A 72,089-nucleotide genomic window follows, 5' to 3' on the forward strand; every position below is an offset into this window, starting at 1 on the left:
TTAGATCCTTAGTTAATTTCAATTCTTAATCATATACAACTCAAATGTTGATCCTCGTGGATAGCAATCAAGCTAAAAACTACGAGAATACTATTTAAATCCAATCCATGTGGACACGATATTATACTATACTATCTTTGACTAGCGAGCACAATTTAAGTGTGTGTTTTGTGCTCGTCAAGCCCGGGTTTGAATTTTTGGTTGACTTTGAGTAAATGTGTTAAGACTCGACCTTTATTAATTGGATTTTTTTCCTTTGGCATTACTTGATGTATTTGAGTTGCTTTTGGTTAGTTCGAGCCGTTCGGAGGTTGTTACGCACGTGATGACCTTTCTAGAGTATTATTTGGATTCCTCGATATTGGATTTGGCTTGTTCAAGGTAAGTAATATATCTAAACTTGGATTTGAGGGTATTTAACCCTGGGATTATGTTATACGAGATGTATTAAGGTGACGCACAAGCTAGGTGACGAGCGTGTGAGCGTGCACCAGAGATATCATGATTCTAGTAGACTATTAGACTGTGAGCGGACTTGTTTTACTGTTATATCTTGTTACATCCATGTTCTCCCTAATTGTTTGATTATATGAGTTGTGAATCATGTTAGAAATTATGTTTAGGCTATGTGCTTATTCGATTGAGACGTAATGAGGCTATTTCTGTTGTATTGAGTTATTCGCCCTAACTTTAATTATATACTCAGTCATGATTCTTCATTTGCATATCATATCTCAGTCTTTGTTCATCATTCATTGTTACATCACATGTTATCATTGTTTGGGCTAAGTGGTACGAGACTTGTGAGTCCATGAGACCCGAGAGATTGATGACTGAGTTGGGGCCTGAGAGCCGGGTTGTGAGCAGTTATTTATGGGACGGGTTGCATGCCGCAACAGGCGTAATTGGTCATTTATGGGATCGGGTTGCACGCCGCAACATGCCTTATTGGTCATTTATGGGATCGGGCTGCACGCTGCATCATGCTTTATTAACTTATTATGGGATCAGACTGCACATCGCAATAGGCCATGTTGGCTTATATTAGTGCTTGGGTAAGATCTGCCCCTCCGAAGTCTGACATACCAGCAATGAGTGCAGGTACCGAACAATGCTGAGTAACTGAGTGTGATGAGTGGGAGTTTGAGTCAATTAGACTGAGTACTCTGAGAGTGTGAGTATGTGGGATTATCACTGTGAGATCATTCATTTGACATGCATACTTGGCATGTAGGCATAGAGATGCATTTCCTCATGATATACGGGATTGTGACATTCATGAATTGACATGCATGTTGACATATAGGCATAGAGATGCACTTTCCTCATGCTGTCTGATAATGAAATATCTTATCTATTGTTGAAAATTTTGAGAAAAATCATAGTTTTATGATATACTCATACTTTGTTGATTTCGGTAAAAGATTTAGGTTTTACTGTTATACCTGAAAAGCATGTCTGTTTTCCGTAACTGTGAACAAGTTGAACATAATATCTTTGACTTATTACTTGCAATACTTTTATTATATTGTTACTTGACTATTGGTGTTGGACTCTGATCATTTTTTTAAGCTCGTCACTACTTTCAACCTAAGGTTAGACTTGTTACTTATTAAGTACATGGGGTTAGTTATACTCATACTACACTTTTGCACTTTGCGTGCAGATTTTGGAGCTGATGTTGCTGTGTATGGCGGGAATTGGCATTGAAAATGTACCAGCATTCTGGTTATAACTGCCTCTTGTTCTTGGTAGCTTTATACTTATAAGTCTGTTTATTTATATTTCGAATAGGTGATGTATTTATTTCATACTAGCTTTGTAAACTCTAAATCTTAAAAGCTCATGATTTGTACTACCAGTCCTTGGGAAGTTGTATAAAAGTTCAGTTATTTCAGCATTTTTTTTTGTAAATCTCATTTGAATTGGATTATTGTTAATTGGCTTACCTAGCAGGTTAAGTTAGGTGCCATCACGACTAGTTGGATTTTGGGTCGTAACATAATGCCTCAAGTACTCTTCAAGCAGATGATTGATATGTTCGGTATGCCCATCGGTTTGTGGGTGATTTGCAGTCGAGAATTTCAAATTAGTCCCCAAGACTTTTAACAAAGCAGTCCAAATTTGGTCTATAACTCTCGGATCCCTATCACTTACAATATCACAACATGCTTGTAGAATAACTCAGCAACTACCTCAAAAGAACAAATGGTTGGAACAATAACGAAAATCCCATACTTTGAGAATCTGTCTACCACCATCATAATTGATGCTTTGCCATCAACCTTTGGAAGCCCACTGATAAAGTCCATAGAAACAGAAGCCCATGGACACTCCGGAACTGGTAGAGGTTGTAGAAAACCATCTTCTCTCTTCCTCTCAATCTTGTCAAGTTGGCATACCAGACAAGTTTTCACATAGGCCTCAACGTCATTTTCCATTTTCGGCCAAAAGTAATTTCGAGACAGCAATGCCAACATCCTTTCAACACCGGGATGACCAACATAAGGAGTATCACACATCTCTTTTAGAAGTAAACGACGCAATCCAGCATCTTGAGGAACTACAATTCTCCCCCCCCTGAAGTGGAGTATATCATCCACGATCCAATACCGCTTAATTATCCCATCTTTTACTTGATCCATTAATTTTACATATAATGGATCATTCACAGCACATAACTTGATTGTATCAAGAAAATCAGATTCAATCTGAGTGAGAGAATAAATTACAGCAAATACCTCTTTGCGACTAAATGCATTGGCAACCTGATTTATTTTTCAGGCTTGTGCACCCATACGAAGTTATATTCAGCCAAGAACTCTTGCCACCGGGCCTGCTTCAGACTCAATTTCTGTTGAGTTTTGAAGTAGGTATTAACCACGTTGTCCGTCCGCACCACGAACTTTGTTCCTCGCAAATAGACTCTCTAAACTTGAAGGCAATGAATTACTGCAACCATCTCTTTCTCATGTGCAGAATAATGTTGCTTTGCATCGTTCAATTTCCTGCCTTCAAATGCAACCAGATGATTCTCCTGGACTAGCACGCCTCCAACAGCATAATCAGAAGCATCAGTGTGTATTTCAATTGGCAAGTCAAAATCTGGCAGCTTTAAGATTGGTTCGGATGCAATGGCCTTCTTCAAAGCATTGAAATCCTTGTCACACGAATCCAACCAAACCCATTTGACATTCTTTTTTAGCAAATCAGTCAAAGGATCAACCCTTTTTGAATAGCCTGCAATGAACTTTTGGTAATAAATTGCCAAGACTAAAAATGACCTTAATTCCTTTATCCTACTTGGTTCTTGCCAATCAAGTATTGCTTGCACCTTCTTTGGGTCCATCCGCATTTGGTTTTCACTAACCAAATGGCCTAGAAACTTTATTTCGCGACTTGCAAATTCACATTTCTCCATCTTGGCATAGAGTTGATAGGCTCTAAGTCTTTCCATCACTTTCCGTAAGTGAGATAAATGATCATCAAGGGTCCACCTGTATATGACAATGCCGTCTAAATAAACAACTACAAAGTCATCAAGGTACTCGTAAAGAACATTGTTCATTAAATTACAAAAAGTTACCGGGGCATTAGTTAGCCCAAACATTATTACAAGAAATTCAAAGACCATATCTATTTACACAAGTGGTCTTATAGGCATCCCCTTTGGCTATCCTAATATACCAATAGCCTGACCTTAGGTCTAACTTAGTAAAATAACTAGCCTTCGAAATCATGTCCAGCAGATCTTGAATCAAAGGGACCGGATAATTATTTTGACAGTCACTTTATTCAGCGCCCTATAGTCAACAGACATTCGTAGCGTACCATCCAGCTTTTTATAGAACAAAATAGGATCACCATATGGAGCCTTTGATGGTTGAATCAACCCACCATCAAGCAAGTCAGACAATTGCTTCCTTAATTCGATCAATTTCGTAGGCGACATGCGGTAAGGAGGCCGCGCATGCGGCAATGATCTAGAAATAAGCTCAATCCTGCGATCAATTTCCCTCCTTGGTGAAAACTCCCTTGGCAATTCTGGTGGCATCACATCTTTGAACTCCTTCAGCAGATCTGCAACACAATCTGGGACTTCAATCCACACATCTGGCTTGACTTCAACGAGTGCAGCAAAGTAAGTTTCCTCACTCCTCTTCAAGTCTTTCTCAAATGCAATGTCAGAAATCAAAGCAGTTATCCCAACATTCTATCTTTTATCCCCACAGGGTTGAATACTTTTCACAAAGTCGAGGTTTGTCTCCCCCATGAACATAAGTCCATCCAAATGAGGAATTGGAGCGAGTTTGTTCTTCTTCAAAAAATCAATTCCCAACAGCACATTGAAATCATCCAATGGCACCAATGTCATGTTGAACTTTCTAGACCAATGGCCAAATATCATCGGGACATCCAGCGCCACCCCATAACCAAGTTGCGCCATTGAGTTCACAGCCTTCATCTTCGTCGAACACTTTGTCACTTGCAGTTCATACTCTTGAACAATTCTGGAGGCAACAAAGGTGTGCACAACTCTAGTATCAACCATGGTCACGACACTCTTATTTCTAATTTTCAGATCCACATACATTAGTGTGGAATAAGCATCAACCAAATCATCCCCCGTAGCATTCACGTATGCAACTTATTCCTTGGCAGCATTTTCTTCATCATCCGCCATAGTTACACAAGCCAAAGTGTTCAACAACCGTAACAGATTCACATAAGCAATAACTTCCTATCCCTTTCCTTGTTTCTCCTTCTCAGCAAGAAGAGCATTTATCTTTTCTTGATTTGGACAATTTCGTGCATGATGTCCAGGTTATTTACATGTCCAACAAACCTTTTCACCACCCGTTGGCCTGTTTGTTTTTGAAGAAGAAGCATCCATTTTTCGTTTGCCTTTGTCATTTCCATCTTGCTTCCAATTGTCCTTCTTCCAGTCCTTACTCTTCTCTTTTTTCTTAGGCTTAAAAGAAGAGGCAGGATCAAAAGTTAGATCGGTTGAGCGAAAATCCACCAATGCACCCACTGCCGCAATTGGACAAGGTAGATCTTTAACTTTGTGCCTACGACTTCTATTTTGTACCCAGCTTTGCATTCCGAAAATAAAATTATGCAGCTTATCCTCGTCAGACATATATTGGATGTCCAGCAACAAGGATGAAAATTCACATAGTCCCGAATAGAACCAGTCTGTCTCAACTGCTTCAAGCGATCCCTAGAAACCCAAGATGAGTTATTGGGAAGGAACTTGTTTCTCAAAGCGTCACGAAGTTTTTCCCAAGTATCAACCTTGAGTCTTCTAGCAATTTCATCGTCCGCATTTTTCATACGCTACCAGAGCACTGCATCTCCTCTGCAACATCGCACTGCCATGGTAAGTTTGTCCTTCTTCGGGACGTGAGCAGTAGAGAAGTAATGCTCCAAGTCCCACAAGAAGTTTTCCAGGTCTTTGGCGCCTCTCATGCCATCAAATACCTTTAGCTCTGGAATCTTAATTTTGGTGTGTTTTTTACCTCCTTGGGGCACATTTGCAACAGCCCGTCGAAGGATCTGAATTTTCGTCTTAAGATCCTTGTTTCCTTCTGTAAATTTTCCAACCACTCTTCAGTAGTTTCGTGGAAAGCCTAAAATTCTACGAGTTGGGTATCAATACTCACGAAGTGTTGAAGTTCTGTGTTAACACCATGGATCTGCGTCAAAATATCCACCAGATCCACATCGTCATCAGTTATTCCCACCAGCGCCTCCAACTTCTAAAGTCTTTCACGAGGTTCTACATTTCTTGCCATGATAATTCCAAGATCTTCCCAACGTTGCTCTGATACCAGTTGTTACAGGGTCAATATTTTTCGTTTTGACACTACATGACAGTCACACATAATGACTCAACCCTCTTTCATTTTCCCTCACGTTTTGGTTTGACACTTAGAATATAAAAGGCACAAAAATCAGAAAAGGCACGCAGTTTATAGGAATCACTTCTCAACTTTGTATTATAACTCGTGCTACAAAGAACACATGAAACAACCTTACCAAAAGATAACCAAAAGACATCTAACTCTGCCTTTGACAAGTCTGCCAAACCTATATATATAGGCACACGTTTTTGGCACATCTGCCTTATCCTAAATTAGCAGTTGACATCCCTAACTGTAAAGGATTTCAAATATTCGAATTTCAAAAGACAATTGCCCTAAACTCACACAACCTACTTTGCTGGAAATTAGGTAACCGCTCAACTGCCTTGCATGCACGTGGCACATGGGCGCAACCTTCGAACTTTGGCGCCAACATGCGAAGTCTTGTCATGCCTTCACGTCATGCCAATGTGCAACATGTCTTTCGCGCATGTCTGTCATTCTGCATGCGCAACTCGCCCATGACATTACCTTGCCCGTGCCCATTTGTCTTGCCACACCCTGCCTTAGCTTGCCTTAGCTTTTTCAGCCCTTGCTATGCTTTTGCTGCCCGTTGCCTTTGCCTTGCCATGGTCACGCCAATACCATGGTCTTGTCATATCTTGGTACCTAAGCCACATGCCATCGTGCTACAGTCGATGCCCACCAACACCTGCCCATGTCGGACATTCTTGTCAACATGATGCCACAACCATCATAGGACTGTACCGAGGTCTATCATGTAAATCCATCGTCATGCCCATGCCATGTTCGATCAATCAAGCCGGGGGGCTAACAACTTCCATGTAAATATTCATTGTGTGAAATGCGGTTTATAATCGTGAGATGTGACATTTTAGAGGGATGGCTAGTGCAAGGATTAAAATTAATGGCATTGGATAACTGTTAATATTCATTTTTTATGAGATTGAGTAGCAATTTATTGATAGAGTTCATTTTTCATGTCAAAATTTACGAAGTTAGTTGATTGTATACGTTTTCCTTTTCCGCGAAGAGAATCTCTAAATTAATATGTAAAGAATGTTGAAATTTTATTATGAATGAAAACTTATGGTGATGACAAAAAAAAAAACGTACTAGTTTATATTTTTCCGTATTCCATCTTGATAAAAAAGGATATTTTTCAAGCAATGATTAATAATCTAACTACCAAGAAAATATTTTATTTTAGTATTAAGCTTATGAAGCAAATGGTCAACAATAATAACATAAAAGAAAATGAAAACGTAAATACGAGGAAAATATTAACTAAGTGAAAATACTAAAGTATAAAAATCTTTTTACTATGTGACTTGAAGGAGTAGTTTGAAATTAAAACACTACATGATTAATGATGATTAGAAAGTGTATAACATTTTCCAAACAAAAAATTAAATAATTTCTATCAGTAAATTGAATAATTCCAAAAGAAGTTTTCTAGGTCTTTGGCGCCTCTCACACCATCAAATACCTTTAGCTCTAGAATCTTAATTTTGGTGTGTTCTTCACCTCCTTGGGGCACATTTGCAACAGCCCGTCGAAGGATCTGAATTTCTGTCTTAAGATCCTTGTTTTCTTCTGTAAATTTTCCAACCGCTCTTCAGCAGTTTCGTGGAAAGCCTTGAATTCTACGAGTTGGGTATCAATACTCTCACGAAGTGTTGAAGTTATGTGTTAACACCATGGATCTGCATTAAAATATCCACCAGATCCACATCGTCATCAGTTATTCCCACCAACGCCTCCAACTTCTGAAGTCTTTCAACAAGTTCTGCATTTCCTGCCATGATAATTCCAAGATCTTCCCGACGTCGCTCTGATACCAGTTGTTACAGGGTCAATATTTTTCGTTTTGACACTGCACGACAATCACACACAATGACTCAACCCTCTTTCATTTTCCCTCATATTTTGGTTTGACACTTAGAATATAATAACATACAAAAATCAGACAAGGCACACAGTTTATAGGAATCACTTCCCAATTTTGTATTATAACCCGTGCTACAAAGAACACATGAAACAACCTTACCAAAAGATAACCAAAAGACATCTAACTCTGCCTTTGACAAGTCTGCCAAACCTATATATATAGGCACACGTTTTTGGCACATCTGCCTTATCCTAAATTAGCAGTTGACATCCCTAACTGTAAAGGATTTCAAATATTCGAATTTCAAAAGACAATTGCCCTAAACTCACACAACCTACTTTGCTGGAAATTAGGTAACCGCTCAACTGCCTTGCATGCACGTGGCACATGGGCGCAACCTTCGAACTTTGGTGCCAACAGGCGAAGTCTTGTCATGCCTTCGCGTCATGCCAATGTGCAACATGTCTTGCGCGAATGTCTGCCATTCTGCATGCGCAACCCGCCCATAACACTACCTTGCCCGTGCCCATCTGTCTTGCCATACCCTGCTTTAGCTTGCCTTAGCTTTTTCAGCCCTTGCTATGCTTTTGCCGCCCGTTGCCTTTGTCTTGCCATGGTCACACCAATACCATGGTCTTGTCATGTCTTGGCACCTAAGCCACATGCCATCGTGCTACAGTCCATGCCCATCAACACCTGCCTATGTCGGGCATTCTTGTCAACATGATGCCACAACCATCATAGGACTGTGCCGAGGTCCATCATGTAAATTCCTCGTCACGCCCATGCCATGTTCGATCAATCAAGCCGAAGGGCTAACAACTTCCATGTGAATATTCGTTGTGTGAAATGCGGTTTATAATCGTGAGATGTGATATTTTAGAAGGATGGATAGTGCAAGGATTAAAATTAATGGCATTGGATAACTGTTAATATTCATTTTTTATGAGATTGAGTTGTAATTTATTGATAGAGTTCATTTTTCATGTCAAAATTCACGAAGTTAGTTGATGATTGTATACGTTTTCTTTTTCAGTGAAGAAGAGCTCTATATTAATATGTAAAGAATGTTGAAATTTTATTATGAATGAAAACTTATGGTGATGACAAAAAAAAACGAACTAGTTTACATTTTTCCATATTTCATCTTGATAAAAAAGAATATTTTTCAAGCAATGGTTAATAATCTAACTACCAAAAAAATATTTTATTTTAGTATTAAGCTGACCTTCAAGATTATAAGTTATGAAGCAAATGGTCAACAATAATAACATAAAAGATAATGAAAACGTAAATACGAGGAAAATGTTAAATACTAAAGTATAATTTTTTTATTACTATGTGACTTCAAGGAGTAATTTGAAATTAAAACACTACATGATTAATGATGATTAGAAAGTATATAATATTTTCCAAACAAAAAATTAAATAATTTCTACCAGTAAATTGAAATGCATACGTGTGGTCTTACACGTATGTAGATGTGGATAGGATGATTGTACTAAATTATTTATTTAGTTTTAATTTATATACGTATTTATTTAGTATGGGGCTTTTGGGAAGAAGTACAAAGAGGAAGAAACCTTGTGCTTTGTCCCCAGCCATTCCAAATCTTTGCTTTCATTTTTTTCTGGCAATTTATTAATACTACTACTCCTGTGCATCAATATTGAGGCAATTCTCTGATACTCAGAATAAAATATTTGGATAATGAATTTAATAATTCTTCCTTAATATTCTTAGAACTGGAGTACTAAACTAGTTTGTACCATGTTTATATGTAATTATATGATCCAGCTTGCAAAAACTTTACATTGCAGGGTACAATAATCTATTAATTTGGAATTGAACGACAATTTTCGATAGAGCTGTCAAATTATATTTTAATATTTTATATGTTCAAAAGTTCGATTGTCACAAGGTTATTTTGTTTGTTCTACTCTTGTATGCGTCGTTTATAACTAAGTAAAGGTGTCAAGATTCTAATTTTGTCCTTTTTTTACATTGTGAGTGTAGAGGAGTTTATTTCATAATGAAGGACCCTAAAATAACTCTTTTTAGTTCCCTTTAATTCAAACTTGAATTGTGGGGAAATTATTGGCTTCACTTTTTTTATTTAACTTAGAATTAGTCCAAAAGCACCTTTTCTTCACCTCCACTTCTTTTTTTTTTTCAAATACAAAGAGAATAAAATCAATTTATTAAACCAAAAAACAAAAAGCAGATGTTGTCCCTATTTTCACTGTATATCGTCATTAATTAAATGAAACGGATGAAATTATGTCAAATAATAACATGTTACTCGTATAATTTTGTGGCTAAGATTTGTCCCGTGACCCCTACGATTAATCAAATAGAAGTATTATTGCTATTACTTAGTAGTCCTATTTATTGGAGCTTATGTCGATTCATACTTAACTTTGATATGTTAAAGTTTTTTAATTAAATTTAACGATCACACATCTAATTTCCCATATTAATTCCCCTTCCATCTAGATCTTCTCTTTCCCTTTTCCTACTCCAGCCCTATACCAACACCTAGTGGCTTGGTTAGAATTTTAATCAAGATTGTTTAAATTTTTTACACGACAATAATTTTATTTTTTTGGTCGATGAATGATGCGCCAAATTTTTTAAATCAAACTACGAAGTATTTAGCTAAACAATAAAAATACTTGCTAGAGCTATAATTATAAACCAAATTAACATTAGAAAGACAGCAATAGAAGTTTTACCGGTAACGTAAGCATAAAACTAAGAAAAAGAGAGTCGAGAGAGTTTGTAGTCTGAAAAGAGCTTTTGTTAAAGAATTTTTGTAGAGCTTGACTTTTAAATTATAAAATTTGGTTAAGAAATAACTTTTAATTAAAAACTACATTTAATATTAGTTATTTATTTTTACACAAATTTTAAGTTTTAAAAGTTATTTATTAGGAAAAAGTTTAGATTGAAAAAGGGTCAAATATACCACACAGACGGTGGTTTCATTTAGTTCTGACAAACAAAATGGGCAAATAACTTTGAATCCATGAATAACACATTACTTCAATTATATTAAGAGTGTTCAAAATATAATAGATAGCCATTTAAAGTAATATTTGACTTACATATGCAGTATAATTTTCCAACGAAGGATGTTCGCTTGACCACCCCTGACATAGTGTGGCTACGCCACTATCAACCCCACTTAATAATGATAAAAATAGAATTTAATCAGGACATTTAATATCAACGGCGTAAAGTATTTTTACTCTATTAATATAGTTTAATATTTTATAATAAGTTGTTTAGTTTATTTCCTAGTTACTATTTACACTTATTATAAAAGATTATTTGTAATTACATCTTCAGTGATATTATTAAAAGGGAAAAGGATCAAGTTTTCACTTGCACTATTCCTTCGTTAAACTTTGGTCTAAACTTACTCTTGTCATAAGAAAAAAAATTCTATTTTATCCTCGATCCTAAACAGAGTTCCTATAAAAAAAAATAAAAAATTAAACCTTAGTCAAAAGTCGAGGAATAAATATGAATATTCTTTCTCCAAAATTTCGGACATATAGACTAAAATCATTTCAAGTTGGAGCTTCTTTTTAACGGTAAAAGCTAATACGAGTCGATTTGCTAACATTGAAAATATAGATGAACTAAGCTGCCGTTTGACAATTACATTTTGTCTTCATTTTTTTAAAATTTTTTTGCAAACATTGTTTGTTTATGAAATATGATCATGTTTTGGGGAAAAAAAACTTCAAAAATTTTCAAGTTTAATTTTTGGTGAAATTTTTTCTTTCGCTCACAAAATTTCAAACTTTTCTTCAAATATAATACGTGTCTAAACATAATTTCAACTTTCAAAAATTATTTTTCAATACAACTTCAATAATTTTTTTTTCAAATTTCAATCAAATTTATGTCTATATGCTAGCTAAAAATCTATCAATGTAAGGGGCAAAAATTGAAACTTTTCAGAACCTGCCACACCATTTTAGCACTGTTTTGTGATTCAATGCAAGTGGATAAATATATGGCTTTTCTGCTAATCCAATTCTGATATCAGAATAGCAAACAAAACAAAATACATGTATTACCTGCCTTCTTTGACTAGAATAAGCTGTCTTTGATTCTTGTTCTTGAAAAAAGCCAATATAGCTCTTAATTCTCATAGGGTCATACCCCTGGTACCCTTACTCACCTGGGGTGGGTGGTGTACTACGCACCCACCGGACACTGCAAATCTGCAACTTCCTAACGTCTATTTCTTTCTTCTCTCTATAACAAACTCTGTCTAAAGTTTACTGTAAAGCTGCAAAGTCTTTATTAAGCCTATCATAACACCACCGCACTTACTCACCAACCCCATCACAAAACCTGCACACTTACTCACGTTACTCATTCCTTCCTCTCTTTCTTTTTTCTTGGTTAAATTTTCTTTTATCTATATATAGCAAAATTAATTGCTTTCTGTTTGAAAGTATCCCGCAATTCACGTGCTATTATCCTCTCCATTTTCTTTTTCTGTTATAAAGTTTTGTTTTTTCTTCTTCCTTTTATAAGAGAGAAAATTGAGTGAGTCCTGTTTTAGAGGATAAAGTTTGAATCTTGATGAGTTTTAGTGAGATGGGTATGTGGTGGTTTTGTGGGTTGGTGATTGTGAGTTTAGTAATAGGAGGAAAAGGGTATCCAGAGGAGGATTTAGTGAAGGCATTGCCTGGACAACCTAAGGTTAGTTTTAGGCAATATGCAGGGTATGTGGATGTTGATGTGAAAGCTGGGAGGAGTTTGTTTTATTACTTTGTTGAAGCTGAGGTGAATCCTGATCATAAACCTCTGACTCTTTGGCTCAATGGAGGTCTGTTTTTTTACTTCTTCTTTTCCATTTTTAAGCAAAATGTGCATTGGAATTTATGTGTACTTTCATATTGTTTGTGGTTGGTACTACTTGCTTGGAGTTCGAGCTTTTGTTTTTCGTTTGTTGTGTGTCATGTTTTTTAAGGCTTTGTGTATTCACTTCAAAGTTCGAGAAAAAGGAAACAACTTTCTTGTTCATTTTTGTACTTACAAAAACTGCCCCCCCCCCCCCTTTTACACACACGCAAACTCTATATATTTATGTATCTATGCGTGTATTCAATCTGAGTGCTGAAAGCACATGTTAATTACTCTGCAGCTACTTATGTCACAAGCTAACAAGATGTTAAGTTTGATAGTGAGATGGAACTTACTACAGTAGTTGGACTGAACTAATTTAGAACTTAAAAAATAAGAGTAAACTTATGATGACATGGAATTCTCAATCTTTTTGAATTACTTGGGAGTTCACTCAAATTGAGTGAAAGTTTTACATCTTTTATGAGTAAGCCTGATTAAACTAGTGAAAAAAAGGTAGAATCTTGCAGAGTTATATTTCTTTTTCCTGGATATTTCTTAAATTAAAATGTTGTGAATTATGTCAAGGCAGAGTCAAGAACAATAAAAGGTCTTATCTTTGTGTTTCAGGCCCAGGTTGCTCATCAATTGGCGGGGGTGCCTTTACAGAGTTGGGACCATTCTTTCCCACAGGTGACGGTCGAGGTCTTCGAAGAAACTCAAAATCATGCAATAAAGGTATGCTCAGTAGGGTTGGGAAGAGCTGATTACTACATGTTTGTTTAGAACAATGAGTAAAGATAATGAACTTACCACTTCTTCTCTTTTGTACACTGTAGCATCAAATCTCCTATTTGTTGAATCTCCAGCTGGAGTAGGCTGGTCATACTCAAATACAAGTTCAGACTACATAACTGGTGATGCAAAAACTGGTAAAAGAAAAAGCAACAACGATGTTATGATCATGCATTAGTTGTATTTAATCCTACCAAATGGCTGAAATTTAGCCTTCTTCTTTCTCTGGCAGCAATGGATATGCATATATTCATGATGGAATGGTTGAAGAAATTCCCGGAATTCAGATCAAGGGAACTATATCTCACAGGAGAAAGTTATGCAGGTCAAAGACATTGAACAATCAAATTATCTCCTGTTCTCATTTTGAACTATCAAACTTATGAAAACTATATATGTTTGTAATTGCTGTGGATGATGAAGAATATATTTTTATAATTGCTGTTGATGCTTAAAGAGAATTATAGGAATTCGTTTTAAAAAATGTCAGCCCCTTATTCAGAGGGATACTTTGAAAATTTGTTGCTGGATTTAGGCAATCGTCTTCTAATTATTTTCATTTAGCTTGTCCTTCTTCAACTGGTCCCTTAGGAGTCCTGTGACGTTTAGACATGTCAGGAAAAGGGGATTTAGTCCTAAGCCCGTGCTTAGCAGGATCAGTCGTTAAGAAATGAGATTCGTGATTCTGTTCTGTTCTTTCTCTTCTGCTGGTAATATTCCCCCAGGCTGACATAGTTTTATCTTTTCTTGTTCAGGGCACTACATTCCACAATTAGCTGTTGCTCTTCTTGACCACAACGAACATTCAAAAGAATACAAGTTCAACATTAAAGGAGTTGCAGTAAGCAAACTATACCCCTATTAATTTCTTTATCTCTTCATATTTATCTGGAGAAGTTTTCTGTGGGTATATGCTCGTTAAATGTTTCATTTTCTTTGTCAGATTGGGAATCCACTTCTGAAACTTGATCGTGATGTTCCAGCAACCTATGAATACTTTTGGTCTCATGGGATGATTTCTGATGAAGTAGGCCTAGCAATTATGAATCAGTGTGACTTTGAGGATTATACCTTTGGCAGTCCACACAATGTTTCACATGAATGCAATAATGCCATATCTGAAGCAAACCACATTATTAGTGAATATATAAATAATTATGACGTGATTCTTGATGTGTGCTATCCGTCCATAGTGGAACAAGAGTTGCGATTAAGGAAAATGGTACTGTGATTTTGGTTCTCTTCATTCGCTCAACTTCTTTAGATCTGTTTTTCTGCTGGAACTTAATAGTGCTTTCTTTCCCCCTTTGCAGGCTACTAAGATGAGTGTAGGTGTTGATGTGTGCATGAGCTATGAAAGGCGCTTCTATTTTAACCTTCCGGAGGTTCAGAAAGCACTTCATGCAAATAGGACCAACTTGGCGTATAGCTGGTCGATGTGCAGTGGGTAAGTGTAAAATATCAAGTTCATATTGAACGATAAACATACACACAATAACTGATTACATCTATGATGTTACTATTTCACTAGCAAATTAGAACCTTTGACTTCTATGCTTTACCTACTATGTCAAAGGCCATAAATTTCAACGAACCGTTGTGTTGAACTTGCAGATTATAACTAATGGATTCTTACTTCTATTGCAGTATTCTGAATTACAGTGACGTAGACGGAAACATCAATATTCTTCCATTGCTCAAAAGAATAATCCAAAACCATATTCCTGTTTGGATTTTCAGGTAAAGATTCCAATGTAGACACACACTGTCAATAGTTTTGGTCTATTTTCTAGTCCTAAAAATCAATATTGCTTGATTCTGAATTTACTTGCTTTGCAGCGGAGACCAAGATTCTGTAGTGCCATTGCTTGGTTCCAGGACCCTTGTACGCGAGCTAGCTCATGACATGGGGTTCAAGATTACAGTCCCATATGGAGCTTGGTTTCACAAAGGACAGGTAATGTAATATCGAATTCTTTCTTTCCAACAACGCAAATGATGAGTATAATCAACCGTTTGTGTTGTTAAACAGGTGGGAGGTTGGCAAACAGAGTATGGCAACTTATTGACCTTTGCCACTGTAAGAGGTGCTTCACATATGGTGCCATATGCACAACCTTCAAGAGCTCTGCATCTGTTTAGTTCATTTATACGTGGCCGGAAGCTCCCAAACAACACACGTCCCTCCATCGACGACTGAGAGAAATCCACCATTGAGCACTTAAAGTTGGTTATAGTGAGGATGAATATTGAGGACTTCATGTAGGAAATACTTATAAACAAGAAAAAGCAAAATCATTGCATTGGTAATTGGTTTTGAAGTAGTAAAGCATTTCCTAGATTAGCAGCAGTGTGATAGGGGGAATATGTCAAATTGTCAAGGGTTCTCTATCTTCAGTATCTTTGTTTGAAATAAAAAAAAGAAAAGAAAAAAGAAGCAAAGGCAAAATGAAAGAAGAATTGGAAGCCACAGCGGATTTCTTATATACTGTACCAATTTTTCATTTTCAGACAAGTAACTTTTAAGAAAACATTCTATAAAAGAATAAAGAACCAATTTTCTTCTTTCTTTCCAAATTCAAATACAATATGCTATTTATAATGAATTAAATCAAACGGTTGGTGGAACAATAATGGTGTTACTGTTGACTTGGTGGAAATACCAATTACCATGACCCTTAAGGAAAATATGTAACAATAGAGATCCAATTTTTTTGACCGCGGCTCATAATAAAGACGGATGCTTCAAATGCTCCCCAAATATGGTCGTTGAAGTTTAATTAAGACTTGAGCTTATCGTTTATCGTTTTATCTCCTATGGAGTAATGTTACAAAACTTGTTTAAGTGTGTTCACTGAAATGAAGGGTAGCCTTAGAGTAACGGTAAAGTTGTTTCCGTTTGATCTATATGTCACGGGTTCGAACTGTGGAAGCGGCCACTAATGTTTTGTATTTAGGTGAGGCTGTCTATATCACACCCTTGAAGTGCAGCTCTTCCCCGAACCCTGCATCCTTTAGTGATCGCTGAAATTAACCTTTTATAAATATTATTCCAGCAAGAATAAGTGCACCTCGGGAAACTTAATTATTCAGGAATAACATTATATTACTGAAATTAATATTAGGGATTTCGAACAAATGAATATAGCAATATGTTACTCTTATAAAATTATGTAAAAGCTTAGAACTTATTATAGGAGAATTTCATTCTGTGCGAGACAAAAAGTTAAAGAAGAGTTTTAACTTATTTGATATTCTCACTACTATCAAATTATGTAAAGCTGATTACAGATAAATTATCTGTAGTAATAGTAAATTGGGAGGTGACCTGGTAATTATTGTACTAGTAAAACTTTCTCTATACATATTAACCCGCCAAAACGGCCCAAACGAATTTCTGTCCGACTCGGAACCGAGTCGATGCGTCACAAAACCTCTCTTAAGCTTTTCCCTCTCAGAAAACATTCTCTACTTCTCCATAACCGTTGCAAATTCTCGGCGACACAGCCCCGAATTGAAAACCCAAAACCCCTATCATCTCCAAGTACTCTCCTTTACAACAATCTCCTGAAAATATGCCAGCAGGAATGCAAAAAACTTCAGTCCCGCCATTTGTTCGACGAATTGCCCCAGAAAGCAGCACGTGCATCGAAAGCTTGCAAAAGCATCCATGTGCAAAGCCTGAAACATGGGATTGCATCAAAAGGACATCTGGGGAATGCCATTGTGGATTTATACGCCAAATGTGGAGACATGGTTTCGGCTGAGAAAGCATTTTTTGTGCTCGAAAACAAGGATAGCATGGCTTGGAATTCGATTTTGTTGATGTATTCGAGACATGGGTTGTTAGAGAATGTCGTAGAAGCGTTTGGGTCAATGTGGAATATTGGGGTGTGGCCGAATCAGTTTAGTTATGCTATTGTTTTATCCGCATGTGCTAGGCTAGCGGATGCTGAGCTTGGGAAACAAGTGCATTGTAGTGTGATGAAAACAGGGTTTGAGTTTGATTCCTTCACTGAAGGTTCTCTTATTGATATGTATGCAAAATGTGGCTATTTGATTGCTGCTCGGAGGATCTTTGATGGGGTGGTGGAGCCGGACAATGTTTCTTGGACTGCAATGATTTCTGCTTATGTTAAAGTAGGTTTACCTGAAAAAGCGATGGAAGTTTTTGAGGAGATGCAGGAACGAGGGTGTGTGCCGGATCAAGTGGCATCCGTGACCATCATAAATGCATGTGTGGGGTTAGGAAGGCTTGATGATGCTCGTCAGTTGTTTTCGCAGATGGCTAGTCCGAATGTTGTGGCATGGAATGTGATGATTTCAGGGCATGCCAAGGGAGGGAAAGAGGTGGAAGCTATACAGTTTTTCCAGGACATGATTAAAGCTAGCATTCGACCCACACGTTCTACCTTGGGAAGTGTTTTGAGTGCAATTGCAAGCGTTGCAAATCTGTCCATTGGCTTACAGGTCCATGCTTTGGCAGTTAAGCAGGGATTAGAATCCAACGTCTACGTAGGTAGTTCTTTGATTAATATGTATGCCAAATGTCAAAAGATGGAAGCTGCAAGTGAAGTATTTAACAGCTTGGGAGAGAAAAATGAAGTGTTGTGGAACGCATTGCTTGCAGGTTATGCACAGAACGGCAGTGCTTGTGAAGTTGTCAAGTTATTCAGGAATATGAGACTTTCTAGTTTTGAAACCGATGAATATACTTACACTAGTATACTGAGTGCATGTGCTTGTTTGGAAGATATGGAAATGGGGCAGCAGCTTCATTCTATTATCATTAAGAATAAGTTTGGATCTAATTTATTTGTCGGAAATGCTTTAATAGACATGTATGCCAAATGTGGTGCTCTAGGTGATGCCAGGCGGCAGTTTGAGCAAATGCTAACTCGAGATAATATTTCTTGGAATGCGATAATAGTTGGATATGTTCAGCAAGAAGAAGAAGAAGAGGCTTTTATCATGTTCCAAAAAATGGCATTGGAGAGAGTTGTTCCTGATGAGGCATGTTTGGCCAGCGTACTCAGTGCCTGTGCCAATATACAAGATCTCAATAAAGGGAAACAAGTTCATTCCCTGCTGGTGAAATATGGTCTAGAAATTGGCCTTTTTGCTGGAAGTTCCCTTGTTGACATGTATTGCAAGTGTGGTAACGTAACTTCTGCCAGTGAGGTTTTCTTTTGCCTTCCTGATCGAAGTGTGGTGTCTACTAATGCTTTAATATCTGGTTATTCTCAGACAAATATTAATTACGCGGTGCATTTATTCCAGAATATGCTTGTTGAAGGACTAAGACCTTCAGAGGTGACATTTGCTAGTATTCTTGACGCATGTAGTGGCCAGGTTTACATGCTTGGGAGGCAACTGCACTCTTTCATTTTAAAGCTTGGGTTTTCATATGACGATGAATTCTTGGCAATCTCTTTGATAGGCATATATTATAACTCCGGAAGATTAGAAGATGCGAGATTGCTTTTCTCAGAGTTTACAAAACTAAAGAGCCCAGTTCTATGGACTGCTATGATATCTGGCAATATTCAGAATGACTTCTGTGAGGAAGCTTTGCTTGGTTATCAGGAAATGCGCAAGTTTAATGTCATGCCAGATCAGGCAACTTTTGCTAGTGCCCTAAAAGCATGTTCGACCTTGGCTTCTATGCAGGATGGCAGGAAACTCCACTCTCTCATTTTCCATACTGGTTTTGACACAGATGAATTGACTGCTAGCTCCCTAATAGATATGTATGCTAAATGTGGGGATGTTAAAAGTTCAGTGCAAGTATTTAGTGAAATGGCGAGCAAGAAAGACGTTATCTCATGGAATTCTATGATAGTTGGCTTTGCAAAAAATGGTTTTGCGGAAGATGCACTGAAAATCTTTGAAGAAATGAAGAGAGCATCTGTGAAGGCTGATGATATCACATTCCTTGGGGTTCTCACTGCTTGTAGCCATGCAGGAATGGTATCTGAAGGTCGTCAAATCTTCAAGGATATGACTAGCCACTATGATGTTCGGCCACGAGTAGATCACTGTGCCTGTATGGTTGATCTGCTTGGTCGTTGGGGTAATCTCAAAGAGGCAGAGGAGTTTATTGAGAGATTAGATTTTGAACCAGATGCTATGATTTGGTCTGCTTACCTTGGTGCTTGCAAAATCCATGGGGATGATATAAGGGGGCAGAAGGCTGCTGAGAAGCTTATTGAGTTGGAACCCCAAAATTCTTCTTCATACGTACTGCTATCTAATATATATGCTTCATCAGGCAATTGGCGTGGGGTTAACTTCTTAAGGAAGGAAATGAAAGAGAAAGGAGTGAGGAAGCCCCCTGGCTGCAGTTGGATTATAGTGGAGCAGAAAACAAATATGTTTGTTGCAGGGGATAAATTTCATCCATGTGCTGGTGAAATTCATGTACTTTTGAAAGTTTTGACTGCTTTAATGAAAGATGAAGGCTGTTTTTTTGATATAGGATCTGTAATGGATAGTGATGAGCTTGAGTCCATTTTGTCTTTATCTCAAGAGTAATCGAAGACCCAAGAATCTATGTTAGATAGACTCAAGCAGAGCTATCCTAGTGATCCTCTTAGCGGAACTGGGCGTTTTCTCCCTCTTGGCGAACTGGATGTTTTCTTATGCTTCATTTGAAATGGCACCAGCCCGTGCTTGAACCCATGAAATGTACACTAGACAAGCTCCGATACTGAGAATCTATGATGAAGTTCTCCCATTGGTTGGCCGAAGACCTGTCCTGAAAGGATAGTTCCTTGAATGTCGGCTTTAAGAGGGTTCAAATGTTATTTTTGTTCAACACAATTTCTTGATGCATGACAAAGAAACAATAAGGCTCGCAAGGTTCCGAATCTTATTTTAATATTTAACAGACAAGTTGTGGACACAGATATTGCTTCAAAACCTTGCTCGAAGTGAACCACTCTAACTGATTATCTTGAAGAATTTCGAACGTCTGCACTACCAAAATCCTTGCTTAACAGCACCACCAAAATCCTTGCTTAACTTTCTGTAAGTTACATTAATTACCTGCTAACAAGTGATCTTATTTTCTTGTCCTAATGATACATTCCCCAGAATAAATTTATCACATTAGTCAGAGGATATAGTGCTATCTTCATTGCTGGAACTTATCTCTAAAAAATATCTTTTTTGTTACATCTATACGTTTGGTGTAAAGAGAAGATTAATCTTTTGAAAAACACCTGGAGTTCATACACCCTGGTTCTACATCCTTTTGACACCATCTTGACATAATCCCTCCCCTTAAGTTCTCAATAGGAGGAAAATAATCAAAAGACCTAAAATCTAATAGTTGATTACTTTGATCCTTTCTGTGGCCCATCAATTTGTACATCTCTCCCAGCACAGCCAGTGCATCCTTGTCAGCCTATCTTTAAGTTATCTTTCTTTTTGATCTCTCATTGCCCTAGATTTCTTTATATGAATTTGCATAGTCGACATTCAAGATATGTAATTAACCAACATCATGGCAATATAAATAGCCAAACAGTCCACTCCAATAAATATCAAATGGAAGCTGCAAACTACATACACCTTGATTGTTCTACACAATTGGACAAAACCATCACCAAGGAATACGCATGTGATCCTTGGATGTAAAAATCACTGTGAAGAAACTGACATCAAATGCATTTTCCCACAAACCCAAACGACCACATTCTGAGAGATTGGTCACAGCCTACAGTCTAAAGAAATCAGGATTCAAACTTGGACAAGGACAAGGACTGTAATCACATTGAGGGTCCCAAACAGATAAAAAAGTTTAGCAGATATAGTAAAGTTAACGTCCTTCAACATTTGAAATAGAAAAAGAATTTCTGGAGCAAGGTGAAAAATTTGGATCATCAGGGCTTCTGTCTTTGTTATATGCAGGTCGCTTACGCGAAGGAAGAATTGTGTCACTGCAGAGCATGGAAACAATTGTAGCTGTATTTGGCCTATCATTTGCATGTTCTTGCACACAAAGCAAGCCCACAAGGATGCATCTAACAACTTGTTCTGTTTCAAGTGAACCAGCCTCCTTTGGATCTGAAAACTCCAGTATCTTCCCTTCATTCCACAGGTGCCATGCCTAAATCCATTGATGTTTCACTTTTAATTAGTTCTATCATGTGAAATATGGTATGGGATAGAGTATATTCAAGTATGAGAAAATGAAAAATCCTTCCAGTTTTACATGGTCCAGGAGGTCGGAGTGAGAAAAGCTACTGTTTCTTTTATTGCTGATAATCTCTAACAATATGACACCAAAACTGAAGACATCCGACTTCTCAGAAAAAATACCTTGTATTGCATATTCAGGTGACATGTAACCACTGCATTGGAGCACAGAAACTTAATACTTTCAGGTCATGACACTTGGTACATAAATATATATGATTAAGACACGACCAGGTTGTGGGGGAAGTACAATTTAGTTCAGATGAATTTCACTGCTAGGAACAATACTTACTAGGTACCAGCAATCCTGTTGGTGTTTGCTATAGTTTGATTCCCTCCAAAAATCCTAGCCATTCCAAAATCTGAGATTTTGGGATTCATATCTTCATCTAAGAGAATATTGCTTGCCTTGAGATCTCTGTGAATGACTTTTAGTCGTGAATCACAATGCAGATAAAGAAGCCCTCTAGCAATCCCTTCAATGATGCTATATCGTTGATTCCAGCTCAACGCCGCCTTATCATCAGATCTTGATCCTGCCAAGCACACAAATTAATGACAGAAATTTGTTGCTTTGGATTCTCAACTCACCTTAATTAACCATCATTCATCAAGAAAACTATTACTCTTCTTAATTAGCTCACCGAAGATGAAAACATCTAAGCTTCTGTTGGACATGTATTCATAGATGAGCAACTTTTCCTCCCCATGAATGCAAAAGCCCATCAATTTGACTAAGTTTCTGTGTTGAAGTCTGGAAATTAGTTTAACCTCATTTTTTAACTCCTCTATGCCTTGTCCTGAGCTCCTCGAAAGTCTTTTTATAGCAACCTCTTGTCCATTTGGTAATACCCCCTATATATGAATCACACATGACTTCAACTTATAAGCAAATATGTTTTTTCTGCTGAAGGATGATTAAAACACGCACGTGATACCTTGTAAACAGGTCCAAATCCCCCCTCTCCAAGTTTATTTCGAGGGCAAAAGTTTTTAGTAGCAGTTTCTATGTACTTGAAGCTGAAAACTGGTAACTCTGAACTGCTACCTTGAGTAAAACTTTTATGAAGCAAATTTGCTACTGAAGTGTGTTTTGAAGCTATCCTTCCTCTGCAAGAAGGGATTAAACTCCCAATGCCTGATAAAAGCTAGTAAAAATAAAAAAATTGTCTCCAAAAGGTAGCAAAAGGTTGTGCCTCTGAACCGCTTAAGATCTGTAAAACTTGAATGCTTTTTACCTCTTTTTTACTAGGCCTACTGTTGCTGAAACGATAATTGCAATACGGGCTCCCATTTGCCTCCTCTTATCTGCATGACAAAAGGCAACTTGATATAAAAAAATAAAAATAAAACATGAAGCCTAAATGTGATGAAACAAAAAATGATGTCTCAGGTTCAAATTCCAGTAGAGGAAAGAGAATTTCCTGATATTTGTGCTGGTGAGAGTTAACAAGTACCTGGTGAAATAGTTTAAGTGTGCGCTAGTTGGCTCATACACCATTATCATTTAAAAAATCTAGAATGAATCCATCAAATGATTAGAGATGGATAACATAGGCAGACTACTAACCTTCGTGTAGAAAACAACAACAACAACAACAACAACAACAAAATAAAAAAATAGTGAGTTCCCATAAGTGGAGTTTGGGGAGAGTAAGATGTACGCAACCTTACTCCTACCCTGCAAGGGCAGAGAGGCTATTTCCGATAGACCCTTGGCTAAAGAGAGAGATTAAAAAGAATGACAACAAGTAGGAACAACAATAAGATAGAAAGAAAACCGAAGCCAAGATAACAGTTAAAAGCTAGGTAGTAATAGCAATCTATGAATAAAAAGATATCATACTAACACTAATGCTATCGAACTGAGGAATGCTCGACTACCTACTAATCTTCTACCCTAATCCTCAACCTTCACACCCTCCTATCAAGGGTCATGTCCTTAGTAAGCTCGAGTTGTGCCATGTCCTGCCTAATCACCTCTTCCCGAGACTTCTTAGGCCTATCTCTACCCTTCTTGATATCCACCAAGGTTAACCTCTCACACATCCTAACTGGAGCTTCTATGCTTCTCCTCTTAATATGCCCGAACCATCTCAACCTCGCTTCTCGCATCTTATCCTCCGCGGGGCCACTCCCACCTTATCTCGAATATTCATTCCTAATTTTATCTAACCTGGTATGTATTTTCCTTAACATCTGCATCTCAGTTACTTTCATCTTCTGGACATGAGAGTTCTTGACGGGCCAACACTCTACTTCATGTCACACCTCTTTTTCTTTTTTACCTTAATCCTTTAAAAAGATAAAAGTGGTTTTAAAGCTCAGAGACTTCGAAAGCGAGCCTCCATTTCATCCATCCTGCACCGATACGATGCGTGACATCCTCATCAATCTCCCCATCACCTTGTATTATAGACCCAAGGTACTTGAAACTTTCTCTCCTGGGGATGACTTGTGTATCAAGCCTCACATCTATGTCCGCTTCCTAGGTAACTTCGCTAAACTTGCACTCCAAGTACTCCGTCTTGGTCCTGCTCAGCTTGAAGCCTTTAGACTCAAGAGTCTGTCTCTAAACCCCCAGCCTTTAGTTCAGCCACCTGCATCTTGTCAATCCGAACTCATCATCCGCAAATAACATACACCATAGTACCTCCCCTCGAGTGTATCGTGTAGGCTTATCCCTAATGCAACCTCATCACAATCGGGAAGTGTTCTGAGTCTCCTCCCGCTGTCCTCGCTTGTGTCTTAGCTCCATCATACATGTCCTTAATCACTCTAATGTAGGCTATAGGAACACTTTTAGCCTCTAAGCACCTCCATAGAACTTCTCTCGGTACTTTATCCTATACTTTCTCTAGGTCAATGAACACCATATGCAAGGCCTTCTTCATTATCCTGTACTACTCCACCATTCTCCTCACCAGATGAATGGCTTCCGTAATCGAACGACCCGACATGAACCGAACTAGTTCTCGGAAATAGACACAGTCCTCCTCACCCTCCCTTCCATCACCCTCTCCCAAACTTTCGTTGTATGACTTAGCAGCTTGATACCCCTATAGTTGTTGTAATTGTGGATATCACCCTTCTTCTTGTACAACGGAATCATCGTACTCCACTTCCACTCTTAGGCATCTTCTTCGTCCTAAAAATGACATTAAACAACCAAGAGAGTCATTTCAAGTCTACCTTACCCGCACTTTTCCATAATACTACCGGGATTTTGTTTGGCCAGGTTGCTCTACCCCTGCTCATGTTATGCATCACCCCCTCGACCTCCCCCACTCTTATGTGCCTACAGTATCCAAAGTCTCGATGACTCCCGGAGTGCTCCAAATCACCCAGCAAAATGTTCCTATCCCCCTTTTATCCAAGAGTTTATGGAAGTATGATTGCCACCTCCGCCTGATATGTGCCTTATCCATCAGAAATCTACGCTCCTCGTCTTTAGCAATTCACTTAATCCAGATCATGGGCCTTCATTTCTCTCACTTTGGCCAGCCTATACAACTTCTTATCCCCGCCTTTCTCCCAAGCTCTTCATACAAATGTCCAAACGCCACAGTCTTAGCCGTAGTAACCGTTAACTTTGCCTCATTCTTAGACTTCTTATACCACTCTTTGTTGGATCCTCTTTCCAGCTCGTCCATGCTCTCTACTAGCTTCAAATGCACCGCTTTCTTGGCTTTTACTTTGCCTTGGACCTCTTCATTCCACCACCAATTCCCTTTGCGGCCACCAGAGAAATCCTTCGAGACCCCTGACACCTCTCTCGCAGCTTCTCTAATACAGTTTGATGTCGTGGTCCACATACATCTCGCGTCTCCACTGCTCCTCTAGGCCCCCATAGCCAGTAACTTCTCCCCCAACTCCTGAGCTTTGTCCTTAGTCAAGGCATCCCACCTATCCTAAATAGACCAAACACAACCCTCTTTTTCCTTGTCCGCATGATCACCAAGTCCATAACCATTAGCCTATGTTGAGTAGATTCTCACTCGGGATGACCTTGCAATTCGTGCATAAACCTCTATCACACCTCCTAAGAAGTAGATAATTAATTTGGGTCTTGACCACCGTACTCCGTGTTCATAGAAAATATAGAGAGGAAAAAGGAAAGATGACAAACCAAATCCAAAATGAATTGAAAGTTTCGTTCAAGTATTAATAGAATGAGATGTTATAGAGAAGATTAGTGTATTTACCAAGTTGGGAATGTGTCAGCCGAATGTATAGTCGCTCTCCACCATGGGAGAACTCTTGGAGATCAATCAGATCTTTTCCCCAAATCATGCAGCTTATTCCATCCACATAAGCATGTGCCAAACAAGAACAATTCTTCAAGCAAGAATCTTGGCATTCCATTTTATCCCAAGTAAGTAGGTAATGTGAGAAATCTGGTAGTTTCATCCCTAAAACTGGTAAAAATACATCCCTCTTCCTCTCATCATCATCAGAATTTGGACTTGTCTCCTCCCACTGGAATTTTGCTCTCCAAACATAACCATTAGTCCAATTGTTGGTTTTTGATAAAAGAAACTAAGGGAAATAATAGGGGAAGATGACAGAAAAATAAAAGCAGTATATTGTAATAGATGTAAAAGGAACTCTAACTGAAACTTCTATTTTTTTTAGAAGGTAACATAACTGAAAATTCTATTATATTTCACTGCATCTGGACTACAATTTATAAGAGAAATACTAACTTAAAAGACCTAAAAATCAGCACAAAATCTGCTGAAAATAACAAACTCCTAGAGACTAGTTCACTCCTAAAGACTAGTTCAAAATTATTTAAAATTCAAACTAAATTACTGCTGTAAATAACTCTTAAGCTGAAGCAATAAAATAATTTTACTGAGAGCAACTTCTAAAGCATACTTCTAACATTCCTTGCTTTTGAAGCTGCAAATTCTAAATTTATGCCTTGTAAACCTTTAATTGGAATCGACTTTGTACGTAAATCTGCCAACTGATCTTTGGACTTGTAGTAAATTGAGTTTTCTATTTTGTGGCATCTCATGTTTGTCAATGAAATAAGTTGGCTCTTTTTTCGGCTTCATTTGCATCTTACCTTGAGGTTTGTCAACTTTTTTCCAGATTTGTATTTTGCCTTGAGGCTTGTCAACTTTCTTCCATATTTTGTTTCTCTGAAATGTTGACAACTTCTTCTTTGCCTCATTTTCACATATGTCCTCAGTTGGAGGATTATCTGCACTTTGTAGATTCTTTTGGCTCCATTTTTCATCTTCTGTTGGATCAAATGAGAAGTTTTTACCTCTCATTTTAACCCTTAAAATCTCAAGTCCTCTTGCATCATAAATGAAACAATGTTTATCTTCAAAGGATACTTTAAATCCTTTTTTCATTAGTTGTTCAACACTCAATAAATTTTGCTCAATATCAGGAACATAAAGAACATTTGAAATTTGCTTAGTACCTGAATTTGTTGCGATTGCAATAGTTCCTTTTCCTTTAGCAAGAATATAATCACCATTCCCAATTCGGACTTTCTTATTTCCCATAGACGTGAACTCTTTGAAAAGATTTATGTCATATGTCATGTGGTTTGTACAACCACTATCAATCAACCAAAGTTCAGATTTTTTGGTTTAAAGAAAAGTTGCCACAAACAAGTGATCTTCTTCTTCTTCATTGACGACTTGGGCATCTACTTCATGCTTTTGATATTTGGCTTTGCAAATTACAGCTTCATGACCAATTTGGTTGTAAATTTTGTACTTTGCATCTGGCCTCTTCCAACATTTGAACGGTGGATGACCTTTGTTGCCACATTGCTGGCAAGGTGGGTAATTTTTCTTTGCATTATTACCCTTGCTTTGAATTTTGTGGTTGGCTTCCAAGGCTCCTTCAACCATACCATCTTGCCTCATAAGCTTCCCTTGCTCTTGTGCCTGCAATGTATTTAACAATTCTGCCAAGGTAATCTTTGATAGATCCTTTGTATTTTCCAAGGTAGTTATGGATACTTCGTATTTTTCAAGCACCGTAACAAGAATGTTTTCAACAATTCTTGAATCTTTAAATTTAGTACCAAGCAACCTTACCTTGTTAACAATGCCAAGCAACCGATCTGAGTATTCTTTGACGGTCTCAGATGCTTTCATTTTCTGCAACTCGAATTCCCTTATTAAATTCAATACCTTCGTGCCTCGTATTCTTTCATCTCCTGTATATTCTTCCTTTAGATAATCCCAAATTTCTTTTGCTGATTTGAGAGCCATAACTCTCGTGAAAATTGTTGCAGACACACCAGCAAATAAAGTTGCTTTCGCCTTTGATTTCCTGATTTTCTTTTCCTTGTGACTCTTGATCTGGGCCACAGTGAGATTGTTAGGCAGCGGAAGAACATCATAATCCTCTTCCACGGCATCCCAAAGATCTAAAGCCTCCAAGTAAGTCTCATTTCTCACTGCCCACAATTGGTAATTTTCATCATCAAAGACTGGAGGAGCCAATTGAGAAAAACTCGTTTCAGTCTCCATCTCACTCAAGAAAAGATTTTACTTAGGTCCCTTAAAAAAATGTCTCTTGATACCAATTGTTGGTTCTTGATAAAAAAAAAAAAACTAAGGGAAATAACAGGGGAAGATTTTATTTTATTTCACTGCATTTGGACTATAATTTATAAGAGAAATACTAACTTAAAAGATCTAAAATTCAGCACAAAACCTGCTGAAAATAACAAACTCTTAGAGACTAGTTCACTCCTAAAGACTAATTCAAAATTCAAACAAAGTTACTGCAGTAAATAACTCTTAAGCTGAAGCAGTAAAATAATTTTACTGAGAGCAACTTCTAAAGTATATTTCTAACACCAATTCCCCTTTTTCATTCACTCATAGACTTTGGTTCATAACCCTTGAAACATTTGCATATTGGTGAATCATTATTCTTGCAACTACCAAAAGGCCCACATGTGTTATACAAGTCACATTGACCTTTAGGTACTACCTGCATCTTTAACCATTTATTATTTTCTGCATCCCAATCCATCTGAATTATCGCTCCTGAGGAATCTAAGTATATCAATGTTGGAGAAGAGTAACTGAGTATACCATAAGAAAAATGAAGCGTCTCCCCTTTATTATTCGTAAGTTGTTGAAAGCCATTGTTGTAGTCTTTAGTCATGCTAGGCACTCCTATGAAACTTCCCCGATTCCACTGTCCTAATCGAAAATGCTTCGACGAGCCATTTAAAATGATAACTTGTACAAGTTTCTGAGGATCCAGCTGCAATGCGATGGTAGAACTTCCCAATGATGGATTGTTATCATCTTTACAAGATGTAACAATTATTTGTTTCTCTGTTCTAGTATTCAGCCCCATCTTCATACGAAGCAAGAGCGTGTCGGATGGATGATTGAAGCGCTCCCATAACACTACTGGTTCATTCAACTTGTTCTCCTGAAGAACAAGATTGCCTTAATAATGGTGTTGTTGGACGTTAAACTAACTTGTGTAGACCAGAACACTGTCATATTTGTTTTTTATCATGATCCACAAGGACCAAATTGCCATCCGCTTGCAATCATAAGAACTCCATTTGATCCAATTAATGGTCTCTCGCACGGTTTGCAACCCATGCAACTTTTTCAGTTGGTAATCCTTTGTACTATATCCCTACATATCGCCCTTGGGATCCATTAGGACTGAAGAATCCAAGCTCAAAGATACCTCCTGCTGAAACTACAGTGTGACCATCTACAACTTGTTCATTCATTGATATGGTGTATGTTGCTAAACAAATTTGATGTAGGATTATAGGACATAGATAAGGAATTGGAAGGACTATGATTAACTTTCTAACAGTGCTAGCCATGTGATTCCAGATGCTAATTCTCAAAAAACAATGACGAATTTGTACTGCTTGGAAGCATCTCACGAAAAATCAACAGAACTTGAATACAAAAAAACATATGTGGATACAATATGAATTAGTGTCATTCTCAAGAAAGTAGTTTCTTACATCGATTATGATTTATGAAATATTCCTTGTGAAGTTTTGTGATATATTACTATTTACTAGGTCCAAGGATGATAGTTATTAGACCAAACTGAATAACCTTTTTGTGGGTTTTCTCCTGGAGGACGTAAAACATTGCAGGTGGAAATGTAACGACCCGACCGACCGTTTCGAGAGTCGTAGCCACGTTCCCCTTTTTCTGTTCATTTTTGTACTTCACTGTTGCTTTATGACTTGTCGGGTTAGTTGGTTCGGGTTCGGAGAGAATTCAGAGTGAATTGAGACACTTAGTCTCTTAATTGAAAGCTTAAGTTGGAAAAGTTGACCGGATGTGGACTTATATGTAAACGACCTCGGATTGAAATTTTGATGTTTCCGTTAGCTCCGTTGGGTGATTCTGGACTTAGAAACGTGTCCGGATTGTGATTTGGAGTTCCAGAAGTTGCAGTGGATTCCGATTCCGTTTAATAGGTTTCAGCGTCATTTGTAGAATTTGAAAATTTCGAAATTCATTAAGCTTGAATCCTTGTGTAATTCGTGTTTTTGATGTTGTTTGAGGTGATTTGAGAGTTCGACTAAGTTCGTATTAGGATATAAGACTTATCTGTATGTTTGGTTGAGAGGTCCCGGGAGGCTTCAGGTTGATTTCGGGTGGCTAACGGATCAAGTTTTGAAGTTGTAGGCTTGCTGAAGGTTTTCCACTGCTGGTGTAATCGCACCTGCGTAGTGGGAATGTCACGATCCAAAAATTTTCACCGACGGGACCGTGATGGCGCCTAACATTTCACTTGCTAGGCAAGCCAACGTTAGAAAAATCGTTAAACCAATTCCTTATTTTCATTCAGTAAATAACTATAATTAACTAAGATGAAATATAATAAGTGCGGAATATCATAAAACTGTATTAATTACTACCGCCTGGATCTGGAGTCACAATTCACGAGAATTCTAGAATTTACTACAAGTAATAGTCTGAAAGAAATATAACTGTCTGAATGAAAGAAAACAGTAGGACATAAAAGATAGAAGGGGATTTCAAGGTCTGTGAACGCCGACAGATCTACCTTGAGTCTCCGGACAGCGGATCAGTAGCGAATCTCGATCAACCTGAGCCGGTATCAAAATCTGCACAGAAAGTGCAGAGTGTAGCATCATTACAACCGACCCCATGTACTGGTAAGTGTCGAGCCTAACCTCGGCGAAGTAGTGACGAGGCTAGGACAAGACACCCACACCACATATAACCTGAACAATATAATCCTGCTAGTGGAACCAACACTAAATAAAGAAATGACATGGAAATAATGGGAAGGGAACATACAGTGGGGGAATACAACATAAAGAGTGAGAATAATGAAAAGACAGAATTAAACCGAAAATCCTTAAACGAATTGAGCAATTAAAACAGCAAGAAAAACTGCACGGCATCACCCTTTGTGCTTTTACTCTCAACCTCACCAAATAATAAATAAGAGTGCACGACATCACCCTTCGTACTTTTACTCTCTTCCTCACAATATAAATAATTCATGCATGGCATCACCTTTCGTGCTTTACACTCTTTATCACAATATAAATAAATCATGCACGGCATCACCCTTCGTGCTTTACACTCTTCCTCACAATATAAATAAATCATGCACGGCATCACCCTTCGTGCTTTACACTCTTCCTCACAATTCACAGAATCATTAACAACGGATAAAGAGAAGTTTCACAAAGAAATCAATATTTTATCAATGATTACTTTCACAATTTAACATTTCAACCTTGAATCAATATTCACAATTTTATCAACCTTGGTGGAACCGGATACAAGTCTCTCAACATTTCAACAACAACAATAAGCATGGATAACAAGATTTAAGACTACAAATTTGCAAGAATAAAATTTCACTCGCATGTTATGACTCGACTACAACGCATAGATGCTCGTCACCTCAACTATACATTATATTCAACAACAAAACACGTAGCAAATACTCACACAATACCTATTCCCTCAAACCAAAGTTAGACACGACCCTTACCTTGCTCCGAAGGCCACTTAATTCTCAATCATAGCTTTTCTTTTGGAATTCACCTCCAAGCCACTCGTATCTATTCAAAAATGACTCAATAATATCAAATATTGCTAAAGGAATCAATTATATTTCATAAATTTAAATTTCCCAAATTTTCCTCCAAAAAGTCGAAAAATCGACCCGGGCCCACTTGGTCAAAACTCGAGGTTCGGACCAAAATCCTCTTACTCATTCACCCCCGAGCCCGAATATGTAATTAGTTTTGGAATCCGACCTCGAATTGGGGTCTAAATCCTCAAATTCCCGAAATCCCTAGTTTCTACCCTAACCCCTAATTATACCGTGAAAACTCTAGAGTTTTGGTTGAAAATTCAAGAAATGTAATGGGTAATTGAAAGAAAATGGTTTAGAATCACTTACCAACAATTTGGGGAAGGAATGACTCTTGAAAAATTGCCTCACCGTTTGGTTTTTGAGAAAATGAGTTTTTGGCTAAAATCCCGTTTTTGGATTCTGTTAAGTGCTGGGCGACAGTGTTCATCGCGTTCGCGAGAGCACTGTCGCGTTCGCGATGGGCAATGGCTACCAAGCCTTCACATTCGCCAGACCCAGCTCGCGTTCGCGATGGTTACTCCCCCTTGTCCTTCGCGTTCGCGAGACATGGCTCTCCCCAATGTCTAACACTACGCGTTCGCGATGGGCTTGTCGCGTTCGCGAAGGGTAACGCCCTCATCGCTTCGCGTTCACGACCAAACCTTCGCGTTCGCGAAGAAGAAATCTTCCGCTGCCCAGTTTACTTTTCGCGTTTGCGAGAGTACCTTCGCGAACGCGAAGAAGGACATGCCAGAACACCTGTTGCAGCAAAATATCAGATTTTCAAAGTCCAAAACATCTCGTGGCCTATCTGAAACTCACCCGAGCCCTCGGGGCTCCAAACCAAACATGCACACAAGTCTAAAAACATCATACGAACCGGCTCGCGTGATTAAATCGCCAAAATAACACCTAGAACTACGAATTTAGCACCAAATCAAATGAAATTCTCAAGAACACTTTAAAATTTCTATTTTCTCAACTGGACGTCCGGATCACGTCAAATCAACTCCGTTTCTCACCAAATTTCACTGACAAGTCTTAAATATCATAATGAACATGTACCGGGCTCCGGAACCAGAATACGGATCCGGTACTAACAATGCCAAACATCAATCAATTCTTAAAAATAATTATTTTTAGACTTTTAATTTTCATCAAAAATTCATAACTTGAGCTAGGGACCTCCGAATTCGATTCCTGGAATACGCCCAGGCCCATAATTCGATACGGACCCACCAGGATCGTCAAAATACGGATCCGGGCCCGTTTACAAAAAAATATTGACCGAAGTCAACTAAAATTAACTTTTAAGGCATAAATTCTTATTTTCATCAATTTTCAATGTAAAAGCTTTTCGGAAACCTGCCCGGACTGCGCACGCAAATCGAGGAGGGTAAAAATGAGATTTTTAAGGCTTAAGAGCGCAGATTCGAGTTCTAAAGCATAAGATGACCTTTTGGGTCATCACATTCTCCACCTCTAAAACAACCGTTCGTCCTCGAACGGACATAGAAAAGTACCTGGGCTGGTGAAAAGGTGGGGATATCTACTCTGCATATCAGACTAGGACTCCCAAGTAGCTGCCTCAATAGGCTGACCTCTCCGCTGCACTCGAACTGAAGGGTAACTCTTTGATCTCAACTGGCGAACTTGCCGGGCTAGAATTGACACCGGCTCCTCCTCGTAAGTCAAATCCTTGTCCAACTGGACAGAGCTGAAATCTAACATATGGGACGGATCACCATGATACTTTCGAAGCATGGACACATGGAATACCGGATGAACAACTGCTAAACTAGGTGGCAATGCAAGCATGTAAGCCACCTCTCCCACTCTTTCCAGAATCTCAAAAGGTCCGATATACCTAGGGCTCCACTTGCCCTTCTTTCCGAACCTCATTACACCCTTAATAGGTGATACCCGAAGTAACACTCTCTCTCCGACCATGAATGCAACATTACGAACTCTACGGTCGGCATAACTCTTCTCCCTGGACTGAGCTGTGCGAAGTCGATCCTGAATAATCTTGACCTTATCCAAGGCATCCTGTACTAAGTCTGTGCCTAACAACCGAGCCTCTCCCGACCCGAACCACCCAACTGGCGACCGACACCTCCTACCATATAACGCCTCATAGGGAGCCATCTGAATGCTCGACTGGTAGCTGTTGTTGTAGGCGAACTCTGCAAGGGACAAGAACTGATCCCACGATCCTCCGAAGTCTATAACACAAGCGCGGAGCATATCCTCCAAGATCTGAATAGTACACTCGGACTGCCCGTCCGTCTGAGGATGGAATGCTGTGCTCAACTCAACCTGCGTACCCAACTCACGCTGTACTGCCCTCCAAAAGTGCGAGGTAAACTGCGTACCTCGATCAGAAATGATAGACACGGGCACACCGTGAAGACGGACAATCTCACGAATGTAAATCTCTGCCAACCGCTCCGAGGAATAGGTAACTGCCACAGGAATGAAATGCGCTGACTTAGTCAGCCTGTCCACAATAACCCAAACTGCATCGAACTTCCTCTGAGTCCGTGGGAGTCCAACAACAAAATCCATAGTGATACGCTCCCACTTCCACTCAGGAATATCTAACCTCTGAAGTACACCACCAGGCCTCTGATGCTCACACTTTACCTGCTGGCAATTTAGGCACCGAGCTACATAGGCAACTATATCCTTCTTCATCTGCCTCCACCAATAATGCTGTCTCAAGTCCTGATACATCTTGGCGGCGCCCGGATGAATAGAATATCGGGAACTGTGGGACTCCTCAAGGATCAACTCACGAAGTCCATCCACATTAGGCACACAAATACGACCCTGCATCCTCAAAACTCCGTCATCTCCAACAGTAACCTGCTTGGCACCACCGTGCCGCACTGTGTCTCTAAGGACAAGTAAATGCGGATCGTCATCCTGCCAACCTCTGATGCGCTCAAACAAAGAAGACCGAGTGACTGTACAAGCTAGAACACGGCTGAGCTCAGAAACATCTAACCTTACGAACTGGTTGGCCAAGGCCTGAACATCCAATGCAAGCGGTCTCTCACCAACTGGAATATATGCAAGGCTACCCATGCTGACTGACTTTCTACTCAAAGAGTCGGCCACCACGTTGGCCTTCCCGGGATGATACAATTTGGTGATATCACAATCTTTCAATAGTTCCAGCCACCTCCTCTGCCTCAAATTGAGTTCCTTCTGCTTGAACAAATACTGCAAGCTCCGATGATCAGTGAATACCTCACATGGCACGCCGTAAAGGCAGTGCCTCCAAATCTTCAGCGCGTGAACAATGGCTGCCAGCTCTAGATCATGAACATGGTAATTCTTCTCGTGAACCTTCAGCTGCCGTGAAGCATATGAAATAACCTTGCCACCATGCATCAATACCGCACCCATGCCAATACGAGATGCGTCACAATATACTGTATAAGATCCTGAACCTGTGGGTAACACCAATACCGGTGCCGTAGTCAAAGCTGTCTTGAGCTTCTGTAAGCTCGCTTCACACTCGTCTGAACACCTGAACGGGGCACCCTTCTGGGTCAATCTAGTCAACATGGCTGCTATGGATGAAAACCCCTCCACAAATCGATGGTAATAGCCCGCCAAACCCAGGAAACTACGGATCTCTGTAGCTGATGTGGGTCTAGGCCAGTTCTGGATTGCCTCAATCTTCTTAGGATCCACCTGAATACCTTCTGCTGATACAACGTGACCCAAGAAAACAACTGAACTCAACTAAAACTCGCATTTTGAGAACTTAGCATATAACTGGCTGTCTTTCAGAGTATGAAGAACGATCCGAAAGTGCTGCTCATGCTCCTCTCGACTGTGGGAGTAGATCAAGATATCATCAATAAACACAACCACAAAGGAATCCAAGTAGGGTTTGAACACCCGGTTCATCAAATCCATAAAGGTTGCTGGGGCATTTGTCAGCTCAAATGACATCACTAGAAATTCATAATACCCATACCAAGTCCGAAAAGATGTCTTAGGAACATCGGATGCCCTAATCCTCAACTGATGGTAGCCAGATCTCAAATCAATCTTTGAAAACACCATGGCACCCTGAAGATGATCAAATAAATCATCAATCCTCGGCAATGGATACTTGTTCTTGATGGTGACTTTGTTCAATTGTCGATAATCTATACACATCCTCATCGATCCATCTTTCTTCTTCACAAACAACACAGGTGCACCCCAGGGCGAGACACTAGGTCTAATGAAGCCCTTATCAAGCAAATCTTGCAACTGCTCCTTCAATTCTTTCAACTCTGGCGGGGCCATGCGATATGGCAGAATGGAAATAGGCTGAGTGCCCAGAGCCAAATCAATGCAGAAATCAATATCCCTGTCGGGTGGCATCCCTGGCAGGTCTGCAGGAAACACCTCTGGAAACTCACAAACAACCGGCACCGAATCTATGGAAGGAACCTCCGCACTAGAATCGCGGACATAAGCCAAATAAGCTAGACACTCCTTCTCGACCATATGCCGAGCCTTCACATAAGAGATAACCCTGCTGGCAGAATGGCCAAGATTCCATCTCCACTCTAATCGAGGCAACCCCCGCAAGGCTAAGGTCACCGTCTTGGCATGACAATCTAGTATAACATGATAAGGTGACAGCCAATCCATACCCAGTATGACATCAAAATCAACAATGTCGAGAAGTAGAAGATCTACACGAGTCTCAAGACTCCCAAGGGTGACCACACACGAACGATAAACACGATCTACAACAATAGTATCTCCCACTGGTGTGGACACATACACAAGAGCACTCAAAGAATCACGGGGCACAACCAAATAGGAAGCAAAATAGGATGACACATAGGAGTAAGTAGATCCCGGATCAAATAGAACTGAAGCATCTTTACTGCAAACTGAAACAATACCTGTGATAACAGCGTTAGATGACTCAGTCTCAGGTCTGGCTGGGAAAGCATAACATCGGAGCTGGGCCCCACCACCTTGAACTACGTCCTTGGGACGACCTCTAACTGGCTGGTCTCCACCTCTAACGGCCTGACCTCCACCTCTAACAGTCTGGCCTCTACCTCTGGCTGCTTGACCCTTGCCTCTGGCTGGCTGAGCAGGTGGTGCAACAACTGGTGTTGGGACCATGGCACGCGAACTCTGATGCTGTGAGCTGCCCGTTGCTCGAGGGAAAAATCTAGCAATGTGCTTCGGATCACCACAAGTATAACATAATTTCAGCTGCTGTGACTGCTGACCATGAAGCTGGCCCTGTCGACCTGAATAACCACCCTGATAACTCTGGAGTGGAGGTGCACTAATAGGAGCTGGTGGTGCACTGTAGGCTAGCTGGTCGGAATAATGCATCTGAGAGCCACGACCACCTGAGGCACCATGGGATGCCTGGAGCGCTGAATGAAACGGCCTAGAAGGATGGCCTCTACCAAAAGTACTCCTGCCTCTAGGTGAGGCACCACTGAACTCACCGGAATGACGAGGTCTCTTGTCAGACCCTTGACCTCCCTGAGTAAGATCCAGTTCGACTCGTCTGGCGACATTAGCAGCCGCCTGAAAAGAAATCTCACTCCCCGTTTCCTTAGCCATTTGCAATCTGATAGGCTGGGCAAGTCCATCAATAAACCTCCTCACCCTCTCTCTCGATGGGAAGCAGAAGAATAGCATGAAGGGCCAAATCCACAAAAAGGGTCTCATACTAAGTAACAGTCATACTGCCCTACTGGAGACGCTCAAACTGATGGCGACGCTCCTCTCTCAATGTGATAGGCACAAACTTTTCTATGAAGAGCTGAGAGAATTGGTCCCAAGTAAGAGCAGGCGACCCAGCTGGTCTGGTCAACAAGTAATCTCTCCACCATTTCTTGGCGGAACCAGTAATGTGAAATGCACCAAAATCGACCCCATTTGTCTCCACTATACCCATATTCCGTAAAACCTCGTGACAGCTGTCAAGATACTCCTGGGGGTCCTCTGAAGGAGCATCACTGAAGTGAACAGGAAAGAGCTTGATAAACCTGTCCAATCTTCATAAAGCCTCGGAAGACATAGCTGGCCCACCTCCGACCTGTGCTGCAATAACCGGCTGAACTAATCCGACTGGCTGAGCTGCTGGAGCCTGATACTGGGGAGCTATTTGCTCCGGAGCGGGAGTGGTGGGAGTCTAGGCTCCTCCTCCAGCCTGAGAGACTGCTGGTGCCATGGGAAATGCGCCAGTCTGGGCAACGCTCTCTATAAGGACCACCAAACGGACCAAAGCGTCCTGATGTACTAGGGTAGCAATGAACCCCTCCGGAACCTGAGCTGGTCCGGCAGGAACAGTCTGGGCTGGAACCTCCTCGTCAAGCTCTATCTGAGGCTCCACTGCTAGGGCTGCTGCTCAGGCTCTAGGCTGAGCCCTGCCCCTGCCTCTGGCACGGCCTCGGCCTCGACCTCTGCCCCGCATAGGAGCTGCCACTGGAGGCTCTGGCTGCTGCTCAGCTGAGGAAGCGGTACGTGTTCTCGCCATCTGCGAGAAAATAAGAGTAGAAGAGTTCAATCAGTATTGAGAAAGCAAAATCGCACGATAGAGAAGAATAAAAGTGAAACTTGTTCCTAAACTTCATAGCCTCTGGAAGATAAGCACAGACGTCTCCCTACCGATCCTCCAGACTCTACTAAGCTTGCTCGTGAATCGTGAGACCTAGGCAACCTAGTGCTTGATACCAACTGTCATGACCCAAAATTTTCCACCGACGGGACCGTGATGGCGCCTAACATTTCACTTGCTAGGCAAGCCAACGTTAGAAAAATCGTTAAATCAATTCCTTATTTCCATTCAGTAAATAATAATAATTAACTAAGATGAAATATAATAAGTGCGGAATATCATAAAACTGTATAAATTACTACCGCCCGGATCTGGAGTCACAATTCACGCGCATTCTAGAATTTACTACAAGTAATAGTTTGAAAAAAATACAACTGTCTGAATGAAAGAAAACAGTAGGACATAAAAGATAGACGGGGACTTCAAGGTCTGTGAACGCCGACAGATCTACCTTGAGTCTCCAGACAGCGGACCAATAGCAAAATCTCGATTAACCTGAGCCGGTACCAAAATCTGCATAGAAAGTGCAGAGTGCAGCATCAGTACAACCGACCCCATGTACTGGTAAGTATCGAGCCTAACCTCGGCGAAGTAGTGACGAGGCTAAGACAATCCTGCTACTGGCACCAACAGTAAATAAAGAAATGACATGGAAATAATGGGAAGGGAACATACAGTGGGGGAATACAACATAAAGAGTGAGAATAATGAAAAGACAGAATTAAACCGAAAATCCTTAAACGAATTGAGCAATTAAAACAGCAAGGAAAACTGCACGGCATCACCCTTCGTGCTTTTACTCTCAACCTCACCAAATAATAAATAAGACTGCACAGCATCACCCTTCGTGCTTTTACTCTCTTCCTCACAATATAAATAATTCATGTACGACATCACCCTTCGTGCTTTACACTCTTCCTCACAATATAAATAAATCATGCACGGCATCATCCTTCGTGCTTTACACTCTTCCTCACAATATAAATAAATCATGCACGGCATCACCCTTCGTGCTTTACACTCTTCCTCACAATTCACAGAATCAATAACGGATAGAGAGAAGTTTCACAAAGAAATCAATATTTCATCAATGATTTCTTTCACAATTTAACATCTCAACCTCGAATCAATATTCACAATTTTATCAACCTTGGTGGAACGGAATACAAGTCTCCCAACATTTCAACAACAACAATAAGCATGGATAACAAGATTTAAGACTACAAATTTGCAAGAATAAAATTTCACTCGCATGCTATGACTCGACTACAACGCATAGATGCTCGTCACCTCAACTATACATTGTATTCAACAACAAAACACGTAGCAAATACTCACACAATACCTATTCCCTCAAGCCAAAGTTGGACACGACACTTACTTTGCTCCGAAGGCCACTTAATTCTCAATCATAGTTTCTTCTTTGGAATTCATCTTCAAACCACTCATATCTATTCAAAAATGACACAATAATATCAAATATTGCTAAAGGAATCAATTATATTTCATAAATTTAAATTTTCCAAATTTTCCTCCGAAAAGTCGAAAAATCAACCTCGGGCCCGCTTGGTCAAAACCCGAGGTTCGGGCCAAAATCCTTTTACCTATTCACCCCCGAGCCCTAATATGTAATTAGTTTTGGAATCCGACCTCAAATTGGGGTCTAAATCCTCAAATTTTCGAAATCCCTAGTTTCTACCCTAACCCCTAATTCTACCATAAAAACTCTAGATTTTTGGTTGAAAATTCAAGAAATGTAATGGGTAATTGAAAGAAAATAGTTTAGAATCACTTACCAACAATTTGGGGAAGAAATGACTCTTGAAATACCGCCTCTCACCGTTTGGTTTTTGAGAAAATGAATTTTTGGCTAAAATTCCGTTTTTGGATTTTGTTAAGTGCTGGGCGACAGTGTTCATCGTATTCGCGAGAGCACTCTCGTGTTCGCGATGGGTACTGGCTGCCAAGCCTACGCGTTGGCGAGACCCAGCTCGCGTTCGCGATGGTTACTCCCTCCTAGCCTTCGCGTTCGCGAGGCATTGCTCGTGTTCACGATGAAGGAACGACTGACTCCCCCTCCCCAATGCCTAACACTACGCGTTCGCGATGGGTTTGTCGCGTTCGCGAAGGGTAACTCCCCCATCGCTTCGAGTTCGCGAAGAAGAAATCTTCCGCTGCCCATTTTACTCTTCGCGTTCGCGAGAGTACCTTCGCGGACGCGAAGAAGGACATGCCAGAACACCTGCTGCAGCAAAATACCAGATTTCCAAAGTCCAAAACATCCCGTGGCCTATCCGAAACTCACCCGAGCCCTCGGGGCTCCTAACCAAACATGCACACAAGTCAAAAAACATCATACGAACTGGCTCGCGTGATCAGATCGCCAAAATAACACCTATAACTACGAATTTAGCACCAAATCAAATGAAATTCTCAAAAACACTTTAAAATTTCTATTTTCTCAACTGGACGTCCGAATCACGTCAAATCAACTCCGTTTCTCACCAAATTTCACAGACAAGTCTTAAATATCATAATGAACCTGTACCGGACTGCGGAACTAGAATATGGACCCGGCACTAACAATGCCAAACATCAATCAATTCTTAAAAACAATTAATTTTCAGACTTTTAAGTTTCATCAAAAATTCATAACTTTAGCTAGGGACCTCCGAATTCGATTCCGGGCATACGCGCAGGTCCCATAATTCGATACGGACCCACCGGGATCGTCAAAATACGGATCCGGGCCCGTTTACCAAAAATATTGACCGAAGTCATCTAAAATCAACTTTTAAAACACGGATTCGATACGCATATTGCGCAACCGCAGATGCGGCAGAAGGGCCACAAAAGCGGATTGGGCCTTGAAGCTTGACTCCGCAGAAGCGGAGATTTGTCTCGCAGAAACGAGTGCGCTGGTGCGGAAAAATGGGGCGCAAGTGTGGAATTTGGCGCAGAAGTGGTCTATGGGGGCGCACCTGCGAGACCGCAGAAGCGTCTAAGTTGTAAATGCGAGACTTCGCGATTTTGGCTTCATTTCATCATTTTGAGCTCGGATTCTGGAGATTTGAGAGGGATTTTCAAGTGGAATTCTTTAGGTAAGATCCTTATGTCCATTTTTCTTCAAGAATTAGGTTTCCCCGCTGATTTTTCACCTAGATGGCGTATTTTTGAGGTGTAATTTGGGGGTTTAAGGCTAGGGATTTAGAGAATGAACTTTGGGGATTTGAATGACCATTTGGTGTCGGATTTTGATAAATTTGGTATGGTTAGACTTGTGAGTGAATGTGCTTTCTGATTTTATGACTTTTGTCGGATTTCGAGACGTTGGCTGGGGATCGGGTTTGGGCCGATTTTGAATTTTGCCTATAATTTCGTATTTTTCTTGTGAAATTGATTCCTTTAGACTATATTGATTGTATTGTACTGCTTGTGGCTAGATTCGGGACGTTTGGAGATCGATTTGAGGGGCAAGGACATTTTGGAGTAGAGTTTAACCCGAATTGAGGTAAGTAACACTTTCAAACTTGGTTCTGAGAGTTCGAAACCCCGAATTATGTGTTATATGATTGGTATGGAGGTGACGCACATGCCTAGTGACAGGCGTGCGGGCGTGCACCGTGAGAATTGTGACCTGGATGATTTTATAGCACCGTATAACGATTCTATATTGATGATATCCATGTTTTCATCATGTGATAAAGTAATTAAGCTGTTAATCATGCTAGATATCATGTTTAGACTTTGTGCAGGTACTGTTGGGACCCATAGTGGTCGTTTCTTGCTGTCACTTTAGTGATTTCATTAATATTACGTACTGAGTTATATTCATTCATTTCATATCATATCTCAGTCTCAGTTATTTATTGATACATCATATCATTGTTTCAGGCTAGTTTTCATGACATTGTGAGTCCGTGAGTGAGACTGGAGAGGTTGATGACTGAGTGAGGCCAAGAGCCTGATTATGAGTGATAGTTATGGGATCGGGCTGCACGCTGCAACGGTTATACTGATTTATGATAGCGCTTGGGCTGAAGGAGCCCATCCGGAGTCTGCACATACCTCCAGTGAGCGCGGTTGATATTATTGAGGGATGGATCTTCCCTGGACATGGATCTTGTCCGAAGCATTTTATACATGGAGATGGATCTTCTCCACGGGCTGGATTTGCCCTACTCGGTGCTAGGTGACTGATGGTCAGTGATGTATATATTCCGGGATGTATCTTCCCTGAGTCGTTTGGGCCATATACAGTACCGAGTGATTGAGCATTGACACTGTGAGCACATGAGGTTGTCAGCATGGTGCATCACATACAGCATGTGCATTGGCATGGTATAAGTAGAGTTATATTTTTCATATCATTCAGATTTAATCCATTTTGCTGTTTTAAGATATCTATCGAATTTGAAAGTATGTCTACATTTCTGCACTGTTATTTTTTGTATTGAACTGTGCCGGTTGAGTACGTCACTACTTTCAGCCCACAATTTGGGTATATTACTTATTGAGTTGGTTGTACTCACGCTACACCTTGCACCCCGTGTGCAGATCCAGGTACTTCTGGTTACGGCGGCTGCTGAGTGAGGAGTCGAGATCTCGGAGATTATCGAGGTAGCTGCATGGCGTTCGCAGACCTTGACTCTCATTCATTTTCTTTATCTGTATTTCAGTTCTTATTCCTCAGACATTGTAGTAGACTATATCCTTGTATAGATGCTCATTTACTCGGTGATACCCCGATTTTTGGGAGAGATTTGTATTGCGTTGTGGTTTATTTCGGTTTTTAAATGGTTTCTTAAATATTAACGGCTTCCGTTTTATTTTTCAAAGTTTTTACTTGGTGATCTCGTTGAGTAGTTGGCTTGCCTAGTTCCACGATAGGCCCCATCACGACGGTTGGTTTTGGGGTCGTGACAAGTTGGTATCAGATCCTAGGTTACATATGTCTCACGATTCATGAGCAGGTTTAGTAGAGTCTTGCGGATCGGTACAGAGACGTTTGTACTTGTCTTTGAGAGGTTGCCGAACCGTTAGGAAATTTCACATTCTTGTATTTTTGTCGTGCGGATCGTTGATTCTAGTAGCTAAATTTCTGTTATTCTATGCTCTCACAGATGGTGAGGACATGTAATACTGGGCAGGATGGACAATCACCAATACTACTAGATAGGGTCGCGAGAGGCCGAGGTCGCGGTAGGGGCAGAGGTATAGCTCGCACATCAGTTAGGGCAGCACCTACGGATACATCAGTTGCCCCAGTTCAGGAGCAGGTTCCAGTTGTGGATGAGCCTGTGGGGCAAGCTCAGGCACCACCTGTGCCCATTGTGATTTCAGGCCTTAGCTCAGATTCTGATAGTTTGCACCGGCCTTGCTCAGGTGGTTTCGGCTCAGGCCGCACCTGCCACTTTTCAAGCCGGGGGAGGTACTCATACCCATGTTGCACGTACTCCGGATCAGGTAGTTCAGGGACTTTAGATACCGGGAGCATTATCAGCCTAATCGGCTGCAGCTGCTCAGGCCCCGGTAGTCCCCGTTATGGCAGACGATGAGCAGAGGAGACTTGCGAGATTTGGGAGGCTTCGACCTCTATCATTTAGTGGTGCTGAGTTAGAGGATGCTCAAGGCTTTCTGGATAGGTGCGAGCGGATGCTTCGGACAACGGGTATTCTGGAGACCAGTGGGGTCTCGTTCACTACTTTTCAGTTTTCTGGGACTGCTTTCAGATGGTGGGAGGCTTATGAGAGGCGCAGGTCGGTCGGTGCAGCACCACTTACATGATAGGAGTTCTCCGCTCTCTTCTTGGAGAAGTTCGTGTCGTAGTCTTGCAGAGAGGAGTTGCGCAGACAGTTTGAGCAGCTTCGTCAGGATGGCATGTCTCTCACGCAGTACGAAATGAGGTTTTCTGAGTTGGCTCGTCACGCAGTTTGGCTGGTTCCCACTGATAAGGAGAGGATTCGGAGGTTCATCGAGGGCCTCACATATCAGTTACGGTTGCTTATGACTAGGGAGAGGGTATCTGGTGCTACTTTTGATGAGGTTGTCGACATTGCTCGGCATATAGAGATGGTCCGCAGTCAGGAGCAGGGTGAGAGGGAGGCCAAAAGGCCTCATGGACCAGGTGATTTCAGTGATGTTCCTTCAGGGGGTCAGTTTTACCGCGGCAGGGGTCGTTCTTACAGGCACGCTTAGACGGGTCGTCCAGTTCACCATGGTGCGTCATTCAGCCATGGTTTATATAGTTATCATCAGGACCAGTCATCTCTCAGTGCCCTATCAGCTTAGAGTTCATCCCATGCACCTTCAGTTCAGGGCTCATCGGCATCGGGTTCTTCTAGCAGGTATTCTGGTGCTCGGGGCTCTCTCCAGTCCCCACCGCCATTCGCAAGGAGGGGTTGTTTCGAGTGTGGAGATATGGGTCATATCAAGAGGTATTGTCCCCTCCTTACAAGAGGTCCAGCTCAGCAGAGGAGTCAACCTACGACTTCAGCACACGTTACTTCACCACCCGCTCATCCAGTTCGGGGTGGAGCTCAGTCAGTTTGGGGTCGCCCGAGAGGGAGAGGCCGATCATGTGGCGGTCAGGCCCGATTCTATGTTTTTCCTGGCAAACCAGATGTTGTTACTTCAGACGCAGTGATCACAGGTATTGTCTCAGTTTCCCATACGGAGGCCTCTGTACTATTTGACCCTGGTTCCACTTATTCATATGTATCATCGTATTTTGCTCATCATTTGGATATGCCCCGTGAGTCCTTAGTCTCATTTATTCATGTCTCTACACCGCTGGGTGATACTATCATTGTGGACTGTGTATATCGGTCGTGTGTAGTGACCACTGGGAGTTTGGATACTAGAGTTGATCTCTTATTGCTTAGCATGGTTGATTTTGATGTGATCTTGGGTATGTATTGGTTTTCTCCATGTCATGATGTTCTATATTGTCACGCTAAGACTGTGACGTTGGCGATGCATGGATTGCCGAGGATTGAGTGGAGGGGTTCTCTAGACTATGTTCCCAGTAGAGTGATTTCGTATTTAAAGGCCCAATGGATGGTTGGGAAGGGTTGTTTATATTATTTGGACTTTGTAAGGGATGTTAGTGCTGGTGCTCCTACTATTGATTATGTTCCGGTGGTGCGAGAATTTTCGGATATGTTTCTTGCAGACTTGTCGGGCATGCCGCCCGATAGAGATATTGACTTCGGTATTGACTTGGTGCCGGGCACTCAGCCCATTTCTATTCCACCATATCGCATGGCACCAGCTGAGTTGAAGGAATTAAAGGAGAAGCTTCAGGAACTCCTTGATAAGGGGTTTATTAGGCCTAGTGTGTCACCTTGGGGTGCACCGGTATTGTTTGTGAAGAACAAGGATGGTACTATGAGAATGCGTATTGATTACAGGCAGTTGAATAAAGTTATAATCAAGAACAAGTATCCTTTGTCGTGTATTGATGATCTGTTTGACCAGCTTCAGGGAGCGAGGGTATTCTCCAAGATTGATTTGAGGTCTGGGTATCACCAGTTGAAGATTCGGGACTTGGATATTCTAAAGAAAGCATTCAGGACCCGTTATGGTAATTATGAGTTCATTGTGATGTCTTTTGGGCTGACCAACGCCCCAGCAGCGTTCATGCATCTGATGAACAGTGTGTTTCAGTCTTATCTCGACTCGTTTGTTATTGTATTCATTGATGATATCCTGGTGTACTCTCGTAGCCTGGAGGAGCATGCCCAGCATCTGCGGATTGTGTTACAGTGGCTGTGGGAGGAGAAGCATTATGCCAAGTTCTCCATGTGTGAGTTTTTGCTCAGTTCAGTGGCATTCTTGGGGCACGTGGTGTCCAGTGAGGATATTCAGGTGGATCCGAAGAAGATAGAGGCGGTTCAGAGTTGTCACATGTCGTCCTCAGCTATAGAGATTCAGAGCTTTCTTGGCTTGGCAGGTTATTATTGTCGCTTCGTGGAGGGCTTCTCGCGTCGCCCTTGACCAAATTGACCCAAAAGGGTGCTCCTTTCAGGTGGTCGGATGAGTGTGAGGAGAGTTTTCAGTAGCTCAAGACTGCCTTGACCACAACTCCAGTTCTAGTTTTGCCATCAGTTTTAGGCTCTTATACAGTGTATTGTGATGCTTCTCGGATCGAAATTGGGTGTGTGTTGATGCAAGAGGGTAGAGTGATTACTTATGCTTCGCGCCAGTTGAATCCTCATGAGAAGAACTACCATGTTCATGATTTGGAGTTAGCTGCCATCGTTCATGCATTAAAGATTTGGAGGCATTATCTCTACGGTGTGTCTTGTGAGGTGTTTACGGATCATCGGAGTTTCCAGCACTTGTTCAAACAAAATGATCTATATTTGAGGCAACGGAGATGTTGGAGCTGCTAAAAGACTACGATATCACCATTCTGTATTATCCCGGGAAGGCCAATGTGATGGCCGATGCCTTGAGTAGAAAGGCGGTGAGTATGGGTAGTCTTGCATTCATTCATGTTGGGGAAAGACCTCTAGTAATTGATGTTAAGGCTTTGGCCAACCGGTTTGTGAGATTGGATATTTCAGAGCCCAGTCAGGTTCTAGCTTGTGTGGTTTCTCGGTCCTCCTTATATGATCGCATCAGAGAGCGCCAGTATGATGATCCCCATTTGCTTGTCCTTAAGGACACAGTTCAGCAACGGTGATGCCAGAGATGTGACTGTTGGGGATGATGGGGTATTGAGGATGCAGGGTCGGATTTGTGTGCCCAATGTGGATGGGTTACGTGAGTTGATTCTTAAGGAGGCCCACAGTTCGCGGTATTCCATTTATTCGGGTGCCGCAAAGATGTATCAGGACTTGAGGCAGCACTATTGGTGGAGGAGAATGAAGAAGGATGTAGTGGGGTTTGTAGCTCGGTGCCTTAATTGTCAGCAGGTGAAGTATGAGCATTAGAGACCGGGTGGATTGCTTCAGAGGTTAGAGATTCCAGAGTGGAAGTGGGAGCGGATCACCATGGATTTTGTAATTGGACTCCCACGGACTTCGAGGAAGTTTGATGCTATTTGGGTGATTGTGGATCGGCTGACCAAGTCCGTGCACTTCATTCCAGTTGGTGCTACCTATTCTTTAGAGCGATTAGCTGAGATTTACATCCGGGAGATTATTCGCCTTCACGGTGTACCAGTTTCCATCATTTCAGATAGAGGCGCGCTGTTTACATCGCAGTTTGGGAGAGCCGTGCAGCGAGAGTTGGGCACCTAGGTTGAGTTGAGCACAACATTTCACTCGGACGGATGGACAGTCCGAGCGCACTATTCAGATATTGGAGGACATGCTACGCGCTTGTGTCATTGATTTTGGGGGTTCATGGGATCAGTTTCTACCACTCGCTGAGTTTGCCTACTCCAACAGCTACCAGTCGAGCATTCAGATGGCTCCGTATGAGGCTTTGTATGGGAGACAGTGTAGATCTCTTGTGGGTTGGTTTGAGCCGGGAGAGGCTAGACTACTGGGTACTGACTTGGTTTAGGATGCTTTGGACAAGGTTAAATCAATTCAGGAGCGGCTTTGCACGGCGCAGTCCAAACATAAGAGCTATTCCGACAGGAAGGTCCGTGATGTGTCTTACATGGTTGGGGAGAAGGTTCTGCTTAAGGTTTCACCCATGAAGGGTGTTATGAGGTTTGGAAAGAAGGGCAAGTTGAGCCCTCGGTTCATTGGGCCTATTGAGGTACTTCAGAGGATTGGGGAGGTGGCTTACAAGCTTGCCTTGCCACCTAGCTTGTTGAGTGTGCATCCAGTATTTCATGTGTCTATGCTCCGGAAGTATATCGGTGATCCGTCTCATGTTTTGGATTTCATCACGGTTCAGTTGGATGGTGATTTGACCTATGATGTGGAGCCGGTGGCCATTTTGGATCGGCGGGTTTGAAAGGTGAGGTCAAAGGATATAGCTTCCGTGAAGGTGCAGTGGAGGGGTCAGCCCAAAGAGGAGGCTACTTGGGAGACAGAGCGGGATATGTGGAGCAGATATCCACGCCTATTTGAGACTCCAGGTATGTTTCTAGACCCGTTCGTGAACGAACGTTTGTTTAAGAGGGGGAGGATGTAACGATCCGGCCGGTCGTTTCGAGAGTCGTAGCCCCGTTCCCCCTTTGTTGTTCATTTTTGTCCTTCACTGTTGCTTTATGACTTGTTGGGTTAGTTGGTTCGGGTTCGGAGAGAATTCACAGTGAATTGAGATACTTAGTCTCTTAATTGAAAGCTTAAGTTGAAAAAGTCGACCGAATATCGACTTATGTGTAAACAACCTCAGATTGGAATTTTGATGGTTCCGTTAGCTCCGATGGGTGATTCTGGACTTAGGAGCATATTCGGATTGTGATTTGGAGGTCGGGAGTAGAATTAGGCTTGAAATGACGAAAGTTGAAATTTTGGAAAGTTTGATCGGTAGTGGACTTTTTGATATCCGGGTCAGATTCTGATTCCGGAAGTTGCAGTAGGTTCGTGAGGTCATGTGTGACTTGTGTGCAAAATTTGAGGCCAATCGGACGTGATTTGATAGGTTTCGGCGTCGTTTTTAGAATTTAGAAAATTCGAAGTTCATTAGGCTTGAATCCGTGTGTAATTCGTGTTTTTGATATTGTTTGAGGTGGTTTGAGAATTCGACTAAGTTCGTAACCTGCGGAGTGGGAACCGCAGATGCGTGCCCGCAGAAGCGGGAGGTAAGCCGTAGAAGTGGCCAAGGGAGTAGAGCAGCAGAAGGTTGCAGGTGCGTTGGTATTCCTGCATCTGCGCGACCGCAGATGCGGCATAGGGGCCGCAGAAGCGGATTTGGCCTTCAAGCTTGACTCCGCATAAGCGGAGATTTGTCTCGCAAAAGCGAGTTCACTGGTGCAGAAAAATGGGGAGCAGGTGCGGAGTTTGGCGCAGAAGGAGGCTATGGGAGCGCACCTGCGAGACCGCAAAAGCGGCCAAGTTGCCGCAGGTGCGGAAGGCCTAGGCAGAGTCTATAAATGCGAGACTTCGCAATTTTGGCTTCATTTCATCATTTTGAGCTCGGATTCTGGAGATTTTGAGAGGGAGTTTCAAGTGGAATTCTTGAGGTAAGATCCTTGTGACCATTTTTATTCAATAATTATGTTTCCCCACTGTTTTTCCACCTAGATGGTGTGTTTTTGAGGTATTATTTGGGGTTTTGAGGCTAGAGATTTAGAGAATGAACTTTGGGGATTTGAATGATCATTTGGTATCGGATTTTGGTAAATTTAGTATGGTTAGACTCGTGAGTGAATGGACTTTCGGATTTTATGACTTTTGTCAGATTTCGAGACGTGGGCCGGGTTTGGGCCGATTTTGGATTTTGGCTATAATTTCGTATTTTTCTTGTGGAATTGATTCCTTTAGCTTATATTGATTGTATTGTACTGCTTGTGGCTAGATTCAGAATGTTTTAAGACTGATTTGAGGGGCAAGGGAATTTTAGAGTAGAGTTTAGCCCGGATTAAGGTAAGTAACACTTTCAAACTTGGTTCTGAGGGTTCGAAACTCCGAATTATGTGTTATATGATTCGTATGGAGGTGACGCACATGCCAAGTGACGGGCGTGCGGACGTGCACCGTGAGAATTGTGACATGTATGATTCCATGGCACCGTATAACGATTCTATATTGATGATATCCGTATTTTTTTCATGTGATAAAGTAATTGAGTTGTCAATCATGCTAGATATCATATTTAGGCTTTGTGCCGGTATTGTTGGGACCCATAGTGGTCGTTCCTTGCTGTCATCTTACTGATTTTATTGATATTACGTACTCAAACATATTCATTCATTTATCTCAGTCTCAGTTGTTATTTATTGATACATCATATCATTGTTTCGGGCTAGTTTTCATGACATTGTGAGCCCGTGAGTGAGACTGGAGAGGTTAATGACCGAGTGAGGCCGAGAGCCTGATTATCAGTGACAGTTATGGGATCGGGTTTCACGCTGCAGCGGTTATACTGATTTATGATAGTGCTTGGGCTGAAGGTGACCCTCCAGAGTTTACATATACCTCCAGTGAGCGCGGTTGATATTATTGAGGGATGGATCTTCCCTGGACATGGATCTTGTCCGAAGCATTTTATACCTGGAGATGGATCTTCTCCATGGGCTGGATTAGCCCTACTCGATACTGGGTGACTGATGGTCAGTGATGTATATATTCCGGGATGGATCTTCCCTAGGCCGTTTGGGCCATATACAGTACCAGTGATTGAGCATTTAGAGTGTGAGCACATGAGGCTGTCAGCATGGTACATCACATACAGCATGTGCATTGGCATGGTATAAGTAGAGGAGTTATATTTTTCATATCATTCAGATTTAATCCATTTTGCTATTTTAAGTTATCTATCGAATTTGAAAGCATGTCTACACTTTTGCACTATTATTTTATGTATTGAACTGTGTCGGTTGAGTTCGTCACTACTTTCAGCCCACAGTTTGTGTTTGTGACTTACTGACTTGGTTGTATTCACGCTACTCCCTGCACCTCGTTTGCAGATCCAGGTACTTCTGGTTACGGCGGTTGCTGAGTGAGGAGTCGAGATCTCAGAGATTATCGAGGTAGTTGTATGACGTTCGCAGGCCTTGGCTCTCCTTCATTTTCTTTATCTATATTTCAGTTCTTATTCCTCAGACTTTGTAGTAGACTGTATCCTTGTATAGATGCTCATGTACTCGGTGATACCCCGATTTTTGGATGAGATTTGTATTGCGTTGTGGTTTATTTCGATTTTTAAATGGTTTCTTAAATATTAATGGCTTCCGTTTTATTTTTCAAAGTTTTTACTTGGTGATCTGGTTGAGTAGTTGGCTTGCCTAGTTTCACGATAGGCGCCATCACGACGATTGGTTTTGGGGTCGTGACAGAAATAGACATGCTAAATAGTTAATCATTAATGATGTTATATGTGAGACTATTTTATACTTGAAAGTTTAAACATGATCATAAGTCATAACACCAGAAAGTCAAACTATTCAATATCAGAACAAACATATGTGGCATTGCTTTTTCCATTGACAAATTTGCTTTAAAAACAACTTATTTAGTATTAGAGCGAAATGACCTATTAATTTTGCTTGAGTTTGATTGATTGATATTTTCCCTTCGACAAGATATTTATATTTGCAATCATCCAAGTTAATTTCCTTCGATTACATTTTATTTTCAGTTCCTCACTCTGTGAAACCAAGCTTCGTTTCTTTATCCATCTAGTATCCGAAGCTAACTAACCTGACTATTCTGGATCCATACTGCATTTTCTGTCAATATAAATTTTCTTTTTCAGGATTCGAATCAGAAACCTCTGGTCAAAGATAGAGAAATTTCAAACATCCCACTGCACAATTGGTGGTATGTAAAACCAAGTTCTACTTAATTAGTTCATTTGCTTACAATTACTTTTCTGGCCAAATTGGACAGCAAACATCACTCTGGCGTAGACCAAAATTGTTTAACTTCAGAAGTTAATTTAGTTTCAGAAGTTAATTTAGTTTGACCAAATTTTAGTTAACTGAACATCAAAAGCTTATCAGCAAGTGAGCTTAATTGAGAGTTTTATATTGGGTTATTATCATTTTTAGCTCGCGCCAGAAATTATTTACATCTGTTAGCCGAAAAAGTGTATAAAATTTGTATAATTTTTGTATATAACATATAGAATGTATATATATACAAAAAATATACAAATTTTATATATTTTTTCGGCTATTATTTTTACCGCGACTATACAGTGTCGTTTTTCCTTTTATTATATTTGCTTTAGAAGCCCAACCAGAGTAGCACGTGTTAACTTTTATTCACATTACTTACGATCTAAGTTGCTCCGACATGGCAGTTTAGGTGCCACATCCGTGTCGACACGACACTAGTATGGGTGTGGGTATGGGATCCGTACCGGATGTGATAAAATAATTTTAGGTACTTTGACCATGACAGGTAGAAAAATTCGAGATGAGATACAATTTGATTCCCGAAATCAGAACCAAAACTAGGGTAAATTTGAAGAAAATAACATACACTATCTAGAATATCAATCATTTACTTATCTACAACTTGAGAATAAAAAAAGATTCACAATTTACAAACTATACGTAAGTATTCCACAAAATTTCTCATAATTTAAAGATTTTTATATTTTTTATTTTTTTGAATTTTTTTTAGCCGGATCCCTGCACCCATATTTGTACTAGGATCATATCCCCGAAATTTAGAATTTACATCTCGAAGAATCCGACCTCTAGATTCGCACCCGTATCGAACACCCGCACCCGTGTCCGAGCAACTTAGCTTGCAATAGTATTTCAGTTTTTCTGTGAGCTTTGAGAAAACAACTTGGAAAGGTTAACTAGAATGTAGCAAGCCTGCACAGTACTAAGAAGAAGGAACAATATCTTAACACCATGAGAAACATCACAGTTATATCAATGTGTAATGGTATCGTTAACTTCTTTGCAGTGAAAAACATTGGGGCCAGAAAAAAGTGAAAATGTATCACAACCCAAAAGTGTAGCTTAGTGATCAAGGAGGTTCAAAATTTTTGTATGATAGGTTCAATTCCACTAGCTACAATATATTTTAACTTTTTTCTTGTTGAACCCCTTAGCGGAGACCCGGCCTCCGCCACTGATTGAACACCTCTTTACTAATTAGTTAGAAAAATATAGCTTATGTATTTGGCCAACTAAAAACCAAACACAAAAATCAACAAGTGACCAGATCAAATACATATTAAAGCACTCATGGGTTCTAAATATAAGCAACTCATCAAGCACAACACAAGAGACATCAATATGAAACAATATGTTGAAAAATTAGTGGTATCTCAAAAGGTAAGTTCATCATGGTTTGGAAAATCTTTTTTTTGAAATATCATTTACCTATTATTTAGTAAATTATTTTATTTTTAATAGAGTCAAACTAGCCATTATCTTATCGTAATCTAGCCGTTAGAGCAACACCTATATAAACATGGTCTTTGGAGAGCTAAAGACATACTTTCTAATACAAATTTCTGAATCTTCTTCTTCCTCTTATATGTTGAGCTTCTTTTATGAATTTTCTGCTAGTTCTGTTCCCAGTTTATAACTGGAAGAGCTTGTTGAATCCTGGGAGATACGCCTAATTTTATTCTTTACTGTGTGGACGAAATATTCTTAAGGACAATATCCTTGACATGCCTCAAACTTTGATAAATCATATTCTCCACAATCAAATATTTTTCCAACAATCTTAAGGATATTTACACGCGGTTATTAGGGAGAATACCAAGTACAATTTTTGCTGATACTCCTATGTTGGACGTACAAACTATTATAGTCATTGTTCTAATTCCACTCGGTAGTATATCGATGTTCATCCATATTTTCTTCAGAGAAGGTAAAGCTTGCAATTGTTCGGCTTAGCATATTCATCTTATCAGTGATATGGAATAAATCATCAAATGTTCAATGTTGATAACTTGGTATGTTTTCTCCAGTTATCTATAATTTTTGATAAAATGGTATTCATTATTTTTGTTCTCTTTTAATTATATGAGATTCAGTTTTATATTGGTTATCACTTGTGATGACCCAAAATATCATCTTTAAATTTAATAAGTAATTTTGTGTTCTAAGACCTCAAAAAGTACTAATTATCATTCCTCGACTTGCGTGCGCAGTCCGTAAAATTTTTCAAAAAGTTTTTATGTGAAAAATAGATTAAAAGGTGAAATAGAGCCTTAAAACTCAATTGAGTTGACTTTGGTCAATATTTTGAGCAACTGAACCCGAATTAGTATTTTGACAGTTCCGGTAGCTCCGTATCATGATTTGGGACTTGGGCGTATGCCCGAAATTTAATTTGGAGATCCCTAGCTCAAGTTATGACCATTTAACGGAAACTAGTAATTCAAAGGCTAAAGATTTCCAAGTTTGACCACGGGGTTGACTTTTTGATATCGGAGCCGGAATCCGATTATGGAAATTTGAATAGCTCCGTTATGTCATTTATGACTTGTGTGCCAAATTTGAAGTCATTCCGGATTCATTTAATATGTTTTGGCACAAGATTTGCAAATTGAAAAGTTTAAAACTCAAAAGTTTGAATCGGGGTATGAATTATAATTTCAGCATTGTTTGACGTGATATTAAATCCCGAGTAAGTCCGTATTATATTACGGAACTTTTTGGTATATTCGGATGAGGTCCCGAGTACCCCGAGTGTGATTCGAATCGAAATCGGAACAAGAATTGGACTTAAGAAAAAATCTGATATTTGGCCTTCTAGTGTAATCGCACCTGCGGATTTTGGACCGCAGGTGCGAGCTCGCAGAAGCGAGCCTTCCATCGCAGATGCGCCCGGGCGTGGCTGGGCAAAAGTCCGCAGGTGCGAAAACCTGCACGCACCGCACGTCCGCAGAAGCGGACACGATAATCGCAGAAGCGGAGGTTAGCGCAGGTACATATTTTTCCTCCGCAGATGTGAGGCCTCGCCTGGCAACCCCTTTTTGCAGATGCGAGATTTTCTCGCAAATGCGAGTCCAGATACCGCATGTGCGAAAATGTCTGGGCAGTGTATAAATCGAAGAGTCCGATATTATTTCCACATTTTGGTCGTTATGGGCTCGGTTAAGGCAAAATTTTGGGTGATTTTCACGGAAAACATTAAGGTAAGTGTTCCTTATCCTATATTGATTATATTTCATGATTCCATACTCGTTTATATCATGAATCCGTGAATTTATGGAAGAAAAATTAGATTTTTCTAAAAATCTTCCAAAAATAAAAAAATTTAGATTTGAAGGTCCATTTGACATCGGAATTGGATAATATTTGTATTGTTGAACTCGTAGCGGAACGGGTGTTCGGATTTCATGAGTTTTTTCGGGATTTGAGACGTGGGTCTCACTGTCGAATATTTTAATAAATTTTAGATTTTTATCCGAAAAATTAATAAATTCATATGGAATTAATTCCTATGATTCGTATTGAGTATATTGAATTGTTTATGAATAGATTTGAAACTTTTGGAAACAAATTTAAAAGGAAAAGTTGTGGTCGAGTAATTGATTGGAATTTGCAAAGCGAGGTAAGTGTCGTGGTTAACCTTGACTTGAGGGAATAGAACCCTTAAATTATTTGTTATGTAAATTATATGTGAACGACGTATAGGCGAGGTGACGAATGTCTATACGTCGTCAAATTAATTGTTTGCCTGCTTACTTGAAAAATCATAAGTTGTTTTAAATCATGAATTAATTATTATAATAATTGTTTCTCTCCTATTCTTTGTCAAATATTAATTCTTGAATTCCTGCATTAATTGTTACATGCTATTTGAATTATGTGCCTTAATTGTTATTTGACATTTAGCATATTTAATATTAAACTGCATATTTTCTCTCTGATTTTCATAATAATTTGTTATTTGCCTTTGTTTGTTTCATAATTAAATCATAATTATTGTATGCTTGTTGTCTTATAATTTCATATTAATTGTTGTATTTATTGGAAAAATTTCTTCTATAAGAATTGGTAAATGAATATGTTGGAGGAGCGGGTTGCACGCTGCAACAGAATTGATTATAATGAATATATTGGAGGATTGGGTTGCACGCCAGGATCGGGTTGCACGCCGCAACAGAATTAATTATAACGAATATATTGGAGGATCGGGTTGCACGCCGCAACAGACTTATTAAAAAGTCCATATTGGAGAATCGGGTTGCACACCGCAACAGACTTATTTAAAAGTCAACATACATATTTATATATTGGGGGATCGGGTTACACGCCACAATAAACTTGATTAAAATGAATATATTGGAGTAGCGGGTTGCACGCCGCAATGGAACTGAATGTGAATATATTGTGAGGGCGGGTTGCACGGTGCAACAGAATTGAATGTGAATATATTGTGAGAGCGGGTTGCACGCTACAACAGAATTCATGAAAATGATAATTGGTTATGACTGCTGAGTTGGCTTCAATTATTATAAATGAGTTACCTGATTTATTTCTATTATTGTTGTTGTTATTAATATTGCGTACAAGTAATGTAAGTGACCCGCCTTAGCCTCGTCACTACTTCATCGAGGTTAGGCTCAGCACTTACCAGTACATGGAGTCGGTTGTACTGATACTACACTCTGTACTTCTTGTGCAGATTTTGGAGTTGGTCCCAGCGGCGTACCATAGACTTGCTCGGATTTCAGCTACTCAGAGGAGACTTGAGGTATAACTGCACGGCGTTCGCAGTTCTGAAGTCCCCATCTACTTTACTTTAACTGTGTGTTTGTTTTCAGACAGTTTTATTTTATTCAGACCTTTATTTGTATTTATTCTAGAAACTCGTGCACTTGTGACACCAATTCTGAGATGATATTTAGACACCGTTATTTTTTTTTATGGATTATTCACTATATTTTAGATTTTGCTTCCGCATTTGTTTCTTTGATTATTAATAATTTAAATTTTTTTAAAAAAATGGATAATATTATTCTAACGTTGGCTTGCCTAGCAAGTGAAATGTTAGGCGCCATCACGGTCCGAAGATGGGAATTTCGAATCGTGACACCACTCACCTATATAAAAATTATATATAATTTTAAATTAACTAGAATCTTGGTTGTATAGTATATGGTGCAATTTGTTTGCATTTTATCTGCTAAGTTGATACATATAAGATCGAAGAAACTCTCTTAAGTTTTTGTGAATTTTATTTTTTGAGATAATGTAAAAGCTCATGTTGTACTTTTTTTTCCATTAGTCTTTAAAATGATGATTTTTTTTATGTTAAGTTGATCTAGTAGAAATGATATTAAGTTGTCTTATTATAGACAGATGTAAAGAAGAAAAATCATATGCCTTACTTATGTTTCTCATCTTATAAGTGTCATATCAACTAGATGTATTCTACTTTTTAAGAACATTTACCCATCTTTTAATTAAAATGTTACTTTCTTAAAATATCTGTTGATGATGATATAATATGGGTTGATCTTCAAAATCTTGTGAGATCTTAATATTTTGCCTTACATTTATATTCAAATATGGCATAACTAGTTTTATTTGAGTCATGAGAATATCAATTTGGTCCTCTAAATAAAGTCATTTAAAATAATTTATAAGTGACACATTAGCTACTCCAAAGCGCTATGAGATCTTGATTCCTTTTGTATGAAAAATAATTAATGTGAATAAACTACTACGATAATGTGATATAGTAAAAAATAATACATGAGATAAGACCTTCATATTCTTCTGAATCTAATAATGTAACTAAATAGAAGAAAAATCTTCAGGGTGAAGCTATATTATTAGCTTATTATTTATAAAGTAGAACTCTTTATGAGTTGTGAAAAGGTTAACTCATTAACCTGAAATTTTCAAAAATATAGGGGACTGTGATGTTCAGAGTTATATAGCCTGATCATAAGAAAAAAAAAGGTAAAAAAAAAATTGTTTATTAATGTTATAATAAAGCCTTACAAAATTGAGATTTTTTGTGGCAAAAATTTGTATTGGAAGATTAAAATATTTTATTTTTCTGGCTTTGAAAAGTTATGCTGCTTCAAGTCTCTTAGTCATTTGGGTGAAGAAATCATTGAATTATGACATGTTTCCTACTGATTTGAGATATTTCTGTAGAAGTTAAAATTGCTTTTATGTTTAGAAAATTCTACCTTGGTATTTGAATATGGATGATACCAAAAGAATATAAATTCTTATATGTGTTGAAAGATAATTCAAAGGGCACTTGTATAGAAGTCAAGTTTTATTTCAATTGAGATGATTTTGTTCCTTACTTGAGAAATACTATGAGTTAGAATTCTATATGTGAATTTTACATAGTATTAGAAGGATACAATAATGATAGTAAATCTCTGATTCAAATGTGAAAAATTCACTAGTGATTGTGTGATCACCTTTTGGTTGGGTGTTATGATATTGGAATTGTCTAACAATGAGGTTGATTAAGCAACCTCTCGGTGAGTTAAACCGACAATGATTATGTCGATGAATTGTGATTGCCAATGCGCAATAACCATTGTAAGAAAATAAATCTTTCAATGGGAAGAGTAGACACATTTTCTTAAGATATAATGTCTTAAAGCAGTTGCTTAGAGATGAAAATTTTTTAAACATATTATGTATAGTCAAAAGCGGATTTGGCCGATCCTTTGACTTATAAGCGAAACATCGAGAGGTTGAGACTTTTGCCAATTTGAGATGTATCAACAATGATGGTAACCCAACTTATGTGATTGGAGATCCCATGAAGTAGGTTCATATGGGTAATAACAAGTCATTAGATCAAATATGCACTATTAAATTATGTCTCTTCCTAAGGTGTGTGTATATAGTGCAAGACTGCAAGAACTGTGAGGTTGAATTACTATACTCTTAAATCAATAAACCATAGCCTATTGTAGGTAATGTATTGTGCTGCAGAATACACTTGATGGATGGACCTATATGAGTGTAGAGTGGGGCTACTCCTATGAAATTTGTGGCAAAATTTCTTTAGCACTCATGAAAATCAGGCGCGTGCATGGCCTATTAGCGCAAAACCGCGATAACAACAGAAATTGTAGGGGTGTAATATGATGAATAAGATCACTAGCTTACAAAAGGAATTTTTTGGTTCATAGAAGTTATAAACTTCACCAATTATTCTGTAAGTTAAATCTTGTTTTATCTATATTTGGTGCATAGTCTATAAGACACCAGATGAATTTCATTATACCCGAACCCCGGCAAATTATACTCTCTATTTTTTTTTTTTAATTTTTATATCTCTTTTGAGATATGTGGGGGATTGTTGAAAAATTAGTGGTATCTCAAAAGGTTATGTCCATCATGGTTTAGAAAATCTTTTCTCTTTGAAATATTATTTATATCTACTTATTATTTAATAAATTATTTTATATTTTAATAGAGTCAAACTAGCCGTTAACTAGCCGTTGGAGCAACACCTATATAAACATGGTCTTTGGAGAGCTACAAACATACTTTCTAATATAACTTTCTGAATCTTCTCTTCCTCCTATATGCTGGGCTTCTTTCATGAATTTTCTGTTAGTTCTGTTCCCAGTTTATAACCGGAAGAACTTGTTGAATCCTGAGGAAATGCCTAATTTTATTCTTTACTGTGTGGGCGAAATATTCTTAAAGACAATATCCTGACACACCTCAAGCTTTGATAAATCATATTCTCCATAATCTAATATTTTTCCAACACAATATGAGTCATTGTTTATATTCCAAATCTAAAAAAACAAATGAAGGTCTCTGAACAACCTTGGCACCGCGGAAAGTAAATGCAAAAATCTTTCTGTAACAGATTTTATGTTTCCTGTGTCAATGACCTTAACTATGGAAATTAGTTGTTGCTTTTGTTCTGAATGATATCCAAGGTCGTATAAAAATAATGGAGTAGTTAATATGATAACTTAACAATTGGATTTCTTAATAAATATTATTCTAGAAACTAAAAAGAGGTTAAGATAGAAAGGGTATATGGAGGTCCACAAGTTGTGTTTCAAATTATAATGCGTATAATGCGAGAAGCCAGTTCATCTGCTGTTATAACTTTAATTCATTGAATCTATTGTGGCATCCAAAGATCAGATGAACTAGAGTATTCCCAAGGTAATTAGTTACTACTCCTAGGGGCGTATCTAGGGGTTCCACGGGGCACATGAACCCATGCTCCCCGCCCTAAATTATGTATAGTAATATTATATTTTTTCAAAAAATATTTAAATATATGTGTGTGCATCCATGAGACAAGGTGGGTTGCTCTGATGGTAAGCGCCCTCCACTTCCAACCTTGAGGTTGTGAGTTCGAGTCACCCCAAGAGCATGGTGGAGAGTTCTTGGAGGGAAGGATACCGAGGGTCTATTGGAAATAGCCTCTCTACCCCAGGGTAGGGGTAAGGTCTGCGTACACACTACCCTCTCCAGACCCCACTAGTGAGATTATACTGGGTTGTTGTTGTTGTTGTATGCATCCATGCTCAAAGTATTATATGATGTGATGATTATGTGTACCTCTCTAGGTGAGGTTGTGAGTACAAATCTTATGTCAATCTTGTTGTTTTTTCCTTTTTTTTTCAAGAAGTAGACGCCCATGGGAGATGGGCGTGTCTGGTGTTATTTTTTGCGTATTAATTAAGTACTTTTTCTTTTTATTTCTTTTTTTGTTTGGTTAATTTTTTCAAAATTTTCACACATTGAAATTCCTGTTCTTCTTTTGTCGATGTAAAATCTTATATGATTAAACAAAATGTGTATATTAAAACTAGTAGCAGTGTATGATGTAGCATATAGTCAATGGGTACAAATCTCAATATTTTCAACATGAAAAATAGATAATTACTATTTAAAAAATAAAAATTTGAACTTATAATTCCAAAAGTGCAGTGGGTACGCAATCGTAAGAACTAAAGATTGAACCCGTAAAATTTATATTCTGGATCCACCTCTTCTTAATAGTGCATCCATCCTGTCAAAATCCTGGATCCTCCTCTGACTACTTTCTGTGTGAATCTATTGCTTTTTTGGAAGTCAAACAAGGTATTTTTTTTTTACCCTTATTCTTTTGCAAATACTTTCTAAATTTTTTGAATTGTTAACTATTGTGACTTATAGTACTTTTTATGTAGTTTCTAAATAGGAAAAATGTCTAAATTTATCCCCATACTTTTGACTATTGTCTACATCTAATCTTTGTTATATTATTCGGCCAAATTTACCCCTACTGTTATACTATCCGGCCAAATTTATCCCTTCCATCAATAAACTTTTATAAATTACTCTTCACTCCGTCAGGTGACCCAGAATCTCCCAAATCATTTTAGTTAAGTCATTTATTCTTCTTCTTGATCCACTATTTTCAAAATAGTTGGCATTTACCTGCTTTCTTAATTGAAAAAACATAAGAGAAAGAAATATTAAATAATGCAGCGGTTAGTAAACAAAGTATAGTAAATTAAAGAATCTAAATTCGGTAGCTTGTCTAAATTTCAAAAGTATTTACAACAGCACATCTTTAATGAATTCGTTCCACCAAAGATATATGAAGACTTTGCAAGTATTAGTTATAGAAGTTGAAGTTTCTTGGAGATTTTGCATTGTCGAATTCAACTTTGCTTTAATCAAATGCCTACGCATTATACACTCTTAAGTTAGTCGACCAAACTCTATATAGATAATTACAAAATATATTCGAATATACATGTACATACATGATTAGCAGCTGCATATAATACATAACAAATAGACCCACAGAATTTTACGGTGTGTATATAGTTGAAAAATTATAAAAAATTTAAACCAACTCCAAAACCATTATCACAATAAGAGAAGTGGGTGCAATGGTAATTAAAAATATCTACGAATAATTTGTATAGTTTAGTACCTTTAGCATTCACATTAATAGTAGTTCCTGAAAATAATGGATCAAAAAAAAGAACAAGTGATTTAAAGAAAAGGGAGTAGGGAGATTTTGAGTTACCTAACGGACTAAAAGGTAATTTTTAAAGGTTTACTAATGGTAGGGATAAATTTGGCCAAATAATATAACGGTAGGAATAAATTTGGCCGAATAGTATATTGACAATTAAATATAGACAATATCCGAAAGTAAAGATGTAAATTTAGACTTTTTCCCTTCTAAATATGTTAATTTAATTTCAAAACTTTTGAAAATTCTATGTCAAAATAGAATCCTTTGTAAAGACAAAGTGACACATCAAAAGCTACAAAAGATACAAGAGAGTTTTTAAAGAACAAAGCATTCAAGCATCCAAGTAATAAAATGCAAATCAAAGATTCATTGCTTTCAAATCAAATTATTTGTTTGCCGCATTTAATAAAAGAATATTAGTTGCGGCACTTGTTGATATGTTTGTATTGGAAGTTAGTTAGGTGTAGTTAGTTATTTTGGGCTATATTATAATTACTAAAAGTTAGGGGTCTTTATTATTATTTTTAGTCTTTTTACTAACCACCTTGTATATAGTTGGTTTGTTAGGGCTGTGAATGACAGTTGGAAACAGTTGAAAAATTCCCAAATTCTTTCGTCTTCTTCATGCTTATAACTAGCTCCAATGGCTGAATTCTAACATGGTATTAGAGCCATGGAGATTGATTCGTGAAGATTTCTGATTCCGCTAAACTAATTGCTTACTCAATTCAGCTGCTTAATCTCCATTTCAGAGTCTTTTGTTTTCAATTGTGAAAATCCGCTCGGTTGAATTGGTGTGTCAATGGCGACAGAGAAGATCGATCATACATATTCGCTTTTTCTTCAACCTTCAGATACGCCCGGCTTGATTCTAATTCCAATTCAGCTCACAGGTTCGAAAAACTATGGATTGTGGAGCAGATCGATGCATTTTGCCCTCAAAGCTAAGCAGAAATTAGGGTTTGTAACATGAGCTTGTGCTAAGGAGTCGTTCAAGGATAATCTCCCTGAGGAATGTGAATCTTGCAACGCAATAGTACACAGTTGGATTATGAACTTTCTTTTAAAGGATTTGCTTAGTGGGATCATCTATGCATCAGATGCACGTGCAGTCTGGGAGGACCTTCAGGAGCGCTTTGATAAGGTGAATCGAGTGTGTATTTTTCAATTGCACAGAGCAATTTCGTGATTATCATAAGGGGCAGATTCTTTAGCTGTGTATTTTACCAAGTTGAAGGAGTTATGGGCAGAGTATGATGTATTGGTACCATCTCCGAACTGTGGTTGTGTAAAATCCAAAGAGCATATAACTCATTTGCAGAAACAAAGGGTTATGCATTCCTAAATGGACTAAATGACACGTATGATCAAGCTCGTAGGCAAAGATGAAAACCACTGAACCAACCCTTAATCAGGCGTATGCACTAATAATACAGGATGAGAGTCAACAATGCTTGGGGGGTGGATCCATGGGTCAAAAGGCAGGTCCATTAGTTATGCAAGCATGGAGAGGTCAAGATTTTCGAGGAAGGAAACAATATATACAATGTGAACACTGCCACATGAAAGGGCATACAAAGAAAAACTGCTACAAGATTATCGGGTATCCTGAAGACTTAAAATGAAGAAAGGGATTTCAACCTAAAGGAGTGCTTTCTGCTGCAAATCATGTAGAAGGATTTGTGACTCAGAATTCACAAGTAGAATCACAGTCTAAAGGAGATTATTTCTTCACAGAAGCACATTACCAGCAGATCCTAGGCTTGCTCAGCAAAGACTCACCACCAAGTGACACTCAGACTCAAAATCAAGCAACTACTGCATGTATAATTACTGATCGTCTTCTAATGTGCATATTTCAAATAAAAGGAATGATGACTGGATTGTGGATTCAGGAGCTACACATCATATATCATCTACTTTAGACTTAATGAGTGATGTAAGAAAGGTAGATAACAAGGCACAAGATCCAGTAACATTGCTAAATGGTGGTAGTACAAAGATTGAACATGTGGGGAGTTCATATCTGTCAGCTGTTGATAAGCTGCAGAATGTACTTCATGTTCTTGATTTCAAATTTAATCTAATATCAGTGTCCAAGCTGACTAGATACCTAAGGTGTGCTGCCATTTTTTTACTTTAATTCTGTGAGTTTCAGGGCCTTTACAATGGCAGGGTGAAGGAAATTGGTAAGGAAGATAAAGGTCTGTATGTGCTGAAAGGAAAAGGAGTCAGACTACTATCAGCTCATGGTTATGTGAAAGGCTCAATTGGTGAAACAACATGTTTGTGGCATTAAAGACTAAGCCATGCTTTTGTTCCTGTTATGCAGCATGTTTCTTTTTTGCAAAATAAAGTAGATAGTGATATGCAAAATAAATGTTCTGTTTGCCCTCTAGCTAAACAATCTATACTGAGTTTTTCTGATAGTGAAAAAAAGAGTACTAGGCCATTTGAGTTAGTTCACATGGATGTATGGGGGCATATAAAAAGAGTACTCATGATAGGAAGCATTATTTTTTTACAGTTGTAAATGATTTCTCCAGGGCTACTTGGATTTTCTTGATGCAGTTTAAGAATGAAACTATCATTTTTTTGAAACTGTTTGTTTGCAGAGTCAAAAAATAGTTTGATACTTCTGTTAAAGTGTTGAGAACAGGCAATGGAAAGGAGTTTTTTAATAAATAATGGAATAAATTCTTGTTATCACAAGGTGTCATTCATCAAAGTAGTTGTGTATATATACCTCAGCAGAATGGGGTAGCTGAAAGAAAATATAGACATATATTGAACACTGTTAGGGCATTGAAATTCCAAAGCCATGTACCAGATATCTTTTGGGGGGAATGTATGCAAACTGCTGTCTACATAATAAACAGATTGCCTACTAGGATCTTAAATGGAAAGAGTCCTTATTCAATATTGTATGGTAGAGAGCCTTCAATAGTCCACGTAAGAGTATTTGTGTGCTTATGTTATGTCACCAATCTGGTGTTAGAAAACAAGTTTGCTGCTAGAGCAAGAAGGGTTGTTCACATGGGATATTCAACTACTCAGAAAGGTTATAGATTTTATGATTTAACCACTAGAACCTTCTTTATTAGCAGGGATGTATCTTTCAGGGAATATGAGTTTCCATTTAATAAGATACAACAACAACATTCATTCATATCAAATAATTTTGGTGCCAGCTTTTTGGAGACAGAATTACAAGTTCCAGCAGGTGCATTACCAGATGTGCACAGTCCTGAAGGGCCATTTCAAGCTCCTAACACAACATAAATAACAAGTATATATTCACCAGTAGAAGGAGGCTATAGTGTAGATCATGATACTACACCACAAGTGGAAGGATTTGATGAACCATTAGTGCCAACTCCTAATGTAGGTGATATATCTGAAATATTTTGTCCAGAGTTTGATGAAAGATTTGTAGATCATGTTGAAGGCTCAGCAGTTCAGGAGACAGAGACACATGTTTCCCCTCAAGCATTTGAATCACCAGATGCACATGGTGCACTGAACATTGCTGAAGATATGTCTGTTGATGGACCTGTTCAAGATGTGCCTATTGTTGATGCTCAAAATGTGCAAGATGTGCATGTTGTTGAGTCTAGTTCCAATGCACCAACTAGACAGTCACTTAGAGTAAAATAAAATCAACCTATATGGAAAAGGGACTATGTAGTGTAGTCTTAGCAATCCTCAAGATGTAACTATCTAATCTCAAACTTTCTTTCTTATGAGAGGATGTCCCCAAAATACAGAAGCTATGTATCAGTTTTTTCAGTCCTGAAAGAACTTCATAATTTCAAGAAAACTGTAAAGGATGATAGATGGATCACAACAATGAAACAAGAGGTACAAGCATTAGAAGAGTATAAGACCTGGGAGGTAGTAGACATACCACCAGGAAAAGCTTCTATTGGGTCTAAGTGGGTATAAAAAATAAAGTACCAAGCTAATGGAGAAAACTCCCACGCACCCCCGCGGGCACGGTATAAAGGAGGTGTGACAATCATGAGACCTTCTCACCAGTTGCAAAGATGGTGACAGTCAGATCTGTGATAGCCCTTGCAGCCTCAAAGGATTGGTCCTTATACCAAATGGATGTTTTTAATACTTTTCTTCAAGGAGATCTATTTGAAGAAGTCTACATGGATTTTCCACAGGGCTTCCAAAGGCAGAGGGAGTAGAAAGGTGTGTAGGTTGCTTAAGTCTTTATATGGTCCTTATATGGTATCACGTAGGCATCCAGGCAATGGAATTTAAAGCTCACAGAAGCTTTGGTGGGTGCAGGTTTTATGCAGAGTACTTATGATTATTCTATGTTCACCAAGAAGTCAGGCAAGGATATTGTCATCATCTCATCTATGTTGATGATTTGCTATAGATTGGAAGCAATAAGGAGATGATTGATGAAGCAAAAACAGCCCTACATCAGCAATTCAAACTCAAAGACTTGGGAGAATTGAGGTATTTCTTCAGTATTGAGGTATTGAGATCCAAGCATGGGATACTACTCAACTAAAGAAAATATACCTTAGAGCTTATCTCTGAGTTGGGCTTTGTCACGACCCAAAAACCAACCGTCGTGATGGCGCCTATTATGCAACTAGGCAATTCGTTACTCAACTATCTCAATAAAGTAAAAACTTTAAAATATAGGCGGAAGCAATTTAATAATTAAGGGGAAAAAAGCCTTTTGAAAATAGAAATATCCAAAATATGATACAATCATTCCCAAAACCGGAGTGTCACTGAGTACATCAGCATCTGTGTCAGAATATGGTCTACTACAATGTCTAAGGAGTAAAAACTGAAGTACAAATAAAAATAATGAAAGAGAGTCAAGGCATGCGAACGCCATGCAGCTACCTCGATAGTCTCCGAGATCTTATCTCCTCAATCAGCAACCGCCGTAACCAGAAGTACCTGGATATGCACACGAGATGTAGGGTGTAGCGTGAGTACAACCAACTGAGTTAAGTAACAAACCCAAATTGTGGGCTGAAAGTAGTGACGAACTCAACCGACATATTTCAATACAAAAAATAACAGTGTAGAAATGTAGACATGCTTTCAAGTTCGGTAGATATCTTAAAACAGTAAAATGGATCAATCTGAATGATATGAAAAAAAATATAACTCCTCAACCTCTACCATGCCAATGCAATATTGTATATGATATACCATGCTAACAGCCTCATGTGCTTACACTCTCTACTACTCAACCACTCGGTACTGTATATGGCCCATACGGCCCAGAAAAGATCCATTCCGAAAAATATACTTCACTGACTATAAGTCACCCAGTACCGAGGTAGGCCAATCCAGCCCTATGGAGAAAATCCATCTCCAAGTTCACACTCTCAAATAATAAATAACTCGGTACTGTATATGGCCCAAACGGCCCAGGCAAGATCCATCCCAGAATATATACATCACTGACTATAAGTCACCCAGTACCGAGGAAGGCCAATCCAGCCCTGTGGAGAAGATCCATCTCTAGGTATCAAGTACTTTGGACACAGACTCCGGAGGGGCTCCTTCAGCCCAAGCGCTATCATAAATCAGTATAACCACTGCGGCGTGCAGTCCGATCCCATAAGTGTCACTCATAACCAGGCACTCGGCCTCACTCAGTCATTAATCTCTCTAGTCTCTCTCTCACGGGCTCACAATGTCATGATACTAGCCTGAAAATAATGATATGATGCATCAATAAATATTAACAGAGACTGAGATGAGAAATAAAATGAATGAATATGACTGAGTATGAAATATCAATGAAATCAGTAAGACAACAACAAGAAACGACCACTATAGGTCCAAACATTATCGGCATAAAGCCTAAACATGATATCTAGCATGAGTGACAGCTCAATTACTTTATCACATGAAGAATACACGGGTATCCACAAGATAAAACCACTATACAGTACCATGGAGTCAACCAGGTCACAATTCTCACGGTGCACGCCTGCACGCCCGTCACTTGGCATGTACGTCACCTCAATACCAATCACATAACACATAATTCGAGGTTTCGAACCCTCTAAACCAAGTTTGAAAATGTTACTTACCTCAATCCGGGGTAAATTCTACTCCAAAATGCCTTTGCCTCTCAAATCCGTCTCCAAACGTTCCGAATCTAGCCACAAGCAGTTCAATACAATCAATTTAGGCTAAAGGAATTAATTCCACAAGAAAAATATGAAATTATAGCCAAATTCTGAAATCGGCCCAAACCAGGCCCCCGGCCCACATCTCAAAATCCAACAAAAGTCACAAAATCCGAAAGCTCATTCACTCACGAGCCTAACTATACCAAATTCATCAAAATCCGACACCAATTGGTCATTCAAATCCTCAAAAATAACTCTCCAAATCCCTAGCCTCAAATCCCTAATTTACACCTCAAAAACACACCATCTAAGTGGGAAATCAGTGGAAAAACATAATTATTGAAGAAAAATGAAGACAAAGAACTTACCCCAAGAATTCCACTTGAAAAGCCCTCTCAAAATCTCTAAATTCGAGCTCAAAATGATGAAATGAAGCCAAAAATCTCGGATCCCGCTGATATAGGTTCTGCCCAGGCACTTCCGTACCTGCAGAGCCTGGCTCGCACCTGCGAAAATGACTAACTCCGACTGCCTCCACTTCTGCGACCCATGGTCCGCATCTGCGCTATCGCAGGTGCGGAGAAACCATCGCACCTGCGACCCCTGCTGGTCTCCACCCCTTTCCGCACCTGCACTCAACCTGTCGCACCGCATCTGAGGTCCCCTCTCCGCAGGTGCGGTCACACCAGCAACTCTCAGACTTCAGCAACTTCTCAAATAATATTCCAAGTCCGTTAACCACCTAAAATCAACCCGAGGCCCCCCGAGACCTCAACCAAACATACCAACAAGTTTTATAACATCATACAAACTTAATCGAATCTTCAAATCACCTCCAACAATATCGAAAATACGAATTACATACGGATTCAAGCCTAAGAAACTTCAAAATTTTCAAATTCTACAAACGACGCCGAAACCTATCAAATCACGTCCGATTGACCTCAAATTTTGCACACAAGTCATAAATGACCCCACAAACCTACTGCAACTTTCAGAATCGGAATCTGACCCCGATATCAAAAAGCCAATCCCCCGATCAAACTTCCCAAAAATTTAACTTTTGCCATTTCAAGCCTAATCTCACTACGAACCTCCAAATAATTTTTCGGACACGTTCCTAAGTCCAAAATCACCGTACGGAGCTACTGGAATCATCAGAATTTGAATTCGGGGTCATTTACACATAGATCAATATCCAGTCGACCTTTTCAACTTAAGCTTTTCATTTAAGAGACTGTGTCTCATTTCACACTGAATTCACTCCGTACCCGAATCAACTAACCTGATAAGTCATATAATAGCTATAAAGCATAAATAGAGCAGTAAATGAGAAAACGAGGCTATAACTCTCGAAACGACCGTCTGGGTCGTTACAGGCTTAAGTGGTGCCAAACTAACCTTAACACCTCTTGAAGTCAATCAGAAGCTCACCACATTTGAGTATGACAAAGCTGCTGGAGTAGAGAATGCAGATCCTCTAACAGATGTAACTAGCTATCAAAAGTTAATAGGGAAACTCCTATATCTAACAGTCACTCGACCAGATATCAGCTATGCAGTGCAGACTTTAAGTCAATTTATGCAACTACCTAAGAAGTCACATATGGATGTTGCAGTTAGAGTGGTCAGGTACTTGAAGTCTACACCAGGAATGGGGGTGCTACTAAAGCGAGGACATGTTGATACATTAACCGCCTTTTGTGATTCTGACTAAGCAGCATGCCCAATGACTAGAAGGTCTATTAGTGGCTATGCAGTCAAGCTTGGTGAGTCATTAATTTCATGAAAATCAAAGAAGCAACACAGTGTTTCACGAAGCAATGCTGAAGTAAAGTATCGCAGCATGGCATCAGCAGTTTCGGAAATAGCGTGGTTATTGGGTCTGTTTTCAGAGTTGGGAGTGTCCATTCTTAAGCATGTGACATTGTTTTGTGATAGTAAGGCAGCAATGCAAATAGCTGTGAACCTGATCTTTCATGAACGCACCAAACACATCGAGATGGACTGTTATTTTGTTCGAGAACGTATTAAAGAAGGGCTCTTAACTACTCAATATGTCTCCACTAAAGATCAACAAGCAGATCTTTTTACCAAAGGATTGACAGCTATACAACATCGCTTTTTATTAAGCAAGCTGAGAGTATTGAACATTCTCCACCTCCAGCTTGAGGGGGAGTATTGGAAGTTAGTTAGGTGTAGTTAGTTATTTTGGGCCATATTATCACTACTAGAAGCTAGGGGTCTTTATTATTATTATTATTTAGTCTTTTTACTAACCACCTTGTATATAGTTGGTTTGTTAGGGCTGTAAATGACAGTTGGAAACCGTTGGAAAATTCCCAAATTCTCTCGTCTTCTTCACGCTTACAGCTAGCTCCAATGGCTGAATTCTAATAATTTGTGACAGAAAATAAGCAATCACTTTGTATCAACATATGTACCAATTAAATGAAGACTTGAGGTCGCTCACTTTGAATTTAGAGATATTCTAGAGATTGTAACCCTTTAAAATCAAATAATATTAAAATTTGTTACACTTTTCTTGTTGTTAACTTTTCAGAATGCAAAGATTCTTTCCCCTTATTGACAAGGTTAGGAACACTCCTCTAGTGCGGACGGTGATTTTGACCCGAATAGAATAACGATCAATTCTTGCATTGTTAAAGGAAGATCCGTCTTGAAGCGTCCAGTAGGAGACAAATACCATCACAAGATGTTAAAAGAAATTATTATTAATTACAAACCAACAAAGAAGAAGGAAAAGCATATGGGCAGATGTAAGTGATTAAAGACCTAAATAGTTTATGATACACATAGAGGAAATATAAGTCCAACGAAAGGAAAAAAAAAAACATGTTGACACACGTCGTAAATGACACTTGGAAAGTTTTATCACCTTCATTATAACAAACAAAGCAAGAAGACATGGTAGTGATCGTCAAACACAAAGAACAAACAAAAAGAAAACAAGAAAAAACAACCAAATATACCAGATAAAACCAAAGATACTAAGCTCTCGTTTGGCCGTAGATTTTGACTTATTTTTTCAAAAATAATTTTAAAATATTTTTTGTTCATGAAATATGATCATGTTTTGGGAAAAATAACTTCAAAAATTTTGAAGTTTCCCATGGTGAAATTTTTTCTTCCATTCACAAAACTTCAACTTTTCTTCAATAAAATGCATATCCAAACACAACTTCAACTTTAAAAATTTATTTTTCAACACAACTTTAAAAAACTCTTTTTTCAAGTTTCAACCAAATCTATGTCCAAACGCTAGCTAAGAGTATCATGGTTCACAAACACATATCAAAATTGCCCTATTTTCGAAATATTAGTAGTGTTTGGTATGACAAAAGTTATTTTGTAAGGAAAATACTTTTTGAAAAATATTTTTCCGTATTTGATTGGTGAGTGAAAAGTATTTTCTAATTTTAATAAATATTGCATGTGTAATATTAATATTAATAAATTGGAGTGTTTTGATGAAATTTTGAGTATTATAATAAATATTAATAATAGTGTATACATGATAAGGTTGGAATAAATAATATGAAGTTAGAAGTTAAAAGATAATTGCGGAGAAAATGACTTCCACCCATAAGCGAGACAAAAATATTTTTTCCCTCTTTGATTGGAAAATATTTTCTGGTAATCGGACACTAAAAAGTGACTTTTTATTTAAAAAGAAATCCTGAAAAATGGCTTCGATCATAAAAAATTACCATTAGAGAAGAAAACATCAACATTTAGCTTAAAAATCATTGAGAAAAGAAGAGTCGGCTGAAAAGAAGAAGAAACCAAGATCAATATTTATTCAAAGACAAAATTAGGCACGTTAATTCCTCTACAGTTGAAGGGATAGAAGAAAAAAGTGATTTATTCACTATTCATTTGTTCCAAAAAATAAATAAACTAATTAAAGATAAGAATAATTAGGCACTTGGCTGAAGGGGACTAATTCGTGAGTTCTCTTCTTCTACACCATTATATCTCATGATCTTCCCTGGACCAAAGACACTAATTGAAGTTTGATTTTTCTTTAACTTTTTTCCTTTCTATTTGTGTTAGGTGATGGTCAAGAAAGCTCAATATGGTGTGAATTTT

At 39.1% G+C, this 72,089-nt stretch overlaps 5 protein-coding genes across 7 annotated transcripts; 2 read left to right on the forward strand and 3 right to left on the reverse strand.

The window, feature by feature from the left end:
• The first annotated feature begins 11,831 nt into the window (after positions 1 to 11,831).
• Positions 11,832 to 15,892, forward strand: LOC107820459 (serine carboxypeptidase-like 42). Its single transcript, XM_016646745.2, has 10 exons — positions 11,832 to 12,631; positions 13,279 to 13,386; positions 13,488 to 13,580; positions 13,676 to 13,768; positions 14,199 to 14,284; positions 14,387 to 14,665; positions 14,757 to 14,890; positions 15,091 to 15,183; positions 15,283 to 15,400; positions 15,476 to 15,892. Exons 1-10 carry the CDS (start codon positions 12,385 to 12,387, stop codon positions 15,641 to 15,643), a joined length of 1,419 nt encoding a protein of 472 aa, XP_016502231.1. The 5' UTR covers positions 11,832 to 12,384; the 3' UTR covers positions 15,644 to 15,892.
• A 751-nt stretch (positions 15,893 to 16,643) lies between these two features.
• On the forward strand, positions 16,644 to 43,136 carry LOC107820458 (pentatricopeptide repeat-containing protein At3g09040, mitochondrial-like). Of its 3 annotated transcripts, XM_075226461.1 has the most exons (5): positions 16,644 to 20,472; positions 21,358 to 21,547; positions 41,800 to 41,867; positions 42,251 to 42,697; positions 42,914 to 43,136. In XM_075226461.1, the coding sequence occupies exon 1, from the start codon at positions 16,864 to 16,866 to the stop codon at positions 19,975 to 19,977; it is 3,114 nt and encodes a 1,037-aa protein (XP_075082562.1). In that variant the 5' UTR covers positions 16,644 to 16,863; the 3' UTR covers positions 19,978 to 20,472; positions 21,358 to 21,547; positions 41,800 to 41,867; positions 42,251 to 42,697; positions 42,914 to 43,136. The 3 variants fall into 3 exon arrangements, with proteins under 3 accessions (XP_075082562.1, XP_075082563.1, XP_016502230.2); XM_075226462.1 differs by lacking the exon at positions 42,251 to 42,697 and having other exon boundaries at positions 42,914 to 43,134; XM_016646744.2 differs by lacking the exons at positions 41,800 to 41,867; positions 42,251 to 42,697; positions 42,914 to 43,136 and having other exon boundaries at positions 21,358 to 21,660.
• Positions 21,266 to 25,460, reverse strand: LOC107820456 (G-type lectin S-receptor-like serine/threonine-protein kinase B120). Its single transcript, XM_075227309.1, has 7 exons — positions 25,157 to 25,460; positions 22,884 to 22,953; positions 22,584 to 22,755; positions 22,290 to 22,500; positions 21,938 to 22,181; positions 21,662 to 21,800; positions 21,266 to 21,556 (listed from the first exon to the last, which is right to left on the reverse strand). The coding sequence occupies exons 1-7, from the start codon at positions 25,458 to 25,460 to the stop codon at positions 21,266 to 21,268; spliced, it is 1,431 nt and encodes a 476-aa protein (XP_075083410.1).
• On the reverse strand, positions 27,258 to 28,151 carry LOC107820455 (uncharacterized). Its single transcript, XM_016646743.1, has one exon. It carries the CDS (start codon positions 28,149 to 28,151, stop codon positions 27,258 to 27,260), a length of 894 nt encoding a protein of 297 aa, XP_016502229.1.
• Positions 28,498 to 28,995, reverse strand: LOC142167150 (G-type lectin S-receptor-like serine/threonine-protein kinase At1g61480). Its single transcript, XM_075227310.1, has one exon. The coding sequence runs from the start codon at positions 28,993 to 28,995 to the stop codon at positions 28,498 to 28,500; it is 498 nt and encodes a 165-aa protein (XP_075083411.1).
• Positions 43,137 to 72,089: the final 28,953 nt, after the last annotated feature.

This window comes from Nicotiana tabacum, chromosome 12 (assembly GCF_000715075.1).
Source record: "Nicotiana tabacum cultivar K326 chromosome 12, ASM71507v2, whole genome shotgun sequence".
Classification (NCBI taxonomy): Eukaryota; Viridiplantae; Streptophyta; class Magnoliopsida; order Solanales; family Solanaceae; genus Nicotiana; species Nicotiana tabacum.

Coding starts and splice junctions, on each gene's coding strand:
- LOC142167150 (XM_075227310.1), bottom strand. CDS start 28,995: ATGGGGCTGAATACTAGAACAGAGAAACAAATAATTGTTACATCTTGT.
- LOC107820455 (XM_016646743.1), bottom strand. CDS start 28,151: ATGGAGACTGAAACGAGTTTTTCTCAATTGGCTCCTCCAGTCTTTGAT.
- LOC107820459 (XM_016646745.2), top strand. CDS start 12,385: ATGAGTTTTAGTGAGATGGGTATGTGGTGGTTTTGTGGGTTGGTGATT. Junction 12,632..13,278: donor GACTCTTTGGCTCAATGGAG/GTCTGTTTTTTT, acceptor TTTGTGTTTCAG/GCCCAGGTTGCTCATCAATT. Junction 14,285..14,386: donor TCAACATTAAAGGAGTTGCA/GTAAGCAAACTA, acceptor TTTCTTTGTCAG/ATTGGGAATCCACTTCTGAA.
- LOC107820458 (XM_075226461.1), top strand. CDS start 16,864: ATGCGTCACAAAACCTCTCTTAAGCTTTTCCCTCTCAGAAAACATTCT.
- LOC107820456 (XM_075227309.1), bottom strand. CDS start 25,460: ATGTGGACCACGACATCAAACTGTATTAGAGAAGCTGCGAGAGAGGTG. Junction 22,756..22,883: donor GTAGGCCTAGTAAAAAAGAG/GTAAAAAGCATT, acceptor CCCTTCTTGCAG/AGGAAGGATAGCTTCAAAAC. Junction 21,557..21,661: donor ACTCCGACCTCCTGGACCAT/GTAAAACTGGAA, acceptor CAATGGATTTAG/GCATGGCACCTGTGGAATGA.